General features: G+C 42.0%; 3 protein-coding genes and 1 long non-coding RNA gene across 4 annotated transcripts in view; 2 read left to right on the top strand and 2 right to left on the bottom strand.

Annotated features, from left to right (window-relative positions):
* fbn2a (fibrillin 2a) overlaps positions 1–4,989 on the bottom strand; it is a 222,242-nt gene extending 217,253 nt beyond the window's left edge. The window contains exons 1-2 of the mRNA XM_071351419.1: positions 4,465–4,989; positions 3,833–3,915 (exon numbers count right to left, since the gene is read on the bottom strand). Coding sequence (XP_071207520.1) covers positions 3,833–3,915; positions 4,465–4,649 — 268 coding nt within the window. The 5' untranslated portion in view covers positions 4,650–4,989. The remainder of the gene's footprint in view (positions 1–3,832; positions 3,916–4,464) is intronic.
* Positions 4,990–5,969: 980 nt separating this feature from the next.
* Positions 5,970–24,246, bottom strand: LOC139544386 (long-chain fatty acid transport protein 6). The gene is made up of 10 exons (XM_071351418.1): positions 23,669–24,246; positions 22,054–22,257; positions 19,803–19,961; positions 18,117–18,241; positions 16,859–17,053; positions 14,545–14,635; positions 13,805–14,003; positions 9,383–9,480; positions 8,215–8,345; positions 5,970–7,818 (listed from the first exon to the last, which is right to left on the bottom strand). The coding sequence occupies exons 1-10, from the start codon at positions 24,210–24,212 to the stop codon at positions 7,642–7,644; spliced, it is 1,923 nt and encodes a 640-aa protein (XP_071207519.1). The 5' UTR covers positions 24,213–24,246; the 3' UTR covers positions 5,970–7,641.
* Positions 12,138–13,156, top strand: LOC139544387 (uncharacterized). Its single transcript, XR_011668860.1, has 2 exons — positions 12,138–12,448; positions 12,533–13,156. It is a non-coding gene; the product is annotated as an uncharacterized lncRNA (long non-coding RNA).
* Positions 24,247–34,739: 10,493 nt separating the features above from the next.
* slc27a6 (solute carrier family 27 member 6) lies at positions 34,740–71,466 on the top strand. Its single transcript, XM_071351417.1, has 10 exons — positions 34,740–35,373; positions 37,444–37,653; positions 39,283–39,441; positions 44,393–44,517; positions 55,721–55,915; positions 64,884–64,974; positions 66,792–66,990; positions 67,486–67,583; positions 68,098–68,228; positions 71,158–71,466. Exons 1-10 carry the CDS (start codon positions 34,887–34,889, stop codon positions 71,332–71,334), a joined length of 1,872 nt encoding a protein of 623 aa, XP_071207518.1. The 5' UTR covers positions 34,740–34,886; the 3' UTR covers positions 71,335–71,466.
* Positions 71,467–72,089: the final 623 nt, after the last annotated feature.

The raw sequence follows: 72,089 nt of genomic DNA, 5'->3' as shown, positions 1-72,089 counted from the left end.
CAAACTGTAATATACAATAGTAATCGTAAAGAATCCTCTGAGGGTCACAAGAAAGCAACTTGTGTGTCTGATTTTGAGAATCCTGTTTAACCCCGATAGCATTGTGAATCCTGTTTAACCCCGATAGCATTGTGAATCCTGTTTAACCCCGATAGCATTGAATAATAATACCTATGCTATCTATGTGTGCCCAAGAAATTGAAGTAGAATATACACTGAGTGTACAAAACATTAAGAACACCTGCTCTTTCCATGACATAGACTGACCAGGTGAATCCAGGTGAAAGCTATGATCCCTTACTGATGTCACTTGTTAAATCCACTTCAATCAATCAGAAGGGGAGGAGACGGGTTAAAGAAGGATTTTTCCATTTTTTGACAATTGAGACATGGATTGTGTATGTGTGCCATTCAGAGGGTGAATGGGCAAGACAAAAGATTTAAGTGCCTTTGAACAGTGGATGGTAGTAGGTGCCAGATGCAACAGTTTGTGTCAAGAACGGCAACACTGCTGAGTTTTTCACGCTCAACAGTTTCCCAAGTGTATCTAAACTCAGCAAAAAAAGAAACGTCCTCTCACTGTCAACTGCGTTTATTTTCAGCAAACTTAACATGTGTAAATATTTGTATGAACACAACAATATTCAACAACTGAGACATAAATTGAACAAGTTCCACAGACATGTGACTAACAGAAATGGAATAATGTGTCCCTGAACTAAGGGGGGGTCAAAAGTAACAGTCAGTATCTGGTGTGGCCACCAGCTGCATTAAGTACTGCTGTGCATCTCCTCCTCATGGACTGCACCAGATTTGCCAGTTCTTGCTGTGAGATGTTACCCCACTCTTCCACCAAGGCGCCTGCAAGTTCCCGGACATTTCTGGGGGGAATGGCCCTAGCCCTCACCCTCCGATCCAACAGGTCCCAGACGTGCTCAATGGGATTGAGATCCGGGCTCTTCGCTGGCCATGGCAGAACACTGACATTCCTGTCTTGCAGGAAATCACGCACAGAACGAGCAGTATGGCTGGTGGCATTGTCATGCTGAAGGGTCATGTCAGGATGAGCCTGCAGGAAAGGTACCACATGAGGGAGGAGGATGTCTACCCTGTAACGCACAGTGTTGAGATTGCCTGCAATGACAACAAGCTCAGTCCGATGATGCTGTGACACACCGCCCAAGACCATGACGGACCCTCCACCTCCAAATCGATCCCGCTCCAGAGTACAGGCCTTGGTGTAACGCTCATTCCTTCAATGATAAACGTGAATCCGACCATCACCCCTGGTGAGACAAAACAGCGACTCGTCAGTGAAGAGCACTTTTTGCCAGTCCTGTCTGGTACAGCGACTGTGGGTTTGTGCCCATAGACGAGGTTGTTGCCGGTGACGTCTGGTGAGGACCTGCCTTACAACAGGCCTACAAGCCCTCAGTCCAGCCTCTCTCAGCCTATTACGGACAGTCTGAGCACTGATGGGGGGATTGTGCTTTCCTAGTGTAACTCTGGCAGTTGTTGCTGCCATCCTGTACCTGTCCCGCAGGTGGGATGTTCGGATGTACCGATCCTGTGCAGGTGTTGTTACACGTGGTCTGCCACTGTGAGGACGATCAGCTGTCTGTCCTGTCTCCCTGTAGCGCTGTCTTAGGCGTCTCGTCAGTACAGACATTGCAATTTATTGCCCTGGCCACATCTGCAGTCCTCATGCCTCATTGCAGCAGCATGCCTAAGGCACATTCACGCAGATGAGCAGGGACCCTGGGCATCTTTCTTTTGGTGTTTTTCAGAGTCAGTAGAAAGGCCTCTTTAATGTCCTACGTTTTCATAACTGTGACCTTAATTGCCTACCGTCTGTAAGCTGTTAGTGTCTTAACAACCGTTCCACAGGTGCATGTTCATTAATTGTTTATGGTTCATTGAACAAGCATGGGAAACAGTGTTTAAACCCTTTACAATGAAGATCTGTGAAGTTGTTTGGATTTTTACGAATTATCTTTGAAAGACAGGGTCCATCATAAAGGGACATTTATTTTTTTGCTAAGTTTAGAATGGTCCACCACCCAAAGGACATCCAGTCAACTTGACACAACTGTAGGATGCATTGGAGTCAACATGGGCCAGCATTACTGTGGAACGCTTTCGACACGTTGTAGAGTCCATACCCCAACGACTTGAGGCTGTTCTGATGGCAAAGGGGGGGGGGGGGGGGGGGGTGCAACTCAATATTAGGAAGGTGTTCTTAATGTTGGTATACTCAGTGTATTTGGCAGAGGAGACACGCAACTAGCATGCAGCATAATTGAAGCTGAGATCTAATATTGATATGTCAATAATGGGAGAGCCTGAACTCTGATACTTCCCTCTGGCCCCTCTCCAGAGTCAACAGCCCTTCAGGAGTCAGGAGGTCCACTCTACTGACTCCAACTTGACACCCTGGACACCACAGGAGAGTTTTGGGCATGACCCCCTGGACACCTCAGGAGAGCACTGGGCATGTCCCCCTGGACACTAGAGGAGAACTCTGGGCATGTCCCCCTGGACACTACAGGAGAACTCTGGGCATGTCCCCCTGGACACCACATGAGAATTCTGGGCATGACCCCCTGGACACCACAGGAGAACTCTGGGCATGACCCCCTGGACACTACAGGAGAGTTCTGGGCATGACCCAATGGAAACCACAGGATAGTTCTGGGCATATCTAACACATTGCTCTTGCTGTTGTGACCGACCAAGTTACCGGGCCAAGCTGAGCCTCCAGGAGGAGCTGGAGAAGTCCCAGGGAAGGGGGGCCAAGCCGAGCCCCCAGGAGGAGCTGGAGGAAGTCCCAGAGAAGGGAGGCCAAGCTGAGCCCCCAGGAGGAGCTGGAGGAAGTCCCAGAGAAGGGGGGCCAAGCTGAGCCCCTAGGAGGAGCTGGAGGAAGTCCCAGGGAAGGGGGGCCAAGCCGAGCACCAGCCCCAGGAGGAGCTGGAGGAAGTCCCAGGGAAGGGGGGCCAAGCCGAGCACCAGCCCCAGGAGGAGCTGGAGGAAGTCCCAGGGAAGGGGGGCCAAGCCGAGCACCAGCCCCAGGAGGAGATGGAGGAAGTCCCAGGGAAGGGGGGCCAAGCCGAGCACCAGCCCCAGGAGGAGCTGGAGGAAGTCCCAGGGAAGGGGGGCCAAGCCGAGCACCAGCCCCAGGAGGAGATGGAGGAAGTCCCAGGGAAGGGGGGCCAAGCCGAGCACCAGGAGGAGATGGAGGAAGTCCCAGGGAAGGGGGGCCAAGCCGAGCACCAGCCCCAGGAGGAGCTGGAGGAAGTCCCAGGGAAGGGATATGCTAATAAGGTGCACTATGTGACTAATTAGATGAGGAGTTTACTTGCTGTTGTCAGAGATGTTTCTGCTCTCATTTCATGTTACGTATAAGTACAGTGAAAATGGTTTATTATCCAACAATTATTTGGTATCTTTACAGGTGCAAAGCATGACTTTAGGGCATAATGACACACCAATAATTAAAGGATTGGTATTTAAAGAAACATGTAGGCCTAACATCGGGAACATGTATTGCATGGGAGTCTTGTTTCCATAGAGAGCTTTTTCCTAAACGTAGAATCAATATTCTGAAATCATTCAATGCATTAGCTCTTTGGCTTTTGTTATGAATTTGTAAATTATTGTGTAAGACACATGCAATAACCCAGAAACAGTACTTCACAGTTATATGAGACATGTGAATTAGCACATCCTATTGGTCAATGGTCAACTGAGCCCTATGCAACAAAAACATATTTCCTAGAGACCAACTCAACACAGCGATACTTTTATTATCGTCACCATCTGCTGTACTACTTACGCACGATACACTGGTTGCCCCCGGGCAAGGTTTTCCAGCCTGGACAACAGTAGGAGTGGAAACGTGATCCACACACATTGGGCCTGTAGGGAAGGAGTTAGAAACGACAACACATTGCTGTAAATAATCATACTTGATTAGGAACTGCGGAAATGAACAATGGTTAGTTAGGAATCTATTTCACACAAGCGTTTTAATTTGAAATGCATGGGGTGATCGTTGAGAATAAATGGTGGTCACAAGAGAGCGACAAAACTCATCTTCTCTACTTAGAATAAAAAGAGATGTCGATGTCAAGAGATACATACATTTTATTAATTGATTTCTTCAATTATTCCCCACTCATATTGCATATTTATCTCAGATGAAAATACGAATACTTAACATTCAATTCTACTCGTGTTGCGTTTGTGTGACATTGGTATTTTGACAATGTCATGACATTTGAAATTGGTATGTTTTTTTTTTGGTGGGTAGGATTTCTACCTTCAGTTCATGACATCAACAAACAATCTATACTGCTAATTAAATAATTTTATTTTTTGTATTGTCAACAAACGTTACTTTGAGGTGAGCAGGTTCGGTGTAGAGGAATCATATTTTCTTTCAACTTCAAATTCTGTTATTCTTACCCTCGTAGTGATTCCTGTTTTCCTCTTCTCCTCACTCGATTTGAGGCAGCCGTCTGATCTCCATCCACCTTGAGAAGCGTTTTCCCCCCGAGCGTTGGAGGGTCTTGTCCTGTTACTTTAACCACTAGAAAACCCGTCAACGCCACCAGTCCAACCAAGCACGAAAGAATCCTCTTGGTCCACATCCTAAACAAACTTTTTGTCTAATTTTCCAATGTAAATGTGTTGTTATTTAATCCGTTGGAATGAATCTCAAGAATGGCTACACAGAGCGCATTTTCCACTATCACCTATACCTACAAATACATGAAGTTAAAATAAAGCGTAACACAAAAAATAAAGTTTAGAACGAAAAATGTCGTGTTGCCTCTTGAGTTTCAAAGACGGTCCGGTAATGTCACAGCGGGAACGACACAGAGGAGGTCTGACTGAGAAGCAGACACAGATTTCAACTGAGGTGTATTGACATACACCACTGTCTCTATAGCCCAAGAGACAGACCCTCTTGTGACTGATTTCAGCCGTCTCTTGAGAATACACTTCACGTGCCTAACGACTGGTGACATGCTTTTCTTCAGTTGACAGCTACAAGCTGTTGCATTCAACATACACAAGTTGACAGAATATGTGAAGAGAAGACACCATTACAAATAAAGTTATTGATATGCAGAAATTAGTGTTTTAATATGAAAACAATATCTAAAAAAAGACAGAGAAAACATTTTCACTGATTTGTTTCTGGGTTGTAATGGCCTGTTATTCGTTGGCTACTAAAGACAATCTCTAATTAAAGTCACTACCCTGGTAGATTGATAATGTGTTTTATTTGCAGCATGAATAATAATGGTTTGACATTACAATTTAGACCACAGTTTATAAATAATGAGTTGTAAATGTAATTGGTTTAAATGAAGTTAATTAATTACAACGTAAACATACAGTATTCTCAGTTATATGCATTTAAACATAATGTTATTGGACAAATAGATAGTCTTGCGCTACACAGTATTTTTAACGAGCAGCTCTTCTGAGTGTCATCTGTAATTTCCTCTCTCATGCAGGTTGTTTGGTCCCCCCCGGCATCTGAAATTAAAGTACCGCTATATCTCGGTATTTCCTGTGTGGCAATCCGGAAGACATGTTAATTAATGACTCCGCTATTTGTTTGGACATGTTTAATGTTTAATCTTACATCCTCTCTGGCTATATTTAACACAAATTAGTGATATGGTTGTCAGTATGGCGACTCGGTGTCAGTGTACGGAAGTGACGTTCAGTAATCTGTTTTCAAATACTACACAGGTAGAAAATAGGGTATTTTAGTGCCCCCTTGTGGTGGCGTGGCACAATTACATATAGGAAAGTATATTGCTTTAGAAATAAATACTTTGAATATAATCTCGTCCCCAGCCTGGCGATATGAATATAATGCAAGCATGTGTATTATCAGGTAAAAGCCACACTTACAAAGGAGTGAAATAGCAAGACACACACACAGGCACACATTGCAATGGAAATAGTATGGTTTATTTCAACTGAAAGGAATGTTATAATGCACATACTTTTTAATCAATCTGGGTCAGACATCACTTTAAAAAAAAAGGGTGTAATTTTTAAGATGATAACAGACAGATTATGTCCTAGCACGGTCTCAAAAACAAAGGGAATGGGAATGTAATGTTGTTTGACAAGAGTACATGTTATAACACCACATTTAGGATGACTAGAGATATGTGTTGAATCAAAACATAAAAAGGCCTGTATATATTTACATCCATCAGAAAATGTATGGTGGCGGACGGTAGTAGGCTAACCCAAAGTCAACTTTGATGCCTTTCCCTATCCATCACTGAAACGATACCTAACCTTAACCCTCTTCCTAAACCTAACCTTAATTCAATTAACCTAAATGTAACCTGAATGAATTTTTTAACCCTTAAGCCTAAACTAAAATGTTCCTTCTGTCGGTTAATATGCACTTTCAGGAATGTCAGGATGCAGATATGTACGTCTAGAGTCGTAGCAATTCACTGTAAGTGAGTCGCCAGTGTGCTGTTATGACATTATCTTCATAACCGCAAAACAAATTGTCATATATATATATATATATATAAAAAACACACAAAATATATTCACATAAAATCTATGCAATAATCTAATACCTAATCATAAACACAAAATAAACCACGTTATCCAGGGCACACATACAATATGTACGGTCATTATTCAAAATGTCGCATAGTAGTAATGCAAAAGCAGCTAGTTCCTGAAAGGTATAAATGTATAGAAAACAAGCTATAGTTCCTGAAAGGTCTATGGATTAAAATGGTGGGATTATCTGGGTTAGTTTCGCATTTCCTGCTCAGGTACAACTCGTTTTTTTCTGGGTTAAGTAAAGGTTAAATTACATTTGCCATTGATAAGAACTAAATCACTGTGGTCACACTTGATAAAACCAGTTGCATGTCTTCAAATCATTATTTCATTACCATAATTTAATAGCTTTGTAAATCATACTTATGGCTGGAAGTTATTCATGACCATGTGACTTGACCAGGAAAAACTCTGTCTTAATTTGGGGATATAATTAAGGCCCAGAGTTGTGGACAGGAAAATGAGTCAAGCTTTAGGGGTTAACCCGCTGTAGCACGTGCTGACTGAAACGTGGTATGCGGATCAGCATGTGATGCCACATAGGACATAAAATTTAATTACATTTAAATTCAATTAGATAGAATTTGATGTTGTCAACCTTTCCATTTCATGTTGGGTTGAGGCCTGCATATTCTCCTAATGTACCATCTAGCAGTACATAGTACACAATGGACGGTGCAAAATATGGACTCTTTTTGGACCACTTTTGAGGTATTAACGTTTAGGTAAACTATGTGGTTTTGCTGGCTCGGATGCCTCAGTCTTACTGTATACAGGTGCTAACTGTAAGCTGCTTTGAATAAAAGCATCTGATAAAAATGACCATATTGTATAATCCCTTAATGGAAACTAAAATTCAAAGAAAGAGAAAAAAAAAACGTGGCTGAAAATCAGACGCACAGTACACAGTCAGTCAGTGAGGCTTCCTGGGTAAATAACACCTTTAAACAGTACTGTATATAAACCTGTTATAAAATCAGAAATACACCTTTCTGTTTAGTCCTGCTGAACTGACTCAACAGCCTAGAGCCGTATCTTCCCGGAGACAATGTCATCATGCAGAGACTGAGTGAGTGGGACGTAGTCTCTCTGGGATAGGTCCAAGAAATACAGGGACTCCTGGACGGCGTCAGGGCTGAAGCCCTCCAGCACCAACTTCCTCTTCTGCTGCTTGAAGGTCTCGGTCACATCAATGGATGTCTATGGAAGACAAAGGACAAAGTTTATGTTGAAAAGGGTCAGGGGGTTTAAATTCTAAATGCGCTTATGTGATATAAAAAATGTTTGGTTAGAGTTGAAGGGATCGTTCTTTCTATTGTGAATTTTTTTAACTATTCATTTAAGATTATTGTATTGAATGTATGTATTTATAGCATGGTTTCAATACAGTTTCTGCAAAGACAAGAACAAACTATTTAATTGATTTATCCATATTACGGTGGTACACTCCAGTACCAACCGTATATTAACGTTATGTATAAAATCTCACACAGTTCATTATAAGTAGTCACTCATTACCTTTTTAAAATAAGTTTCAGTTTTGTGTGGGGATAATTTTTCCCTGAATGGACACATGTGGTTTCAGGATTGTCTTACCTGGATCCGTAGAAACCAGGGCCACGAGTAAGCGGGGAGACTTTGGACCAAATGGTTGTAGAGTTTTTTACCATCCAGCTTTTGGTCCATCTTTAGGACGACGGCTGCCATACCTGCTCTGCCTTCATAACCTGTATATAAACAATAAGGATAATGTTACAGGCCAACTCAGTGGCCTCGTGGTTAGGGTGTCTGTCTTGAGATTGAAAGGTTGGGAGTTTGAGCACTGACCGAGTCACACCAAAGACCGTACAAATGGGACCCAATGTGTCTCTGCTTGGCACTCAGCATTAAGGAGATTTTTTCAATTTAAACTAGTCAAGTCAGTTAAGAACAAATTCTTATTTTCAATAGCCTAGGAACAGTGGGTTAACAGGGGCAGAACAACAGATGTTTACCTTGTCAGCTCGGGGATTCGATCTTGCAACCTTTCGGTTACTAATCCAATGCTCTAACCACTAGGCTACCTGCCGCCTAAGGCCTTGTGATTGACTAGTTTCCTGGGGGTGTACTTGTACATCCTGCTCCTATGAGGCCGTCGGGGCTACTTTTAAATGTAATATACATGTTGTTTAATGTTTTTCAACCAAAATGTCATGTGACCCTATCTTCACAAATCAGTACAGTTGACAATGTGGGCCGAGGCAATTTTATAAAAATAATTAGGTAACGCTAAATCATACGGTTGCAACGCATTGTAAGACGGGGGTACTAAGCATGTATGAATTGAATAAACATTTATATAATTTAGCAGACACTTATCTAGAGCATCTTACAAGATGAACCAGGGTTAAGTGCTTTGCTCAAGTGCACGTTGACAGATTTTTTTTTAACCTAGTCGGCTGGGGGATTCGAACTAGCAACCTTTCGGTTATTGGTCCAATGCTCTTAACCGCTAGGCTAGCTGCTGCCCTATATCGTTTTGTAGTGAGACATTTTGGCCTGCATATTCATTTGCCAAGAAAAGGTGCTAAAATGGTTCTACAATAATGATTATACTAAACTGAAGTTATATTAGGCAAACATTTTCAACTAGGTCCAATATTGCTCTGCACCATAAAAAAATATATATAATAATCAACTTATTTCTACTAATGATGTCAGCGAGAACTATGACTTGGCCCAGTAACACCATAGACATATGAATGATGTCAGAAAGGACATTGACCTGGCACAGTAACACCATAGACGTTCACTTCCTGCAGGAAATCCAAACTTCCGAGAATCTCTGAAACTTCTGTGGTGGCCACATTCTCTCCTTTCCACCTAGGAGGAAGAAATCAGTTATTTAATTCACGATATGCAGAAATATTTCAGCACATTTTTGTTGGTGTCTTGAATGCTCGCAATGCAACAGCCAGCATGATGGGTATGAGTGAGAGAGAATGCTGGCATAATTCTTTTTTAGATAGACGTCAACATTTATTCATCTAACTTTTTTCAGGGATGCAACAATAAATGACATTTAATATATATTAATCTACTGCATATATTGAATTATTTACCTAGATTTGTGCAACAATACATTTAATCAAATAACATATTTACAAGTCATAGTCCTTTCAGCCTGCCTATCTATTTTAAACACCAGATGGCAGCAACAGATAAGTATAGATACAAGGTACAACTGCAAGCATCCTCAACTGAAAGACAGACAGGAGGGCGCAGTCAGAGACAGGAGGGCGCAGTCAGAGACAGGAGGGCGCAGTCAGAGACAGGAGTTGAGGTGAGAGGAAACCTCACCCTGAAAGTGATTTCAGCTAGCTAAGAGTAAGACCATCAGACATCCATGCAGATTCTGCATTGTCAATTCTACTGTAAAATATCAAAATAATTCAGTAACATGTTCTTTAGAGCCACATTTTGGCCATGCATTATAAATACATAACAGGAATTTATGCATCTCTTCTAAAGAACCATGAGCTATAATGAATGCTTATAGCATGTTTTACTCATATCACCACCTGTGTTTAATGCAATAAGCATTGATATTTATACAGGCTGCCAAAATGAGCTGTGTGCTATTATGAATGTTTAAAGCAAGGTCTCACGATGCATTATAGGGATTTACTAAAAGTGCATTCATAATGCGTTATAAAAAGGTGACTCAAAGAAGGTGTTACCCATAATTCACCTTCCACTGTTACATTCTGTATGCCAAAGCATGATCTTCCACAGGGCGAGCTGTACATCCTGTACATTTAAACGCAGATCTCCAGTTATGGTGAACTAACAGAGAATTCACCTGATTTTAGAAGAATCAAAAATGGCCTCCCGAGTGGCGCAGTGGTCTAAGGCACTGCATCTAAGGCAGTGCTTGAGGAGTCACTACAGATCCGGGTTCGGTCCCGGGCTGTATCGCAGCCGACCGCGATCGGGAGACACATGAGGCGGTGCACAAATGACCTTCGCCTCTGCCGAGTCCGTACGGGAGTTGCAGCAATGGGACAAGACTGTAAACTACCAATTGGGGAAGAAAAATTATAATAAACGTAAAGTTCCTCAAACCTTCATCAAGTGGCATTAAGTCCATATTCCATGACATCAATCTGGCCTCAATCTCAAATCAATTGGAAATATTGGCACTAAATTAAAGGATTACTTTCAAGGTACGGAAACATGTAATAAAAGAGTTTAGGTGGACTATCCCTTTAATACAACTTAACTGAGTAAAGTCCGCAATACTGTATGCCTTCTAAAATACATTTTGAGATTCCAACCATTGATAATACCAACGCCATTCACTTTTAAATAATAATTTACATCAGACTATTTTACAGGTTAAGAAACTTAACGTCCCAATTCTGGGGCGGCAGGTAGACTAGTGGTTAGAGCGTTGGGCCAGTAACCAAAAGGTTGCTAGATCGAATCCCCGACCTGACAAGGTCATTCTGTCCCTGAATAAGTGCCCACTGTTCCTAGGCCGTCATTGTAAATAAGAATGTGTTCTTAACTGACTTGCCTAGTCAAATAAAATAACAATTCTCTGCATTATTTTGCCAGACAAATACTTATAAAATTGTTAGGGGTGACCACGGCACAAACGTGCACACAAAACCACAATCACCAAAAGACTTGCAGTCTTCAAGGTAGCAACAAAGCAGTTTTGTGGATCATTGCCCAGTCCTGCGTCACACTTGGGTACTTGGGAAATACACCAAATTGTGCCAAAGTGCAGAGGGACGGGAAGACAAGCGATGGCATTGTGACATGGGGACAACCGACAGAAGCTTTTGACCCCCTAATCATGGAGCCCTTGGGTCGGACCCCATCCGGGAACTGTGGCATCGGGAATGGTGGGTGAGGGAGGTGGGGGGGGGGGGGGGGGTCTTGATTTTACGTGGAGTGTAGCACTCTGAACTTAACAGCAGACCGGGGTTCAAATATATATACACATATATATATATATACACACACATATATATATACTATGTGTTTGATTGAGCTTGCCGACTGCAATGGAATCAATAGAAAACTCCCAAAACTGCAAACCCCTCCCTCCAGGAAGGCTAAAGCAAACACTCAAAGTATTTGAAAGATTTCAAATAGTGTTTGAGCCCAGGTCTGGTTGAAAGGCATTCCCCCTCGTCCGCTCTTGGAGGAGGGCCTTGCGTCACTCTGCTGGATTTTGTGAATGGACCGTGGAATGGCAGAGGTGAAAAGGGGGGGAAAAGGGCCTTTCCCTTGGCCACTGTTTTGCCAACTTGGATTAGGCTCAAGCCAGAGCTTCCACCAAAATGCCAGAGAGTTCAAGCGAAGGAGTAGAGGAACAGACCTGGGTTCAAAAACTATTAGGGATCTTTCAAATACTTTGAAGCGTTTTGCCTTCGACTGCCTTGAGAGCCAGATGATCAAAGTGCACTTTGCGGTTAGTCTATTGGTTCCATTGGGTCAGGCAAGCTCAATTAAGCCTGGCTATCATATTTAAAATGATTTCAAATAGTATTTGAACCCAGTCTGGAGAGTAAGGAGGGGACAAACAGTGCCTGATTCTCTGTGGGGTCTCCCTCGGTTCAGGAGCTCATTTGCATGACTTGAGGGGAAGCTACTAAAGGACAACAGGGACATCGTGCAAGGCTGCCATTGTGATGAATGCCTGAGCAATTGAACGCTTGAATGGAGAGAAACAACAGAGGGGGACGACCCGTGCTGATCGCATTGGAAAATTAAGCTCAGTGGATGAAGACAAAATGAGGAATGACTCATGGTGATGGTGATGCCACATATGTAAACGGTAAATGATAGATACTGTATGCTGTAATATTCAGACTCTTTTAAAGCTTGGTTACTTTTACCCCTTTTTCTCCCCAATTGGTAGTTACAGTCTTGTCCCATCTCCGCAACTCCTGTACGGACTCTGGAGAGGTCGAAGGTAGAGAGCCATGCGTCCTCCGAAACAAGCCGCACTGCTTCTCGACACACTACTCGCTTAACCCGGAAGCCGGCCGCACCAATGTGTCAGAGGAAACACCGTTCAACTGGCGACTGAAGTCTGCGTGCATGTACCCGGCCCACCACAAGGAGGGACATTTGTACATGATCTTATGTTGGAGATCTGCCCACATCCCACACCATTGGTTGCAGAGATACACTGTTTATACTTCAACCCCAAAATGTACTGAGAATATATACAGTCCCCTACTTATTATTTGGACAGTGAAGCTACAACTTTTAAAATTTGGCTCTACACTCTGGCATTTTGGATTTGAGATAAAATGTTTAATATGAGGAGACAGTACAGAATGTCACCTTTTATTTGAGGGTATTTTCATATATCTGTTTTATCGTTTAGAAATTAATGTATCTAGTCCAAATTTGTTGGATGCACTTGTTGTTTGTGTTTCAGATTATATTGTGCCCAACAGAAATGAAATGGTAATTAATGTTGTGTTATTTTGGAGTCACTTTTATTGTAAATAAAAAATTGTTCTGAACACTTCTACATTAATGTGGATGCTACCATGATTACAGATAATCACAAATGAATCCTGAATAATGATTGTGAGAATGTTACACATTACATTATTTACCATTCATTTCTATTGGGTAATAAATAATCTGAAACACAACCAAAACAAACTGCAAATGCAGTCACAAGCTTGATGTTGTCATTGCGTACTAGGAATACGGAACCAAATACTAAACTTTTCACTACTTTTAATACACTATACGTAAGTGAATTTGTCCAAATACCTATGACACCTTCAAAATGGGGGACTAGATACATAAAGTGCATTCATTTCTAAACGGTAAAACATTGTGAAAATACCCTCAAATCTTTCATTCGAAATGCTGGATTATAGAGTCAAATTAAACGTTTTAGCTTCACTATCCAAATGAATACATAAGGAGACTGTAAGCAGCTGCAATCAAACAGTGTTTGTTTTCTTTCAAATACTGGGCCAATGGAATTAATGCAATACGTCATTCTAATATTACCAAAAGACCCAAACCCCCACCGACCTAGGTCAATCCAACATTTTAATATATTTGAAAGAAAACAAGTACTTTGAAAGGCACGTCTGATAAGCACTGAACTATCTCTTTAAAAATCAGTTGAGAAATACTGCATAGGCTACTTCCACTTTACCTGAAGGTATCTCCGATACGGTCACGGAAGTAGACAAAGTCTCTGTGGTCCTGAAGCATGAGGTCTCCGGTGTTAAAGTACACGTCTCCCTCCTTGAACACGTCCCTGAGGAGCTTCTTCTCTGACTGAAGCGTATTCCCAGCGTACCCCAGGAAAGGATTCATGACCGACACCGGGGCCACCAGGAGGCCCGTCTCTCCTGCGGACACAAACAGGCAGGTTTATATATATATATACACACTGCTCAGGTGTATATCAGTGTTGCTTCCTAAGTGGACAGTTTGATTTCACAGAAGTGTGATTGACTTGGAGTTACATTGTGTTGTTTAAGTGTTCCCTTAATAATAATAATAAATATATATATGTTTATATATTATTATAATATATATTATATATTTACTGGGTTTGAACCAAGATCCCACTGAGCTAAAGGCTCGGGATAATAAAACGACTGTCGCCTCATATATATATATATGTATGAAAATAAAAAATATATATGAGGCGACAGTACAGAATGTAACCTTTTATTTGAGGGTATTTTTCATACATATCTGTTAGCCCGTTTATAAATCTCTGAACCCATCCCGAGCCTTTAGCTCAGTGGGATCTTGGTTCAAACCCAGTCAATCAGACATGCATTTATGCACACACACATCAATGGAATTCTATGAAGCAGTAAATCAAATAGTGCACAAGAGGCATCATCAGAAATTATCCTATGTTAGAAAACCTTTGCTTACCTTTATTTGCTTTGACACATCGTCCTGAGTCGGTCCGTATCGGCTCATATGTTTGGGGATCACAACTCAAGAACTCAAAGGGCATATTAAGCTGCATAACAATGAAACAAAAAGTGTAAAAGGAGGGGCTAGAAATAATCAGTATTAGGAGGATAAAAGATACACAGGAGAGGCCGACGCGCACAGAGAGGCCGACGCGCACAGAGAGGCCGACGCGCACAGAGAGGCCGACGCACTGTTGATAATACAGATTATGCTGTTGGTTTTTAGTTGGAGAAACATGAAGAGAAAACATGAATCAACAGCGCATCAATCTCTGTGTGCATCAATCTCTGTGTGCATCAATCTCTGTGTGCATCAATCTCTGTGTGCGCCACGCTTCTGTTCCATTTAGCAGAAGTTAAATCTCTACAACTAAAAACCAACAAGACATTCTGGATTACTCTACTTCACAATACTCTGGCCCGGCCTTTTATGGAAACACACAGACACATGTGGTCAGATACGACCTTTCAGACCGAATGACAGAGGACCCCACTGGGGTGTCTGGAAAACCAGGTACCGGGCCAGAGCACATGCCCCGTTGCCCTTCCATTCGCTAAAGTATGTCGTTTTTGTCGTTGTTCTGAACCCACTGTAATACGTGTTATTTAATTACATCTATTGCTTTTATGTAATTAAATTATCTAAATCATAATTGCTGAATGAGTTTGTGCACCTGCCCCCCAAAAGGTCTGTGTACGGCCCTCGGGTAAACAGTGCGGTAAACAGAGCGGCCCTCGGGTAAACAGTGTGGTAAACAGTGCTGCCCTCGGGTAAACAGTGTGGTAAACAGTGCGGCCCTCGGGTAAACAGTGCTGCCCTCGGGTAAACAGTGTGGTAAACAGTGCTGCCCTCGGGTAAACAGTGCTGCCCTCGGGTAAACAGTGTGGTAAACAGTGCTGCCCTCGGGTAAACAGTGTGGCCCTCGGGTAAACAGTGCGGCCCTCGGGTAAACAGTGTGGTAAACAATGCGGCCCTCGGGTAAACAGTGCGGCCCTCGGGTAAACAGAGCGGCCCTCGGGTAAACAGAGCGGCCCTCGGGTAAACAGAGCGGCCCTCGGGTAAACAGAGCGGCCCTCGGGTAAACAGAGCGGCCCTCGGGTAAACAGAGCGGCCCTCGGGTAAACAGCGCAAAACTGTCAGCAGAGCTTTTCGCCGGCGTGAGCAGAGCGCAAGCCACGTAGACTCAAAAATAATAGAACCAGAGTAATTTACAGTGAGTAGCCTGCACCTCATGGAGCCGCTGCTTACGCCCAGATTTAATTTAAGTGGGTTAAATCAGGGTCACACAGAGTGCTTCTGGGTAGTCTTAAACAAATCTACTTTGAATCCAAAGTATACACCTCACACACATGGTTATGGGCTGATAAAACAAAGACACCTGTACCATGTCAGATATACAGTTGAAATGTATTACATTTTGAATTTGGATCCCAATATTACACTTTATACACAACACAGAAGACTGAAAAAAAAAAAAAAAAAAACAGTTTGACAAAGAAACACCAGATTTTCGTTGTCTTTTTAAAACTAATATTTGTTTATAATGAAAAATATGAATACAATTCCACCCATGAGGACAAAGAGGGAGCTTCTGGTCGATGACTACAGGAAAGGGTGACATATAAAAGTTCTACGTCCAGCGTAGCAGGTCTGCGAGTTTTATCGTTTGTGTATCTAAGTGATCTAAGCCTATCCCAGTGAACTACAAAACAAAGTGCTCCATGCCAGGGGCCTCCCGGGTGGCGCAGTGGTCTAGAGCACTGCATCGCAGTGCTATGCTGCGCCACCAGAGTCTGGGTTCGCGCCCAGGCTCTGTCGCAGCCGGCCGCGACCGGGAGGTCCGTGGGGCGACGCACAATTGGCTTAGCGTCGTCCGGGTTAGGGAGGGTTTGGCCGGTAGGGATATCCTTGTCTCATCGCGCTCCAGCGACTCCTGTGGCGGGCCGGGCGCAGTGCGCGCTAACTGAGGGGGGCGGGTGCACGGTGTTTCCTCCGACACATTGGTGCGGCTGGCTTCCGGGTTGGAGGCGCGCTGTGTTAAGAAGCAGTGCGGCTTGGTTGGGTTGTGCTTCGGAGGACGCATGACTTTCGACCTTCGTCTCTCCCGAGCCCGTACGGGAGTTGTAGCGATGAGACAAGATAGTAATTACTAGCGATTGGATACCACGAAAATTGGGGAGAAAAGGGGATAAAATTTAAAAAAAATAAAATAAAATAAAATTTTTTTAAAAAATAAAAAAAATATAAAAAAAAGTGCTCCATGCCTGACCTTGTTGAAGTAGCCCGCCCTTCCGATGGGTCCTATTTCATTGGTGTAGTTGACAAAGCCAATGCTGGCCTCAGTTAAACCGTAGGCTTCCCGGACATTGATCTTCCCAAAGCGTCTGGCAAACTCCCTCCAGACATCTGCCCTCAGACCACTCCCTGCTGCAACACGCACTTTGTGGGCACTCTCCTCAGGGACCTACAGAAAACAGATTACACAAAAAAACACTCATAATCTATTACTGAGTAATTACAAAGCAGCTATGTAACTAGAACGCTGTTACACTGGTTATTACTGTGTAGTTACTTGTAAAGTCAACTTGAGGTATAACCCTGTAGGACCTACAATATACTAGTAGTGTACTGTGATATTATAGAAGTAATGTCTTTCATCCTTGTCCTGGAGACCCACAGGGTGTGCAGGCTTTTGTCCTAGCCCAGCACAAACTCAGCGGTGTCTCCACGAGCAGGATTTGAAGAGCACTGTAAGTCGCTCTGGATAAGAGCGTCTGCTAAATGACTTAAATGTAAATGTAGTACATGGTGGCGTTCACGGCCAGAGTCAATCGCAAATCTTCTCACTCGGGCCTACTAATTTAACTAAATAACTTGTGAAAAGTGAGTGGAAAAAGCCAAGACGAACCAGAGTGATGAATATAACGTCTTACCGCAGGTTGGTTGACCAGGTAGCGACAGAGCCAAGACGAACCAGAGTGATGAATATAACGTCTTACCGCAGGTTGGTTGACCAGGTAGCGACAGAGCCAAGACGAACCAGAGTGATGAATATAACGTCTTACCGCAGGTTGGTTGACCAGGTAGCGACAGAGCCAAGACGAACCAGAGTGATGAATATAACGTCTTACCGCAGGTTGGTTGACCAGGTAGCGACAGAGCCAAGACGAACCAGAGTGATGAATATAACGTCTTACCGCAGGTTGGTTGACCAGGTAGCGACAGAGCCAAGACGAACCAGAGTGATGAATATAACGTCTTACCGCAGGTTGGTTGACCAGGTAGCGACAGAGCCAAGACGAACCAGAGTGATGAATATAACGTCTTACCGCAGGTTGGTTGACCAGGTAGCGACAGAGCCAAGACGAACCAGAGTGATGAATATAACGTCTTACCGCAGGTTGGTTGACCAGGTAGCGACAGAGCCAAGATGAACCAGAGTGATGAATATAACGTCTTACCGCAGGTTGGTTGACCAGGTAGCGACAGAGCCAAGACGAACCAGAGTGATGAATATAACGTCTTACCGCAGGTTGGTTGACCAGGTAGCGACAGAGCTCTCCGACGTATTGAAATACGGTCACGTTATGTTTCACGCAGTCTTTCCAAAATTGACTGGCAGAAAACTTCTTTTTCAATATGCACGTTGCCCCTGGAAACACAACATAAGAAAATACATGTTAGAGTAACGTTACATTAGTCACCATAACAATACAAATAAAAGTTCATTTATTTCACTTTAAGTTTGTAAATTAGATAATCCATCCCCAACCAAAAGTGATCATGTGTTTTAACATATTCGCCACGCGTTTTAATATATTCGTCACGCGTTTTTATATTCGTCATGTATTTTAACATGTGTTTTAACATACTCATCACGCGTTTTAACATGCATTTTAACATATCCGTCATGCGTTTTAACATGCGTTTTAACATATTCGTCACGCCTTTTAACATGCGTTTTAACATATCCGTCATGCGTTTTAACATATTCGTCACGCCTTTTAACATGCGTTTTAACATACCCGTCATGCGTTTTAACATGCGTTTTAACATATCCGTCATGTGTTTTAACATGCGTTTTAACATATCCGTCATGCGTTTTAACATGCGTTTTAACATATCCGTCATGCGTTTTAACATGCGTTTTAACATATCCGTCATGCGTTTTAACATGCGTTTTAACATGCGTTTTAACATGCGTTTTAACATATTCCTCATCTCTTTACCTTTGATAGGACCTTTGTTTCGGGTGGGCAGCTGGACGGCACATTTAGGAGTCCTACACTGTATTTACTATCGTTGAAATGAGACTATGACATCATGTTGAAGTGCCTAACCCTATGACAATATAGACACCCATGATACTTTTGGTTTTCTGCTACCATATCCTAACCCCGGAACCTACAACACACGGGTATGTATGGTTGCACTTCCAGGAATTGTGCGACTTTTGTCAGATTCCCCCACTGCCACATCTTTTCCCTCCATGCTAAAATTAAACTGTGGGAAATCTAGTTAGCCAGCTAGGAACCAGTCAAACGATCCCCGTTGAGAAGATAGGAACCTTGACCGGGGTAGTTCTGGACTTCCTTTGGTTCTTTTTTGGACTGCGCTCGTGATCATCCAGACAAAACCTTGTTTTGAAGTCATGACCTGGGAGGAGCTGGCAGGCAACCCAACCCAAACGCAGGAAGAGGCCTGTCATTTGGGAACCACTGGTCTGTACGCTAATGTATATGTGGCAACAGATATGGGGAGCCAACCTGGGTTAAAATACTATATATATATATATATATATATATAGAGAGAGAGAGAGAGTAAACACTGTATACGTGCTTGATTGAACTTGCCGACTGCAATGAAACCAATAGAAAAGTCTCAGAAGTGCAAACCCCTCCCACCTGGCAATTCAGGCAGGCTAAAGCAAACAGTTGTAATAGTTCATTATCTGAACCCATGTCTGTTATGGAACCTAGAATAGGTGGAGTTTATTACTCTGCGTATGCACTGTAGTCTACTGAGCTAGTGACACAACCTCTGCTATGAGTACAGTCACGTCTGCTAAGGGAACTCTAATTTAAAGTGCAATACGGTTTACCAGTCTCAATTCAATGACATCATTTTTTTTTGTCCTGTTTAGTGTGACTTCTGATGACAAGCTGTGGCGTCAACGTATCAGGAGGAAGAACGTATTGAAAAGTATTCCTCACCAAGCTGTATGCATCCACCAATACCCAGAAGAGAGGCGGTCATGTGGTATAGGGGCAGAGTGATGTAAATGTTGTCATCCGAACGGGCCCCGCACAGACGAAGGAAGGCCATGCACATGACGGCTTTGAGATGTCCCACCCGGGCTGCCTTAGGAAGTCCTGAAAGACAAAAAGAGTACAGTGAAGATGCCTCTAGAGACGCTGATCTTGTGTCCGTGTTGCATTCTCCCCACTAATGGTTAAGGATAGGATTGAGGGAGGGGAAGTTGATCATAGATCTGTACCAATGGGAAAACACCACGGAGCGGATGAAAACTACACCACTCGTAACGGCCACGTGACATTAAACATTCTCATATTATGACATCATTGATTTCTACTGAAGAGTTTAAAAGCTTTTCCCTCGAACTGCCAAAGGCACACCACACCAACAGTTATGTTTATTGTATCTGCATGAACAAAACTTGACTGAAAGTATGAGAATAGAGTGCAGCATTGGTTGGACAAAGGTCAAACAGGAGGTGCTTATATCTGTCCTGTTTCACTGCATATCCCAACTCGCCCTGAGAGAGTGGGGTCACAGCCAGGGACCAGTCATTCCTGACAGTAACCCTGTGGAGTAATAAGGGCAGATCAACAGATTTCTAACACCTTTCGGCTCAGGGATCTGAACGAGCAACCTTTCGATTATGGGCCCAATGCTCTAACCACTAGGCTTGCCGCCGCCGCCGTTGCCCTGTGGGCTAGCCGCCGCCCTGCCCGGCCGGCCGACCCCCGTCGCCGCCCTGCCCGGCCGGCCGACCCCCGTCGCCGCCCTGCCCGGCTAGCTGCCACCCTCGCTCAACCAGTTATAGCACAATGAAATGATAACAATTTGGACATGAACAATGTTTCATCAGAAGAGATTGGCTTCATCCAATGTGACAAAGCCGCAAACTGCAAAAACAGTTTTTTTTTAACATTTTGCAACGGAAAACTAAAATGACTGTTTCTTATTGGACAAGTCCAGGTAGTCCCTCTCTGACTTCTAGGTCCACACCAAAATACAATTTACCTTAAGGCCTCTGATGTCTCTTTTATGAAGTCTACTGTAAAGGTCAAGGTTCAGCAACATTCTTGGAAGTGGCCCGTCTCTTTTAACAGGGTGTGGGTCTTGTTTTACTACTGCACAGAGCCCTGGTAAAGCCCTGTCCCGGTAAAGCCATGGAAAACCCCTGGTAAGGAAGGGGCATTGGCAACCATTTATACACATTTAGCACAAATTCACCAGTACTAGAAGAAAAAGAAGAAAAAAGAAGAAAAAGCTAGCTTGATATCAATTTGAAGCACATTTCCTTCTCAGTAAAATTAAGTTGTTTCAGACACTGTGAATTACAACTCTCCTTGGGAACCCGGGTTGGCTAGGAAAACCACTCCTTATATTGGTGTTGACCAGAGCTGTTAAAAAGTGAGCGTGTGGTGCCAGCTCGGAATAAATGAGAGAAATCTGTCCGGCTTAATAGACATGCTGCTGACTTGAGCCTTTCGGCGTGGAAGAACTGTTTTCAACCTAGTGCAATAGGGTACTCATAGCTATTTTCCCTTCTCAGACCTCTATCGTAGGGTATTGGCAGACAGACATTTAGGTTATCGTCCCTTATGGTCTCTGGTAATAGCTGTAGGCTAGTTTCCGTCTTCATGCAAACGTTTGCATTGATATCCAGGCAAATGATTTTATTTCAGATACTATGTTTCCGTATCTATGCAAATTCCCATCCATTCACCTTTCACCTTGAGACCAATGTTTATGATATGGAGTAATGGCCCCGCATGCATATTCAAGTCAAGTCGACATCAAAATAAATAAAACATTTACAATACAATTGCAAATAGAATTGTCAGATTCCAGTTTTTAATTATTTTTATTTTAGATTACTGTCGCCTCTGGAGGATGCCAACTCCAAGCCATATAAATGAAATACATTCTCTAAATCATTTTTTAAGCGGCCAGTGCTATAGTTTAGTGTAAGCGTTCCACAGCATCTATTGGAGTCGACTGTACCCGTTCTTCCTGATATGAAGTTGACCGTATCAGAATAGCGTACTACTGTGGCCTGGTTGGTCTGGTGGTAATGCGTCTATAGTTTCAGCAGAGGTCTACTGCTCTTTGATACAACCTTTCTCTATATCCCTCTATCTGTTCAAAAAAAAGAATCGACAAATACCTTAAAAGAAAATCTATTTTTTGTTGTTGTAAGGATTAGTGTACTACCGGTTGTTCCTGATGTGAAGATGAACAGGAAATTGGACATGAGGTCAGCTCTAGGACAGCCAGGTAAGGCCATGTCTGAGGCCTGCTCCACCTTGTCCAGTAACGTGTTGACCCCTTCATGAGGGCAGCCAATGTCCGTGACCCACACCTCAATGGCATTCTCCTTTAGGGAGGGTAACACCTCGCCCAGTGAACTCACCAAATCTGTGTGAGAGAAAAAACTAAAAGTGAATAGTTTGGAGTAGGGTTGCAAAATTCCAGTAACTTTTACCAAAATTCCCATGTTTTCAGAAATCCTGGTCAGAAGATTCCAGGAACCAGGAGGGAATAAACAGGAAATACAGAATCCTCCAACCAGGACTTCTGGAGAACCTGGGAGCGTTACCAAAATGTTGCACCCCTAGCTGGGGATTACTTGTAAAGGCGCTATTTGGAAATATACAGTACATTCCCTGCTGCTACAAACTAAAATATATATGACATCAAAAGTAAGATACAAAAAAGACCTACCCTCGTTCACATAAGACGTTATTCAAACCAAACTTAAAGCCAGTTGAATTGAGTAAGGGCCTTAGTCGTGCATACACTTTAAAATATTTCATTCCTGCCGTGAGATTATAGTACATAGAGAGATTGACCTCTACAAATGTCATGAGCATGATGTGAAAAGCCTCTATTGAATAAGAAGACTAGAATATTTTGAATATAGTACATTTAAGAAAAACTGGGAGAGTATGGATAAATTGCTCAATGCCTTTCAACCTCTTATTTGAGCAATAACGTGCAGGACAACATGCTATGGTGGCTGATTGTTTTTGCACAGTGTACACTTGTAAAAGTGTTTTGGTACTATGAATAGAAACCCAAGTCTTTTCTATGCATACTAACTTAATCTAGTTATCCTTTGCAATGCTCAGAAGAACTTTGGCCTCTCGCAATGAACTAACTGTAAATCTGTAAAATAACAATATTTTATATTACTATGTGCTCAACTGGGAATAAAGGTTCTATTCAATATAAATCATTGTCCATGAAATGATCCGTTTCACATTCAGGAGATGTGTATGTATGTATGTATGTATGTATGTATGTATGTATGTATGTTTGTATGCATGCATGTATGCATGTATACTAACGGTATCCCTATGTGTCCACAGGTGTTTGAATACAACAGCCTACATTGACCATCAGATTACAGTATCACCCTCATTATTATAAAAAAATATATTTACAACCACCAGTGCACATTGATACGCAACGCAGTTGCGAACAGCGCGTTACATCAAACCATGCAGCTTTACCAAACAGCGCGTTACATCAAACCATGCAGCTTTACCAAACAGCGCGTTACATCAAACCATGCAGCTTTACCAAACAGCGCGTTACATCAAACCATGCAGCTTTACCAACATTCAAAAACATTGTAGTAATTATGCAATGTTTCCACTCCTAATATGAAGTTATGGCATTGAAATGTGAACGTGAATCAACATGCCCAAATCATGCAAGACGTCGTGCATATGTTTGTACTTGTTGCATATTCTGAAAATGCAAGTAGACATACGTCAAATACGTAACACTTTTTGACACTATCTTGATTGACAGCAATAATTACCTGCGCCTACGACGAGCGATTTCGCTCCACAACTTTCAAAACAATATAGGAGCGATTTGGATTTGATATTGAAATTGAGGAAAGCGACCTCGCAGCCCAGTTTACTGAGTCCGAACCACACACAAATAAAATCAGGCTCATTGCTCATCAGAAGAGCGACAATATCACCCTTCTTCAAGCCACCTTCTGTTCTGAAAACTTTAGCAAATTGGTTGCTTCTTTTATCAACGTCCTGGTAAGTTAGCGTTTGACCCTCAAACACTATGAAAGCCTTGTCAGGCATCTTCTTTGCCTGATAAAGAAAGCTGTCGAGGTAAGTGATGACTCCTCTCTGCATACGATACTTCAACGCCTTTCCAACCTTCCGAAGGTTTAGGTAATAAATCAAATCCACCCAAAACAATGGGTAATTCATCCTTTGGAATACCAGAATTGCAAAAAGTCCTGCGGCAAATGTAGTAAACATCCATGTTACCCATACCATCATCTTTACGTGCGCTCTCCAAAGAATGTCAGCTGGTAAACGTTCGGAGATGTTTACCATAAGATTTAAATGCGTCTAGTATTCACATGCTACCGCGCATGCCCAAGGACATCACTTTCCCATTGCGCAAAACATGTAGCCTACAACAGGGTTTTCCAAACTCGGTCCTGGCCCCCGGGGTGCACGTTTTGGTTTTCCTAGTTTGTTATGGCCAGGTTTAGGATATGCATATTGTATGTGTTATAGCTCTTATAAATATAATACAAGTCAGGGACTGTATGTCAGGGAAACATATTCTAATTGTAGATAAGAACAGTTAATACTGATTCAGGACCTATAGGTTTAAGGCAGTTGGCCCTAGTGCTTAAGAGTGTTGGGCCTGTAACCGTAAAGGTTGCTGGTTCAAATCCCCAAGCCGGCAAAGCGGAAAAATCTGCTCTTCAACAAGGCAGTTAACCCCCAACAACAACTGCTTCGTCAATCTGTGCTGTGAAAGACAAGGAAGTCTATTTATACATCCCCACATCATAAAAGATTTGATGACACAAAATCAATACACAATGCACCTAGCACTATGCTTCGCAGGTTCCTGTGTCAGAGATCAGTGTTTTAACATGGAATCAATGTCCATCCCCTCAATGCATGTAATTACGCAACATTTCATATGTTTTCACCCTTTCTCCTACTTCCTCTTTAAAAAAATGCACTAAACTTAGTGATAATGTACACAGCAGAGACTGATACCATTCTGGGTAAAACAAAAAAAATGGTAAGGTGTGGACTCTCCGTATGCAATCAGCTTGAATGACTGCAATGACAACAATGTGTAAGGGCTTCAGAACATGTGTATACTATGCACATAAACGTATTACTGCTTGTAGGCATATTAGGCCGTTTTCATGTCAAGACTATACTGGTGCTCCACATTAAACTGGCACTACAGCTACTAATATAGCTATGCCGTACACTGTAGCATCCACGACATGATGCCATTCGGCACACCAACCCCCAAGTATAATGATCCTTTTCACTGTGAAATACAAATCTTTCATTTGCGTCATATCGTACCCTGTTTTCTCTGCTACCGAACGGCAAGTGGTATCCGAGCACCAAGTCTAGGACATAAAAAAGGCTCCTGAACAGCTTCTACCCTTTAGTCTTAGACTGCTGAACAATTCATAAAAATCGCCACCGGACAATTTACATTGACACTTTGCCCCCACTTCGCCCCCACCCAAATGTACAGATTACCTCAACTAGCCTCTACCCCTGCACACTGACTCGGTACCGGTGCCCCCTGTATATAGCTTCGTTATTGTTATTGTTATTGTATTACTTTCTATTATTACTTTTTATTTTAGTCTACTTGGTAAATATGTTCTTCTTCTTGAACTGCACTGTTGATTAAGGGCTTGTAAGTAAGCGTTTTAAGTAAGCGTTTCACGGTAAAGTCTACACCTGTAGTATTCTGCGCATGTGGCAAATAAAGTTTGATTTGATTTGGTTTGGTGTTAGCATCACAAAAATGACATTTTAATCATTTTTTGGAGTGAATAACGATTTCCCATTGAGGAATATGTTGACATGGTAAAATACATTCTTCCATCAATGACACATGGATAACTATTTCTCCATTTATTTTTCCAAACCAAATGTAACCTCATAAATGTTGCTTTCAAAAAAAATGGCTGATCAACAAATCAAATTTGGGCTTCCATTCATCAAAAGGGTTAACGGTCCACTACAAAACAACAAGAGCAATCTGTATAATAACTTTAACGAATAACCCTTTGTAAATTCTTATAAATGTTTCTATATGCAGAAATAAAAATTAAGACCACACCTCAGTGGGATAAGAGAGATAAGAGTCGTGTAAAACTGAGTTATCGACTTTTAACTAGTAAGTAGAGCATGATTTTCAGTCAGGCACTTGTTCAACGGAAAACCTTTTTAGGGCAAAGGTCAAGTTTAGCGTTGTGCTCCTAACAAATGTCAGATTTGGAATTTCCTGTATTTTACTGGCAACCATAAGGTTTCAATGCTGAAATGTTAACAAGCACGCGACCATGCCATCTGTCTGTGGTGCAGGAAATTACAGAACCAAAGTTCACTTCGCTATACAAGTTATCAGCCATAAGCTTACCATTAAAACATGGGACAAAAATCTGTTAAATTGCAGTTTTATAATCATGGCAGTGACTTGCAGGATTTCATGTATTTACAAAACTAATACAACTTCATTTATCTTATGAAGGTATGTGTGGTTTGTGCCCCCCTGGTTCAGGTTATGGGTCAAGTGCCTTGCTAAAGGGCACAGCAGTAGGTGGAACCTGAGATTCAAATAAGATGTTATTGGTCACATACTTAGATGTTATTGAAGGTGTAGCAAAATGCTTGTGTTCCTAGTTCCAACAGTGCAGTAGTATCTATTTTAGTTAACCTGTATTTAACTAGGCAAGTCAGTTAAGGACAAATTCTTATTTACAATGACGAACTACCAGGGAACAGTGGGTTAACTGCCTTGTACGTGTTCGTGCTTCTACACCTGCATTGCTTGCTGTTTGGGGTTTTAGGCTGGGTTTCTGTACAGCACTTTGAGATATCAGCTGATGTACGAAGGGCTATATCAATAAATTTGATTTGATTTGATTCAGAAAAACATATTTTTACCTTATCAGCTCAGGGATTCGATCCAGCAACCTGTCGGAGTAGACTTCTCTATTGTGTTGTTTGACTGTACGTTTGTTTATTCCATGTGTAACTCTGTGTTGTTTGTGTCGCACTGCTTTGCTCAATCTTGGCCAGGTCGCAGTTGTAAATGAGAACATGTTCTCAACTGGCCTACCTGGTTAAATAAAGATGAAATATATAAAATAAATAAAAAATAAAACCTTTCGGTTACTGGCCCAACGCTCTAACCACTAGGCTACCTGCCGCAGTAGTATCTAAAAACCATTCCCAACAATACAATACACACAAATCTAAAAGTAAAATAATGGAATTAAGTAATATATGAATATTAGATTGAGCAATGTCGAAGTGGCATTGACTAAAATACAGTAGAATAGAATACAGTATATACATATGAAGTCAGAAGTTTACATACACCTTAGCCAAATACATTTAAACTCAGTTTTTCACAATTCCTGACATTTAATCCTAGTAAAAATTCCCTGTCTTAGGTTAGTTAGGATCACCACTTTATTTTAAGAATGTGAAATGTCAGAATAATAGTAGAGAGGATGATTTATTTCAGCTTTTATTTCTTTCATCACATTCCCAGTGGGTCAGAAGTTTACATACACTCAATCAGTATATTGTAGCATTGCCATTAAATTGTTTATCTTGGGTCAAACGTTTCAGGTAGCCTTCCACAAGCTTCCCACAATAAGTTTGTCCCATTCCTCCTGACAGAGCTGGTGTAACTGAGTCAGGTTTGTAAGCCTCCTTGCTCACACACTCTTTCAGTTCTGCCCACAAATTTTCTATAGGATTGAGGTCAGGGCTGTGTTGTCCTTAAGCCATTTTGCCACAACTTTGTAAGTATATGCTTGAGTTCATTGTCCTTTTGGAAGACCGATTTGCGACCAAGCTTTAACTTCCTGACTGATGTCTTGAGATGTTTCTTCAATACATCCACATAATTTTCCTGCCTCATGATGCCATCTATTTTGTGAAGTGCACCAGTCCCTCCTGCAGCAAAGCACCCCCACAACATAATGCTGCCACCCCTGTGCTTCACGTTTGCGATGGCATTCTTTGGCTTGCAAGCCTCCCCCTTTTTCCTCCAAACATAACAATGGTCATTATGGCCAAACAGTTCTATTTTTGTTTCATCAGATCATAGGACATTTCTCCAAAAAGTACAATCTTTGTCCCCAGGTGCAGTTGCAAACCGTAGTCTGTTTTTTTTATGGCGGTTTTGGAGCAGGGTGTCACGAACGTTGTTGTAAGAATCGGACCAAGGTGCAGCGTGCGTAGAGTTCCACATGTTTAATAAAGAAACTCACCAAAAACAATACAGAACAAAAACGAACGTGAAGCTATGCAGTGCTCAAGGCAACTTTACACAAACAAGATCCCACAAATACCCAGTGGGAAAAGGCTGCCTAAATATGATCCCCAATCAGAGACAACGATAAACAGCTGCCTCTGATTGGGAACCATACCAGGCCAACATAGAAAACAAAAACACCTAGATAGGAACACACCCCCCCTAGTCACACTCCGACCTAACCAAAATAGAGAAGGCACTTGTAGGCATTTTGAAAAGTTGAGTAGCAGTGGAAAATCCACCATGGCTACTCCCGCCTTCAGTAGTTGATCTAGAAGAGTCGGAGAGACTAAAGAAAGATAGGGAGGGTGTTGAACCATTTCATTTGTTTAAGAGACGTCTGGATACTGTGTATCAGGATTTTGTGGCCATTTACACAGATGGTTAAAAAAAATCCAAGGACAGGATGTCTTGGGTCAGCATTTGTAGTGCAGGAATGTGGGGGGGAAGTCAGGAAACGTATTACAGATCATCTGGCTGTATATACGGTGGAGGTGATGGCCATACTGTTAGCCTTGCAGTAGGTGGAGGAAGTCAAGCCAGACAGAGTAGTTATTTGCTCTGATTCATGTGCAGTGTTAATAAGTCTCCAGTCCTTTAGCTCATGTAGCAGACAATACCTGCTTTATGAGGTGCTACAAACCCATGGAAGGATGAGACAGATGGGTATACAGATAACATTTACTTGGGTCCCAGCCCATGTGGGGGTGGAGGGGAACGAGGCAGTTGATGTACTGGCTAAACAAGCACTTAGTAGTGGGGATGTTGATGTTGTATGTAAATGTAAATGTTGTAGTTTCAATGAGCAAGGCAGAGGAAAATAGCCTGATATGGACAGTGATGGTGTAGAGATGGCAGGCTAAAAGCCTGATATGGACAGTGATGGTGTAGAGATGGCAGGCTAAAAGCCTGATATGAACAGTGATGGTGTAGAGATGGCAGCCTAAAAGCCTGATATGAACAGTGATGGTGTAGAGATGGCAGGCTAAAAGCCTGATATGGATAGTGATGGTGTAGTGATGGCAGGCTAAATGCCTGATATGGACAGTGATGGTGTAGAGATGGCAGGCTAAAAGCCTGATATGAACAGTGATGGTGTAGAGATGGCAGCCTAAAAGCCTGATATGAACAGTGATGGTGTAGAGATGGCAGGCTAAAAGCCTGATATGGACAGTGATGGTGTAGTGATGGCAGGCTAAATGCCTGATATGGACAGTGATGGTGTAGTGATGGCAGGCTAAATGCCTGATATGGACAGTGATGGTGTAGTGATGGCAGGCTAAAAGCTGATATGGACAGTGATGGTGTAGAGATGGCAGGCTAAAAGCCTGATATGGACAGTGATGGTGTAGTGATGGCAGGCTAAAAGCCTGATATGGACAGTGATGGTGTAGAGATGGCAGGCTAAAAGCCTGATATGAACAGTGATGGTGTAGTGATGGCAGGCTAAAAGCCTGATATGGACAGTGATGGTGTAGAGATGGCAGGCTAAAAGCCTGATATGGACAGTGATGGTGTCGTGATGGCAGGCTAAAAGCCTGATATGGACAGTGATGGTGTAGAGATGGCAGGCTAAACGCCTGATATGGACAGTGATGGTGTAGTGATGGCAGGCTAAAAGCCTGATATGGACAGTGATGGTGTAGAGATGGCAGGCTAAAAGTCTGATATGGACAGTGATGGTGTAGAGATGGCAGGCTAAAAGCCTGATATGGACAGTGATGGTGTCGTGATGGCAGGCTAAAAGCCTGATATGGACAGTGATGGTGTAGAGATGACAGGCTAAACACCTGATATGGACAGTGATGGTGTAGAGATGGCAGGCTAAAAGCCTGATATGGACAGTGATGGTGTAGTGATGGCTATAGTACAAAATAATCGGTTTCACCAGGTGGTGCTGCTAATTTACAATAGAATCTGTTTCACCAGGTGGTGCTGCTATAGTACACAATAATCTGTTTCACCAGGTGGCACTGCTATAGTACAAAATAATTTGTTTCACCAGATGGTGCTGCTAAATTACAAGATAATCTGTTTCACCAGGTGGTGCTGCTATAGTACAAGCTAATCTGTTTCACCAGGTGGTGCTGCTATAGTACAAGATAATCTGTTTCACTAGATGGCGCTGCTATATTACAAGATAATCTGTTTCACCAGGCGGTGCTGCTAATTTACAAGATAAAATGTTTCATCAGGTGGTGCTGCTATAGTACAAAATAATCGGTTTCACTAGATGGCGCTGCTATATTACAAGATAATCTGTTTCACCAGGCGGTGCTGCTAATTTACAAGATAAAATGTTTCATCAGGTGGTGCTGCTATAGTACAAAATAATCGGTTTCACCAGGTGGTGCTGCTAATTCACAATATAATCTGTTTCACCAGGGGGTGCTGCTATAGTACGAGATAATATGTTTCACCAGGTGGTGCTGCTATAGTACAAGAGAATCTGTTTCACCAGATGGTGCTGCTATAGTACAAGATAATCTGTTCCACTAGATGGCGCTGCTATATTACAAGATAATCTGTTTCACCAGGTGGTGCTGCTAATTTACAAGATAAAATGTTTCATCAGGTGGTGCTGCTATAGTACAAGAGAATCTGTTTCACCAGGTGGTGCTGCTATAGTACAAAATAATCTGTTTCACTAGGTGGTGCTGCTATAGTACAAGAGAATCTGTTTCACCAGGTGGTGCTGCTATATTACAAGATAATCTGTTTCACCAGGTGGTGCTGCTATAGTACAAAATAATCGGTTTCACCAGGTGGTGCTGCTAATTTACAATAGAATCTGTTTCACCAGGGGGTGCTGCTATAGTACGAGATAATATGTTTCACCAGGTGGTGCTGCTATAGTACAAGATAATATGTTTCATCAGGTGGTGCTGCTAATTTACAAGATAATCTGTTTCACCAGGTGGTGCTGCTATAGTACAAGATAATATGTTTCACCAGATGGTGCTGCTATAGTACAAGATAATATGTTTCACCAGGTGGTGCTGCTATAGTACAAGATAATATGTTTCATCAGGTGGTGCTGCTAATTTACAAGATAATCTGTTTCACCAGGTGGTGCTGCTATAGTACAAGATAATATGTTTCACCAGATGGTGCTGCTATAGTACAAGATAATATGTTTCATCAGGTGGTGCTGCTAATTTACAAGATAATCTGTTTCACCAGGTGGTGCTGCTATAGTACAAGATAATATGTTTCACCAGATGGTGCTGCTAAATTACAAGATAATATGTTTCATCAGGTGGTGCTGCTATAGTACAAGATAATCTGTTTCACCAGGTGGTGCTGCTATAGTACAAAATAATTTGTTTCACCAGGTGGTGCTGCTAAATTACAAGAGAATCTGTTTCACCAGGTGGTGCTGCTATAGTACAAGATAATCTGTTTCACCAGGTGGCGCTGCTATAGTACAAGATAATCTGTTTCACTAGATGGCGCTGCTATATTACAAGATAATCTGTTTCACCAGGTGGTGCTGCTAATTTACAAGATAAAATGTTTCATCAGGTGGTGCTGCTATAGTACAAGCTAATCTGTTTCACCAGGTGGTGCTACTATAGTACAAGATAATCTGTTTGGAAGTCCAGTTGCAGAGTGTTTCTTCTCTTGACACTGACATATCCAAAGACATGATTGGGTATTGTGCATTAACAGTGTTTTTTTACAATGTGCTTTTGTGATAAACCCTAGTATGAGTAATATATATTTTATTTTTAAATGTTATGTTTCTATGGTGATTGTGAGTTTCAAGAACCTTCAAGCGAAAACATTGTCTGAGAAAACTGCTGTTTCATTCAGAGAAAGGCAAACAACCTTTTATTCTCTGACCTTTTTTACTGGTTCCTCAGGTGGGCTTGGCCATTGCTTCATACTGTACGCACTCTAACCCGATGAGTAAAACCAAGAGATTACATTTTACAGACACTCTTATCTCGAGTGATTTATAGGAGCAATTAGGATTAAGTGCCTTGCTCAAGGGCACATCAGATTGTTCACCTAGTTTGCCCAGGGATTCGAACCAGCAACCTTTTGGTTACTGGTCCAGCACTCTTAACCTCACAATGTGATCCATTAAACACTTTATTCAAAGCAACTGACAGTTACAGTGATAGTTGACTCCAAATTAACATTTGCTAGGTTCCCAGATGACATGAATCACTTTGAATTGGAAGGACACTACTAGAATGTTCTAGTTCTCACTGACAGAATAACACACCTTGACAATCAACAATTCTTGCCTGGGCCTGTAACGATTCTCGTCCTCTTCGTCTGAGGAGTATGAAGGATCGGACCAATATGCAGTGTGGTAAGTGTTCGTCCTAATTTTAATAGAAAAACTGACAAAAAAACTGACTACACAAAAATAACTGCACAGACTACACAGAAAAACTGACTACACAAAATAACAACCGATGCGAAAACTAAACAGATCTACGAGGTGAACAGACACTACACAGAAAATAATCACACAATGGAAAACAGGCTACCTAAGTATAGCTCCCAATCAGAGACAACGATAGACAGCTGCCTCTGATTGGGAACCACACCAGGCCAAACACAGAAATAGACAACCTAGACACACAACATAGAATGCCCACCCACATCACACCCTGACCAAACAAAACAAAGAAACATACAAAGCAATCTATGGTCAGGGCGTGACAGGGCCCAGTGGGGTTTTGCCTAAATAGAAGTGAGGTAACCCAAAACTGCGTATCTCTGTGGTTCTTGACAAAGCCCTTGTGTTGGAATAATGAGAAGGGAAGTTTCTCAGGACACGAGACAGTTCTTCCTTGTAAAAGAGGTGTCCTGACCCTCTATAGGACTTCCCGGCCCTCTATATGACTTCCTGACCCTCTATAGGACTTCCCGGCCCTGTATAGGACTTCCCGGCCCTCTATATGACTTCCTGACCCTCTATAGGACTTCCTGGATAGATATAGACCCAGAGACCTTCCTCTAGGGAGGGGTACCGTCTCTTTAGCAGAATCCTAATGACTGTTTTGAAAGGACCAAAAGGGTCATATGAACTGAGAATAATTCTGAACCCATCCATAGTCCATTGATGGCTTTATATGAATGTTCCTTGTACCCTTATTACAATAAATAAACACTGGTGTCTACGTAATAATTCAAGAAAACGTTGGTTTGTGGTAGAGCATTGTCAGAGACATACGTAGGCTTACATCCATAAAAGGTCCAAAGGTTCAGGGCACTGACTGACCGTCTAGGGCATATCAGGGTCAGTCAGTCAGTGAACTAAAAGATTTTCAAACAGTCAGTGTCTGTGTTTTTAATTATGTAAGCCGGTAAATTCAATTTCAGACTGCCGACTGGGAAGAGTAGCATAAATAGTTGGAATTGATACTTCATTTGCAATTGATGCAATGTCACGAGCACATGTGTTGGTTGCTGAAACAACAGGCCTCGTTTTAAACCAATCCCTGTAAGCCACGCAGAAGAAGGTTGAAAAGTAGCTCTGGCAGTGTTATCTGTGGCAAAAATGATGATGATAACATTGATGATGTAACATTCAGAAAGCTGTCACATTCAGAAAGATTATATTGTTAAAGGCCTAGTGCAGTCAAAATCTAGATTTTCTCTGTGTTTTATATATATTTCCACGCTATGAGGTTGGAATAATACTGTGAAATTGTGAAAATTATAATAATGCCCTTTTAGTGTAAGAGCTGTTTGAAAAGAGTTGTCTCCACTCAGACCACTCCCAGATAGTCCTAGCTAAATTTTTGCTTGAGAAATTACTCTTTGCTTAAAAAAAACTATTTATGTTTGTTTTCAATTAAAATGGTCAAAAATAATCACCGTAAAGTACTTAATTGTTACCCAGAAATGATTTGAAATTGGAAAAAAAACAACAACAGAAAACAGCTGCATTGTACTTTTAAAATTAAACTGACAGTTTCTGCAAATTAAATTGTGAATAAAAGATTTCACAATATTAATTCTGAGTGAGGTATAGCCTACTGTCCCTGGCCTGCAACAATGTCCTCCTGACCGCACTTTAGGACAGGTAGAATAGCTATAGGTGTCAAAAGAATAGCTTGACCTGTCCATATTGGGGCCAAAGGGTTTCCACCATTTTAATGTCGTGGGACTTCTAACTTTATTGGCCTTATCCTTCCTGCTGACCCACTTGGAGTCATGTCCAATCGGGTCATCGGAGGGATCAGCCAATTGTGAAGAACAAAAGTGACTACTTTAAAATTGAGATAGCCTCAATGACGCTGCCCATGCTGATACAGACGCTATAATGGCACAGATACAAAAGATGAGTCCTCTATCTATCTCTATGGACCTATCTCGGTTTTACAAATCTATATCCTGGGCGTGGTTGATATTATTGACAACGGCAAGAATGTTGATTTATAGGTCTCTTCACATTTAGCTACAAACTGTCAGACTGGAACAAAACGTGCTCTTGTAGAGGACACTCCCCCTTTAGCGGTGAGTTGTACAACAAGAGTCACATGATTCCATGTGCGTTTCATAAGGCAAGAGAGCCAGCTAAGGCTTGAACTGAATTCTCTGCTCTCCTTTACATCGTTTTGTAACAATGCATTGCTCGGGACAGTGACATCCACGGCGTCTCCAACATTGTCTTGTTCTAGAATTTTCAAAGGAATTGGTTTGGAACTGGCGCGATGTTTTTCTCGTTGGGATGGGTGACAGCTCTAGTGGCTGGCATTTTCGCCCTACACGTTGTACAGCAACTGTGTTTCCCTTACTTTTGGAAAGATGTTTTTTATTTAGTGAAAGTCATCCGATACGGCGCACGTCTGGAGATATTCAAAATGACTTCAAAAGTTGTCACTATCATTGACAGATTCGTCCAACAGGCAGAGCGAATTCCCACAAAACCTTTCCTTATATATGAGGGAATAACGTACACCTATCAAGACATTAACGAGCGGAGCAACAAATTGGCGAATGTCTTCCTCGAGCAGGGCACGTTGAAGAAAGGCGACTCCGTTGCGCTTCTGATGAACAATGAGCCCGACTTCATCTGTGTTTGGTTCGGATTGATCAAACTCGGATGTTCAGTGGCTTTTCTAAACACAAACATTAAGTCCAGATCGTTGCTACATTGTTTCAACTGCTGTGGGGCCAAGACTCTTGTTGTTGGTGCAGGTAAACATTTAATATAGTCTACTTAACAGTTGATGAGTGTCGCGTAGGCTGTTGGCGGCCAATCGGTAGTGTGACATAATAATTAGATAATGAACGTTATTAGCCTACCACACGAACGCCGTATTGTTAAAAAAAAAAAAATGTTTTTAAATTAAATGTGTCCAAAGAAATGTAATGGAAAAACATTGTTCCCATAGTTGTAGCCCACACCGGATATGTTTGGAGCGCCTGGATTGCTCCAGCTATCTGTCATTCCATCCAGTAGCATTACGAGCTAAAACAGTGTTGTGAAACGGGGATGCTCTAACAAATGTGCTTGTGTATACCCCCCACTGAATTCTACGAAGTCCTATTGGTGTTACGAATTTTGCCTACACACAGTCGTTGACAACGAGACATATCAACATGAGTAAGCTTGTTAAGTCCATATGGCCATGTTACCAAGGATGAAGCTTATTAAGGTGACTGGGTCAAATGCACAGTCAATGTAAATGTATTCCTATACATTTTGGGACGGTTTTCCCAGACACACACAAAAGTAATGGGCCAAAAAGCACTTGGAGATTCTCCATTGAGCAATAATTTGAGTCCAGGACTATATGGTCTCATCGAACCATGTGTAAAGCATTCTGGTTCATAACGCTATTACCATTTATGCTATAATTCAAAATGGCCCATACACTTTGTATGATCAGCAATTAATGTCTTCATCATAGACACCTAACATTTTTTTACTAGAAGCTCTTATCCAGGACAACTTACAGTAGTGAGTACATAATTTTTTTTTTGTCCTGGTCCCCCTGTGGGAATTGAACTAACAACCCTGGAGTTGCAAGTTATAGACTGTTTTCTCTGCTACCGCATGGCAAGCGGTACCGGAGCACCAAGTCTAGGACCAAAAGGCTCCTCAACAGTTACTACCTCCAAGCCATTAGACTGCTGAACAATTCATAAAAATCGCCACCGGACAAATTATGAATCTTTATGAATTGTTCAGCAGTCTAATGGCTTGGGGGGGTGGTAGCTGTTGAGGAGCCTTTTGGTCCTAGACTTGGTGCTCCGGTACCGCTTGCCATGCTGTAGCAGAGAACAATCTATAACTTGGGTGACTGGAATCTCTGACAATTTTATGGGCTTTCCTCTGACACCGCCTATTATAGAGGTCCTGGATGGCAGGAAGCTTGGCCCCAGTGATGTACTGGGCCGTTCGCACTACCCTCTGTAGCGCCTTACGGTCGTAGGCCGAGCAGTTGCCATACCAGGCGGTGATGCAACCGGTCAGGATGCTCTCGATAGTGCAGCTGTAGAACCTTTTGAGGATCTGGGGGCCCATGCCAAATATTTTCAGTCTCCTGAGGGGGGAAAAGGTTTTGTCGTGGTATGTTTGGACCATGATAGTTCGTTGGTGATGTGGACACCAGGGAACTTGAAACTCTCGACCCGCTCCACTACAGCCCCGTCAATGTTAATGGGGGCCTGTTAGGCCTGCCTTTTTCTGTAGTCCACGATCAGCTCCTTTGTCTTGCTCACATTGAGGGAGAGGTTGTTGTCCTGGCACCACACTGCCAGGTCTCTGACCACCTCCCATGGGCCACTCATTAGAAACGTGTTAACTGTAAGTCCCCTTGGCTAAAGACCAAATTTAGGATGACAACATCCTACACCTGCTGGGAATATCTCTCCTCCCTGTACTCACGCCTGCTTTACTACTTTCTTCAATGCTTCTGTGCTTACTCAGAGGCCTAATCTGATACACCTGCTTGCTGGCACAGTTGTCCTTCATCATCAGTGACAATATGTCATTTAACATACTTTGACAGTATTACAATCCTCATTTGAGATTGTCATGCATTTCACACACAGGATAACGGATTGATGTCAATGGAGGGAACATGCAAAAACTTGACAATATGCGTTGAACATACTGGTACAGCATTAGTGTCCAGAAGCAACCACTTACATTTATTTAACCTAGTCCCAGATCCATTTGGGCTGTGTTGCCTGGACAAGGCAATTATTGAGTGATTCACCCTATTGAATAACTCATTCACTTACTATTATTCCTCTCAGACCTGTTGGACTCCTTGGAGGACATCTTGCCCAGCTTCCTGGAGGACAGCATCTCGGTGTGGGCCATGAAGAACAAGAGCAGCCACCCGGAGGTCCAGACACTACTAGATAAGATGGACCAGGCGTCGGACAAGCCCACCCCGCCTGCCCTGAGGGCTGCCACCTCCCTCAAGGCCCCCACCCTCTACATCTTCACCTCAGGAACCACTGGTGCGTCTATTACATGTTTATTTGTCATTAGTTATACGTTAAAGGGGAAGTTCAGGATTTTACACCTTGATGTTAGATGGTTAGATCTATGGGCCAGGAGAAACTGTAAATCATGGTTTGTTTTTCCAAACAGCCACTACAAACTTCCGCTATCTTTAGCCACCACTAGCAAATAGTCAATGGAAGTGATGGAGTCCCTGTAAATAATAAAATTGAATTAGGTTGGCTAGGTCAATAATGACATGGAATGTGTCTCAAATGGTATCCTATTCCCTTTATAGTGCACTACTTTTGACCTGGGCCCATAGGGTTAAAGTCAAAAGTAGTGCACTATATAGGGAATAGGGTGTCTTTGGGGCGAAGAGATGGGAATAGAAGTGGGATTCAGGGCTAAAGCCAGGTCCTTTTCATGTTTGAATAAAATAATGATATATTTCCTGTTGTTCATAAAACTTCCCCTGACAGAAATAAGAATCAACAGGTGTACCTGATAGAACATCATGTTGCCAATGTTGTGTTTTAGTGGAGCCGTTCGTTCTTGACTGCAGACAACACCACTCTTAACTTTGAATGGGTTGAACTTCTTTTGGTTCATATGTCTGAATGTAGACGTTGAAGATCAACATACCACCATCCTGTACCACAGTGGAACGATACAATGATATCTGACCATCCTTTACCACAGTGGAACGATACAATGATATCTGACCATCCTGTACCACAGTGGAACGATACAATGATATCTGACCATCCTGTACCACAGTGGAACGATACAATGATATCCGACCATACTTTACCACAGTGGAACGATACAACGATATCTGACCATCCTGTACCACAGTGGAACGATACAATGATATCCGACCATACTTTACCACAGTGGAACGATACAACGATATCTGACCATACTTTACCACAGTGTAACGATACAACGATATCTGACCATCCTTTACCACAGTGGAACGATACAATGATATCTGACCATCCTGTACCACAGTGGAACGATACAATGATATCTGACCATCCTGTACCGCAGTGGAACGATACAATGATATCTGACCTCTGTTCACTTTTTATATGTGTTGTATTGATTTACTCCCATGTCCTTTCATCGTGGCCATTCTACAAGGTCAATTCAGATAGAATGTGGTTAATAATACAGTCTCTGCAATTATAAGAGACATTTTCAAAGTTGGATAGTGATATAGCAGTCTGCATGACATTTAGTAATCAAATAGGTCAGGGTAAGTATTTTTATATGACGTGTAGGCGTTTTATTTGATCCGTCTATGTTATGGCATGTTCCCAAGAGAAGGATCAGACTCCGCTTTCATATTGAAATATGTTGCACACAGGAGTCATTTTGTCTGTGAACAGCCACCACACACCGGGGTTAAGTTTCCCCTAGGTACAGCTGTAGGATCAGCTTCCACTCCCCCAATGCAAACCTTAACCATTAGAGGGGAAAATACTAAACTGTCAGTGTCTAGCAGCAACTTCACCCTACACCTACAAATAAGACAGTAAAGAGGGGCTTAGAGTGATGAGCCTTATGTGAAAACGTGTGTGAATAGCATTCTCCCGTGGTTGTCGTAATGTTGGTTGATGGTTGTGTCGGTGTTGTTGCAGGTCTGCCTAAGGCTGCGGTCATCACACACCTCCAGTCCCTGAAGGCTGCAGCAGGGTTCTGGGCCTACGGTGGGTCAGAAGATGACGTGGTCTACATCCCCCTGCCTCTCTACCACAGTGCAGCCTCTCTCATCGGCGTCGGGGGAACCATCGAGATGGGTAAAGGGCAGCAGTATGGCTTTTGAACACTCTCTATTGGCTCTGTTCAAATACTTTAAAGATGCATCATTCCTTCCTTCCTTTTCATATTTCCTTCCGTCCTTCCTTCCTTACTCACATATTTCCTTCCTTCCGTCAAGCAGCATACCACCTTGTATTCCATTGCTGGCTTGACTCTGAAATGAAGGTCGGTCCTGGTCGATCGGTCCTGGTCGGTCCCTGGATGGGGGACCAGATGTAGCTGGAAGTGGTGCTGGAGGGCCAGTAGGGGGCCTTCTTTCCTCTGGTCTAAGGAGAGTCCAATGTCCCAGGGCAGTGAAGGGGACATTGCCCTTCAGTGCGTAGCGTGCATCTTTCGGATGGGACGTTCAAACAGGTTTCGTGACTCTCTGTGGTCACTAAAGATCCCATGGGACTTATCGTAAGAGTAAGGGTGTTAACCCCGGTGTCCTGGATAAATGTCCAATCTGACCCTCATACCATCATGGCCACCTAATCATCCCCAGCTTCCAAAACTACTCATTCCTCCACCTAAAGTGCCAGATGGGATATTCTATTGCTTCCTTTGCACCAGTCAACCTCAATCAAACTCAGCTTAAGTATTTTAAAGAACACATACTATTTGAACGCAGGTCTGTATGAAAGATATACACTGAGTGTACAAAACATTAAGGACACCTGCTCTTTCCATGACAGACTGACCAGGTGTATCCAGGTGAAAGCTATGATCCCTTATTAAATCCATCGAATTAGTGTAGATGAAGGGGAGGAGACAGGTTAAAGAAGGATTTTTAAGCCTTGAGAAATAGATTGTGTATGTGTGCCATTCAGAGAGTGAATGGGCAAGTCTAAATATTTAAGTGCCTTTGAACGGGGAACGGTAGTAGGTGCCACCGGGTTGTGTCAAGAACTGGAATGCTGCTGGGTTTTTCATGCTCAACAGTTTCCCATGTGTATCAAGAATGGTCCACCACCCAAATGACATCCAGCCAACTTGACACAACTGTGGGAAGCATTGGAGTCAACATGGGTCAGCATCCCTGTGAAATATTTGACACCATGTAGAGTCCCATGCCCCGATAAACTGAGGCTGTTCTGAGGGCGAAAGGGGGGCAGAGGGGTGCAACTCAATATTAGGAAGGTGTTCTTAATGTTTTGTTCACTTAATGTAAGATAGTGTGTCGAGACATTCACTTTTTCCTGTCCAATTGTTTCATAACAAATACACGATACAGTAGGTTTGTTTCTTAAGGAAAAGTTGTCTGAATTAAGGCTATGTTAGGACACGGCTACAATGATGTACATGACTACATTAAACAACTCTCGACTGATGTGTTATCTAGAGACGCGTGCAGTCCTCACAGTCAATATATTTAAATATAGACAGTAACATTATATTTATTCCCACACTTGTTATGAATTCTGATTTACATGCGTATGGTAGAAACCATCATTTGTCTTTCCTGCGTCAGTGTTGTTACTAGTCCTGTTTCAAGAGTGCTTCCTGGGCGGAGTCCCAAATGGCACCCTATTCCCTCTATAGTGCACTACTTTTAACCGGAGCCCTATGGACCCTGGTAAGAAGTAGTGCACTATATAGGGAATAGGGTGCGATTTGGGACGCATCCGGCCTCTGTATTTCTAATGCCTCTGCAATCACTGGGGCGACCACAGCTGATCCTTAATTTCTCCTCAATTAGCATCTCAATGAATGCTTTCAGAGCAGGACGAGCAAACGGGCACGCCGCGTACACTAGCAAGTTGCTACCCAGTAGACCGTTATAATGATGACGTCCACTCAGTGACGGTTTCGGGTCCTTTGTGGTTGTAAGGTGACCGACAGTAACCGGCTGAGGCTACAGTGTTGCTGGTTGGAAATGATTTGTCAGATGTGAATGATTTTCACTGATTTGGAGTACAGTATGGTAACTTAAAGCAGAATATGGTAACTTAAAGCAGAAAATGTGAACACAAAAATACAAAATGGGCTTTCTCAATACCATGGTGGCTTCAGACTTATTTTTAGATTTTTGATTGGTGCACATTTATTCCAAGTAACAGCAAAGTTGACAGTACATCTTCCTCACAACGCACATTTGCTGTCTGGAAAACCTGGGACAGGTCAAGGACCTGTCTAACACTCAGTCCACTTTTTTAGCATATTTACTCAGTGTGGCAATGAGAACACAACACTTGGCACTTTGTTACCTCTGATTATCTCTGAAGGACCTCGATTAGGCACTGCTTGTTGTTCTACGTGAGGGTTTACTATAGGCTGTGTGGAGAGTGAGGGTTTACTATAGGCTGTGTGGAGAGTGAGGGTTTACTATAGGCTGTGTGGAGAGTGAGGGTTTACTATAGGCTGTGTGGAGAGTGAGGGTTTACTATAGGCTCTGTGTGGAGAGTGAGGGTTTACTATAGGCTGTGTGGAGAGTGAGGGTTTACTATAGGCTCTGTGTGGAGAGTGAGGGTTTACTATAGGCTGTGTGGAGAGTGAGGGTTTACTATAGGCTCTGTGTTTGAAGAACTAATGGCGGCCCGTACATGAAGGCGTTAGGGGCGGTGCCCCACGTGATTGGTCAACAAAAAAAAAAGCATTTGTCACATGCTTTGTAAACAACAGGTGTAGACTAACAGTGAAATTCTTATGGGCCCTTCCCAACAAATAGAGAAAAAATAGAAAAGTAATAATAAATTAACAATGAGTAACGATAACATGGCTATATACACGGGGTACCAGTACCGAGTCAATGTGCAGGGGGTATGAGGTAATTGAGGTAGATAAGTACATATAACTAGAAATAAAGTGGCTAGGCAACAGGATAGATAATAAACAGTAGCAGCAGCGTATGTGATGAGTCTAAAACATAAGTGCAAAAAGAGTCAATGCTATTTAGCACTTATGGCTTGTACAGCTTTCCAGGGTCCTATTGGCTCCAGACTTGGTGCATCGGTACCACTTGCAATGCGGTAGCAGAGAGAACAGGCTATGACTTGGGTGGCAGGAGTGTTTGACAATATTACACGAAAACAAACATATAAACGCAACATGTAAAGTGTTGGTCCAATGTTTCATGAGCTGAAATTAAACATCCCAGAAATGCTCCATACCCACAAAAAATCGTATTTCTCTCAAATGTTATGGTCAAATGTTTACATCCCTGTTAGTGAGCATTTCTCCTTTGCCTAGATAATCCATCCACCTGATGGGTGTGGCATATCAATAAGTATTTCTGTCTGTAATAAAGCCCTTTTGTGGGTAAAAAAACCCTAATTCTGATTGGCAGGGCCTGGCTCCCTGGTGGGTGGGACTATGCCCTCCAAGGCCCACCATGGCTGCACCCCTGCCCATAAATCCATAGATTAGGGCCTAATGAATTCATTTCAATTGACTGGTTTCCTTGTATGAACTGTAACTCAGTAAAATCTTTGAAATTGTTGCATTTATGTAATTCACGGATAAAGTCCATAAAAGTGTGGTTTTTGTACATTTTACTGTTTCAAGAACAAGCTGTTACCTACTAGGCTACTCTCAACCGCTGGGTCTTGCTGGCCCCCCCCTTCAAGCTAATGAGCAGCCATTCTGACTGCTACACTCTAACAGTGTAATTAATGGACCTATATTTCATATGCGATCTCAAAAAATAATAATTTGGTTGTGTTTATGAAGGCCTTGGGTAACATTAGAAATACTATTTTGTATTTTATTTCAAATAAAGCTATAGCATTTTCATTACTTTGTTACTGTAGGCTATATGTAAAAACAAACAAAAACGCCAAAATTCATGTGTTCAGTTATGAGCAGTCAAAATGACTGCTTTAGTGGTTCTAATGTTAAACGCTGGTCTAACTTGCCATCATGGTAATGGCTGTACAATTTAAAGCGGGACGCAGACAAGGTAGAAATATATGTTCTGGCCCTGAACAAGGCAGTTAATCCACTGTTCCTAGGCCGTCATTGTAAATAAGAATTTGTTCTTAACTGACTTGCCTAGTTAAATAAAGGTTAAAAATGTTTTTTTAAATGTTAGGTTTTAATGTTCCTCAACCTGCAAGTCTAAGCCTTTAGATCTTCTAAGCCAACTTACAGAATTGTTTAGCTATTCAATTTAGAAATGTTTTTTGTTCTATTTTTATTACAAATGTATTTGATGAAACATTGAATTTGGCCTTTACTGCTATAGCCTATAGAAACTCATTTGAGAAGCACATTTGTACATGGCAAAACACAGTAAAAAAAGTACATACTTCAAAACCTTATTCCTAATTATCTGCCCCATATTTATCTGAGAGATCAAAAAAGTATTTTGTCGATTTTTCTTGTCTGGATCCTCTCGTGTAGAAAAACACAGCTTTTACAAGCCCCATGTTATGAAATAGGCAAAACTTTATATTCAAAATGACGTCGCCATGTGTCGCACTGACGCACGTCAGTTGACTCTCTCTCTCTCTCTTTATTTTTAATTTTTAAATAGTCTCTGGGACAATAAAAACTCTAATCCATACTTCGATTTACTTGAAACAGCCACTACAAACTTCAGTTAACTGTGGGCACCGCTAGCAAAAAAAAAACAATGGCAGTGATATGGGCAACCGTGCAATTATCAAGTTGAACTTAATGTTTCTGTATAAAGTGTTTATAAGGCATTTATAAAGTATTTGTCAAGCATTCATTAACAGCTTATAAGAAATACGATGTAATAGATCTAAGGATTTATCTGTATTTGAGGCAACTTAACTACCTATTCTTGTATGTGTAGTACATCTAAATCAGCAACATGTTCCTACTAGGGAATAGTCAGCTGAGTGAGTGTCCCCCATCTATTCTTTCTCCCTCCATCCCATATTCACTCAGCACAGATATGGATCATGAGAGCTTTCTAACTCTGACATTATTTTTTATTTATTTCTCTGTGATTTTAAATGTGTGTTGTTTTTTTCTCTCCCCCAGGCGCTACCTGTGTCTTGAAGAAGAAGTTCTCAGCCTCACAGTTCTGGAATGACTGTAGAAAATACGACGTGACCATCTTCCAGTATATCGGCGAGCTCTGTCGATATCTGTGCAACCAGCCTAAGGTAATAATGATTCATTTTGGCATGGTTCGCCCCTTTTGCTCAGTACAGTGTTTATGTGTTTATTTTTCTTTCAGAGGTGTACAACCGTTACTTCAATGTCCCTCTTTAACCACTATTTCACCTGTCATCTTTGTTATATCTTTACTAAGTACAGTCAGTCCCTTCAGAAAGTATTCGCACCCCTTGACTTATTCCACATTTTGTTGTTACAGCCTGAATTAAAAATGGATTAAAAAAATAATCTCACCCATCTACACAATACCCCATATTGACGAAGTGAAAACATGTTTTAAGACATTTTTGCAAATATAGTGAAAATAAACTACGTAAATATATAATTTACATAAGTATTCACACCCCTGTTAGAATCACCTTTGGCAGCGATTACAGCTGTGAGTCTTTCTGGTTAAGTCTCTTAAGAGCTTTGGACACCTGGATTGTACAGTATTTGCACATTATTATTACAAAAATTCTTCAAGCTCTGTCGAGTTGGTTATTGATCATTGCTAGACAGCCATTTTCTAGTCCTACCATAGATTTTCAAGATGATTTTAAGCAACGTATAAAAGAAGCAACTTGGTAAGCAACTCCAGTGTATATTTGGCCTTGTGTTTTAGATTCTTGTCCTACTGGAAGGTGAATTTGTCTCCTAGTGTCTGTGGGAAAGCAGACTACCAGGTTTTCCTCCAGAATTTTGCCTGTGCTTAGCTCTATTCCATTTATTTTTGTCACAAAAAACTCTCCAGTCCTTGCCGATGACAAGCATAACCATAACATGATGCAGTCACCACCATGCTTGGATTTGCCCCAATCATAACGCTTTGTATTCGGAACTTAAAGTTAATTTCTTTGCCACATTTTTTGCAGCTTTACTTTAGTATCTTATTGCAAACAGGATGTGTGTTTTGGAATATTTGTATTCTTTACAGGCCTCCTTCTTTCTTACTCATTTAGGTCATTTAGGTTAGTATTGTGAAGTAACTACAATGTTGATCCATCCTCAGTTTTCTCATATCACAGCCATTAAACTCTAACTTTTTGAAAGTCACCATTGGCCTCTTGGTGAAATCCCTGAGCGGTTTCCTTCCTCTCCAGCAACTGAGTTAGGAAGGACGCCTGTATCTTTGTAGTGACTGGGTGTATTGATACACCATCCAAGTTGTAATTAATAACTTCACCATGCTCAAAGGGATATTCAATGTCTGCTTTTTATTTATTTTTTACCCATCTATCAATAGGTGCACTTCTTTGAGAGGCATTGGAAAACCACCCTGGTCTTTGTGGTTGAGTCTGTTTGAAATTCACTGCTCGACTGTATGTGTGGGTTACAGAGATGTGGTAGTCATTCAGAAATCATGTTAAACACTATTATTGCACATAGTAATTCCATGTTATTATGTAACTTGTTTTACTCCTGAACACATTCAGGCTTGCCATAACAATTCATTTGTAAACATTTTTCAAACCATAATTCTCTTTTGACATTATGGGGTATTGTGTGTAGGCCAGTGACATAAATGCTCAATTTAATCAATTTTAAATTCAGGCTGTAACACAACAAAATGTGAAAGTCAAGGGGTGTGAATACTTTCTGAAGGCATCTGGCTAACAAGTCCACTGATTGTATCATCAAATGACTTAATCATCATTTGGTCTTTATGAAAATCTAATTTGTTCCTGAGAAATTCCCATCGCCACAAACCCCCTCCAACTTTTCATAAGCCAGCCTGAACTCCCACTCCACTAGCATCACAAGCCGACAGGGATATGGTTATTTTTTTAATTTTTTATTTTTTTAATCGATTTGTTAAAATAATTATACTTTTCCAAGGCGAGAAAGTTATTTTCGGTCACAGCTACTCCCCGAACAAAGTAGTGATCGGAAAACATTGTGAGCGATTGTGTTGCATTTTCATGGCTGTAGGACAACCGGGACTTTTGTTAGGTTGTCCGTGTTCCAAATCTGTATCTGTTTCCCCTCTCCTCCCTATCAGGACATAATAGTTCCACCCTGGCTGACCGGGCCGAACAAGTGTACAGAGCTCAAAGAACTCTTTGTCCCCTCTTTCTCTTTATCTCTCTCTCTCGGTCATCCTAATGCACGTGGGTGGAAGGCTGGCAGTGGCACAGGCCTCCCCACAGATGGACAAAAGTTGACACATTCAGTACGCACACACACTGCCACACAAGGCAAGCATCCACACACACAAACATTCATTACAAGTGCTCTTGATGCATGCACACAGGCCGTATATACTGTACACACAGACCTTGAGGCCATAGTGACCTAAAGCGCTATTTCACGACAATTTCACAACAGGACAGAGGAAAATGAACTACAAACAAAAAAGCACACAAGGCTCAAGCATGGAACGGCAGGGCCAAGAGCAGGCAACCTTATTTTGCCATTGTTAGGGGTCCAAACAGATATGAATGGATGAGTATGATATTATTAAATCTGTCCTTGTGCTTCTCCAGTCTGGCGGCAATTACTGGAAAACAGAATGTGTGAGTGGATGAGCAAACACGGGGGGGATGTCTCTTATAGAAAAGCACTGTGACACAGCCAGCTTCAGAATGTACATACATACACTACCGTTCAAAAGTTTGGGGTCACTTAGAAATGTTCTTGTTTTTGAAAGAAAAGCACTTTTTTTTTGGTCCATTAAAACGTACAATTGATCAGAAATACAGTGTAGACATTGTTAATGTTGTAAATGACTATTGTAGCTGGAAATGGCAGATTTAAAAAAAAATGAAATATCTATTATAGGTGTAGAGGCCCATTATCAGCAACCATCATTCCTGTATTCCAATGGCACGTTGTGTTAGCTAATCCAAGTTTATCATTTTAAAAGGCTAATTGATCATTAGAAAACCCTTTTGCAATTATGTTAGCACAGCTGAAAACTGTTGTGCTGATTTTAAAGAAGCAATAAAACTGACCTTTTTATTTAGACTAGTTTTATTTAGACCAGCATTTGTGGGTTCAATTACAGGCTCAAAATGGTCAGAAACAAAGACTTTTCTTCTGAAACTCGTCAGTCTATTCTTGTTCTGAGAAATTAAGGCTATTCCATGCAAGAAATTGCCAAGAAACTGAACATCTCGTACAACGCTGTGTAATACTCCGTCTCTAACCAGAATAGAAAGAGGAGTGGGAGGCCCCGGTGCACAACTGAGCAAGAGGACAAGTACATTAGAGTGTCTAGTTTGAGAAACATACACCTCACAAATCCTCAACTGGCAGCTTCATTAAATAGTACCCGCAAAACGCGACAAGGCGATTCCGGGATGCTAGCCTTCTAGGAAAAGTTATTTTGCCCATCTTAATCTTTTATTTTTATTAGCCAGTCTGAGATATGGCTTTTTCTTTGCAACTCTGCCTAGAAGGTAGCCCGTCATTGTAAATAAAAATTTGTTCTTAACTGACTTGCCTAGTTAAATATAGGTTAAAAAAAATATATATAATCTGTACATAGGGGAAACTTCACCGCAGAGCCATTGGTCTTTTTCAACCATTTCAGTCATGCTCTCCAAAACTGACCTCCTTGAATGAAATACTTGTTTCCACAGTATTATTTCATTTATTTAATCTCAGAATTCCTCGTTTAACAATCTTTTTCCCCAGAGGAGACTGGGAACAAATACAAACTGAGCCAGTATAAGGAATACAGACCACGGCTAAATTAAAAACCCACGTTGACGACTTCAAGTATTGAGAATATTCCTAAAGCATTTTTTAACGTTATTACCAATTATTCTTCATATTCACAGGCAATTTCTACAAAAAGGTGTAGATTGGCATCCATAGACTTGAAATCACTGGCCACTTTAATAAACGGAACACTAGTCGCTTTAATAATGTTTGCATATCTTCCACTACCCATCTCATACAGTTGAAGTCGGAAGTTTACATACACTTAGGTTGGAGTCATTTAAACTTGTTTTTCAACCACTCTGCAAATATCTTGTTAACAAACTATAGTTTTGGCCAGTCGGTTAGGACATCTACTTTCTGCATGACACAAGTCATTTTTCCAACAATTGTTTACAGACGGATTATTTCACTTATAATTCACTGTATCACAATTTCAGTGGGTCAGAAGTTTACATACATTTAGTTGAGTGTGCCTTTAAACAGCTTGGAAAATCCAAGAAAATGATGTCATGCTTTAGAAGCTTCTGATAGGCTAATTGACTTCATTTGAGTCAATAGGAGTTGTACCTGTGGATATATTTCAAGGCCTACCTTAGTGCCTCTTTGCTTGTCATCATGGGAAAATCAAAAGAAATCAGCCAAGACCTCAGAAACAAAATTGTAGACCTCCACAAGTCTGGTTCGTCCTTGGGAGCAATTCCCAAAAACCTGAAGGTACCACGTTCATCTGTACAAACAATAGTACGCAAATATAAACACCATGGGACCACGCAGCCATCATACCGCTCAGGACGGAGATGCGTTCTGTCTCCTAGAGATGAACTTACTTTGGTGCGAAAGTATCTATATCCACAGTAAAATGAGTCCTATATCGACAACCTGAAAGGCCGCTCAGCGAGGAAGAAGCAACTGCTCCAAATCCGCCATAAAAAAGCCAGTCTACAGTTTGCAACTGCACATGGGGACAGAGATTGTACTTTTTGGAGAAATGTTCTTTGGTCTGATGAAACAAAAATATAACTTTTTGACCATAATGACCATCGTTATGTTTGGATGAAAAAGGGGGAGGCTTAGAACCACATCCCAACCGTGAAGCACGGGGGTGGCGGCATCATGTTGTGGGGGTGCTTTGCTGCAGGAGGGACTGGTGCACTTCCAAAAATAGATGCCATCATGAAATTGGAAAATTATTAAGGACAACAAAGTCAAAGTTTTATTTATTTTTTTATTTCACCTTTATTTAACCAGGTAGGCTAGTTGAGAACAAGTTCTCATTTGCAACTGCGACCTGGCCAAGATAAAGCATAGCAGTGTGAACAGACAACACAGAGTTACACATGGAGTAAACAATAAACAAGTCAATAACATGGTAGAAAAAAAGAGAATCTATATACAATGTGTGCAAAAGGCATGAGGTAGGCAATAAATCGAATAATTACAATTTAGCAGATTAACACTGGAGTGATAAATCATCAGATGATCATGTGCAAGAAGAGATACTGGTGTGCAAAAGAGCAGAAAAGTAAATAAATAAAAGCAGTATGGGGGGTGAGGTAGGTAAATTGGGTGGGTAGTTTACAGATGGACTACCTGCCCTCCAGGACACCTACACCACCCGATGTCACAGGAAGGCCATAAAGATCATCAAGGACAACAACCACCCAAGCCACTGCCTGTTCACCCCGCTATCATCCAGAAGGCGAGGTCAGTACAGGTGCATCAAAGCAGGGACCGAGAGACTGAAAAACAGCTTCTATCTCAAGGCCATCAGACTGTTAAACAGCCACCACTAACATTTAGCGGCCGCTGCCAACATACTGACTCAACTCCAGCCACTTTAAAAATGGGAATTGATGGAAATTATGTAAAAATGTACCACTAGCCACTTTAAACAATGCCACTTAATATAATGTTTACATACCCTACATTACCCATCTCATATGTATATACTGTACTCTATATCATCTACTGCATCTTGCCATCTTCATGTAATACATGTACCACTAGCCACTTTAAACTATGCCACTTTATGTTTACATACCCTACAGTACTCATCTCATATGTATATACCGTACTCTATACCATCTACTGCATCTGCCATGCCGTTCTGTACCACCACTCATTCATATATCTTTATGTACATATTCTTTATCCCTTTACACTTGTGTGTGTGTGTAAGGTAGTAGTTGTGGAATTGTTAGGTTAGATTACTTGTTGGTTATTACTGCATTGTCGGAACTAGAAGCACAAGCATTTCGCTACACTCGCATTAACATCTGCTAACCATGTGTATGTGACTAATAAAATTTGATTTGATACAGCTGCAGCGATCGGTTAGCTGCTCGGATAGCAGATTTTTAAAGTTGTTGAGGGAGATAAAAGTCTCCAACTTCAGAGATTTTTGCAATTCGTTCCAGTCGCAGGCAGCAGAGAACTGGAAGGAAAGGCGTCCAAATGAGGTTTTGGCTTTAGGGATGATCAGTGAGATACACCTGCTGGAGCGCGTGTTGCGGGTGGGTGTAGCCATCGTGACCAGTGAACTGAGATAAGGCGGCACTTTACCTAGCATAGCCTTGTAGATGACCTGGAGCCAGTGGGTCTGACGACGAACATGTAGCGAGGGCCAGCCGACTAGGGCATACAGGTCGCAGTGGTGGGTCGTATAAGGTGCTTTAGTAACAAAACGAATGGCACTGTGATAAACTGCATCCAGTTTGCTGAGTAGAGTATTGGAAGCTATTTTGTAGATGACATCGCCGAAGTCGAGGATCGGTAGGATAGTCAGTTTTACTAGGGTAAGTTTGGCGGCGTGAGTGAAGGAGGCTTTGTTGCGGAATAGAAAGCCGATTCTTGCTTTGATTTTGGATTGGAGATGTTTGATATGAGTCTGGAAGGAGAGTTTGCAGTCTAGCCAGACACCTAGGTACTTATAGATGTCCACATATTCTAGGTCGGAACCGTCCAGGGTGGTGATGCTAGTCGGGCGTGCGGGTGCAGGCAGCGAACGGTTGAAAAGCATGCATTTGGTTTTACTAGCGTTTAAGAGCAGTTGGAGGCCACGGAAGGAGTGTTGTATGGCATTGAAGCTCGTTTGGAGGTTAGATAGCACAGTGTCCAAGGAAGGGCCGGAAGTATATAGAATGGTGTCGTCTGCGTAGAGGTGGATCAGGGAATCGCCCGCAGCAAGAGCAACATCATTGATGTATACAGAGAAAAGAGTCGGCCCGAGAATTGAACCCTGTGGTACCCCCATAGAGACTGCCAGAGGACCGGACAACATGCCCTCCGATTTGACACACTGAACTCTGTCTGCAAAGTAGTTGGTGAACCAGGCAAGGCAGTCATTAGAAAAACCGAGGCTACTGAGTCTGCCGATAAGAATATGGTGATTGACAGAGTCGAAAGCCTTGGCCAGGTCGATGAAGACGGCTGCACAGTAATGTCTTTTATCGATGGCGGTTATGATATCGTTTAGTACCTTGAGCGTGGCTGAGGTGCACCCATGACCGGCTCGGAAACCGGATTGCACAGCGGAGAAGGTACGGTGGGATTCGAGATGGTCAGTGATCTGTTTGTTGACTTGGCTTTCGAAGACCTTAGATAGGCAGGGCAGGATGGATATAGGTCTGTAACAGTTTGGGTCCAGGGTGTCTCCCCCTTTGAAGAGGGGGATGACCGCGGCAGCTTTCCAATCCTTGGGGATCTCAGATGATACGAAGGAGAGGTTGAACAGGCTGGTGATAGGGGGTGCGACAATGGCGGCGGACAGTTTCAGAAATAGGGGGTCCAGATTGTCAAGCCCAGCTGATTTGTATGGGTCCAGGTTTTCCAGCTCTTTCAGAACATCTGCTATCTGGATTTGGGTAAAGGAGAAGCTGGGGAGGCTTGGGCGAGTAGCAGCGGGGGGGGCGGGGCTGTTGGCCAAGGTTGGAGTCGCCAGGAGGAAGGCATGGCCAGCCATTGAGAAATGCTTGTTGAAGTCTTCGATTATCACGGATTTATCGGTGGTGACCGTGTTACCTAGCCTCAGTGCAGTGGGCAGCTGGGAGGAGGTGCTCTTGTTCTCCATGGACTTTACAGTATCCCAGAACTTTTTGGAGTTAGAGCTACAGGATGCAAATTTCTGCTTGAAAAAGCTGGCCTTTGCTTTCCTGACTGACTGCGTGTATTGGTTCCTGACTTCCCTGAACAGTTGCATATCGCGGGGGCTCTTCGATGCTATTGCAGTTCGCCACAGGATGTTTTTGTGCTGGTCGAGGGCAGTCAGGTCTGGAGTGAACCAAGGGCTATATCTGTTCTTGGTTCTGCATTTTTTGAACGGAGCATGCTTGTCTAATATGGTGAGGAAGTAACATTTAAAGAATGACCAGGCATCCTCAACTGACGGGATGAGGTCAATATCCTTCCAGGGTACCCGGGCCAGGTCGATTAGAAAGGCCTGCTCGCAGAAGTGTTTTAGGGAGCGTTTGACAGTGATGAGGGGTGGTCGTTTGACCGCGGACCCGTGGCGGATACAGGCAATGAGGCAGTGATCGCTGAGATCTTGATTGAAGACAGCAGAGGTGTATTTGGAGGGCAGGTTGGTCAGGATAATGTCTATTAGGGTGCCCATGTTTACGGATTTAGGGTTGTACCTGGTGGGTTCCTTGATGATTTGTGTGAGATTGAGGGCATCAAGCTTGGATTGTAGGACTGCCGGGGTGTTAAGCATATCCCAGTTTAGGTCACCTAACAGAACAAACTCTGAAGCTAGATGGGGAGCGATCAATTCACAGATGGTGTCCAGGGCACAGCTGGGAGCTGAGGGGGGTCGGTAGCAGGCGGCAACAGTGAGAGACTTATTTCTGGAGAGATTAATTTTTAAAATTAGAAGTTCGAACTGTTTGGGCATAGACCTGGAAAGTATGACAGAACTTTGCAGGCTATCTCTGCAGTAGATTGCAACTCCTCCCCCTTTGGCAGTTCTATCTTGACGGAAAGTGTTATAGTTGGGTATGGAAATCTCAGAATTTTTGGTGGCCTTCCTAAGCCAGGATTCGGACACGGCAAGGACATCAGGGTTGGCAGAGTGTGCTAAAGCGGTGAGTAAGGCAAACTTAGGGAGGAGGCTTCTGATGTTGACATGCATGAGGCCAAGGCTTTTTCGATCACAGAAGTCAACAAATGAGGGTGACTGGGGACATGCAGGGCCTGGGTTTACCTCCACATCACCTGAGGAACAGAGGAGTAGTAGGATGAGGGTGCGGCTAAAGGCTATCAAAACTGGTCGCCTAGAGCGTTGGGGACAAAGAATAAAAGGAGCAGATTTATGGGCGTGGTAGAATAGATTCTGGGCATAATGTGCAGACAGGGGTATGGTGGGGCGTGGGTACAGCGGAGGCAAGCCCAGGCACTGGGTGATGATAAGAGAGGTTGTATCTCTGGACATGCTGGTCTCAATGGGTGAGGTCACCGCATGTGTGGGGGGTGGGACCAAGGAGGTATCAGAGGTACGGAGAGTGGAACTACAGGGTCCATTGCAAACCAAAACAATGATAATGATAACTAGCCTGAACAACAGTATGCAAGGCATATTGATATTTGAGAGAGACATACAATAAGGCATAAAGTGATTGCAGGTCTTGATTGGGAGAGCTAGCTAAAACAACAGGTAAGATAACAGCAGCAATAACAGGGTGCTAGTCTAACACAGCAACAACAGGTAAAAATGGCGACGACTAGGCAGAGAGGGTCGGATTAACTACACACAGATCCTGAGTTAAAGCACAGAGCCGACAGATAAAACACAAATAAACAGAATGGAGTACCGTGAATTAATGGACAGTCAAGCATGCATCAGCTATGTATCCAAGTGATCATAGTGTCCAGGGGGCAGCCGTAGATGGAGCAGGGAGGCCTCCACTAAGCTAGCACGCGGCGTTTAAAGTTAGTAGCCCGGGGGGTGGTCTGCTCAGACGGAGGGGGTCTGCTCAGACGTGGTCGTGTCGACAGAGAATCCAAGCCAGATGGCGATGGCGAAAGAGAGGTTGTGAATTGTAGAATTGTGTTTGCTAACTGGTGCTAGCTTCGTGGCAGTGGCGCTAGCTGCGCTAGCTGCAAGCTAGCTGTGAGGATCAGAAGTAGTGGCTCAGGGATTACGGCAGGAATCCGGCGTTGTTGTCGAGAGACAGTCCGATGCTGGTAAATTGGTGAGTAATATCCAGGCTAATAACAGGGCTGGTGTCTGTGCAGAAGGTAAAAGCTACTAGCAGTGGCAAAAAAATGGCTAAATTAGCTTGTAGCTGGTATTGTAGCCCAAGAATTCGCTGGTAGACCTCTTCAGCTAGCCGGCAGATGGGCCTAGCTCGAGGCTAGCTCAAGGCTAACTGGTGCTTGCTTCGGGACAGAGGTGTTAGCCAGTAGTAGCCACTCGGTTGCAGCTAGCTAGCTGTGATGATACGGTGTAATTGTCCAGAGCTTGCGTCAGGAATCCGGTGATGTGGTAGAGAAAAAGCAGTCCTATATGCTCTGGGTTGATATCGCGCTTGCAGACTGGCAGGTATTGGCCCGGTATTGAAGCTGGCTGTGTCCGAGTTGAGGGTGAAGACCGCAGCAGTGGCTAACTGACTACTAGCTAGTAGCTAGTTATCTGGCTAAGTAAAGTATTGGAGTGGCCATTACAAAGCCCTGACCTCAATCCCATTGAAGATTTATGGGCAGAACTGAAAAAACGTGTGCGAGCAAGGAGGCATACAAACCTGACTCGGTTACACCAGCTCAGTCAGGAGGAATGGGACAAAATTCACCCAACTTATTGTGGGAAGCTTGTGGAAGGCTAAACAATTTAAAGGCAATGCTAGTAAATACTAATTGAGTGTATGTAAACTTCTGACCCACTGGGAATGTGATGAAAGAAATAAAAGCTGAAATAAATAATTCTCTCTACTATTATTCTGACATTTCACATTCTTAAAATAAAGTGATGATCCTAACTAACCTAAGACAGGGAATTGTTACTAGGATTAAATGTCAGGAATTGTGAAAAACTGAGTTTAAATGTGTTTGGCTAAGGTGTATGTAAACTTCCGACTTCAACTGTATATACAGTATTCTATACTATCCTACTCTCTTAGTTTTTGCCGCTCTGAATCGCTCGTCCATATGTATATAGTCTTAATTACATTACTTAGATATTTGTGTATTGGGTATGTGTTGTGAAATTGTTAGATATTACTTGTTATATATTACTGTACTGTCGGAGCTAGAAACACAAGCATTTCGTTACACCCGCAATAACATCTGCTAAACACGTGTATGTGACCAATAACATTTGATATATATATAATAACATTTCAGTTATTTAGCAGACGGTCTTATCTAGCATACATTTTTCATACTTTTTCAAACTGGTCCTCTGTGGGAATCGAACAAGCGCCATTCTCTACCAACTGAGCCATATACTGTATATTATTGTCAACCATGCTATATTATTTACAGTGTTAGTTTTAAATGGAGACGTGCTCTGCTTGTAGCTAACATGCTGTTGACTCCATTTCCCATCAGGCTGAGGGGGAGAAGAAGCACAAGGTGCACATGGGCGTGGGAAACGGGCTCCGGCAGGACGTGTGGCGGGAGTTCCACCGGCGCTTCGGCGAGATCCGCATGTGCGAGCTCTACGGCTCCACAGAGGGAAACCTGTGTTTCATGAACCACATCGGCAAGATCGGAGCTGTGGGCCGCTCCAACTTTTTCTACAAGGTGATATGTTACAAAAATTGTTTTTTTGCCAACCTGGCAACCCATTGTATGGAAATTCAAAGCTGGCTTACGTTCGAACAAATTAATTCTGGACAACTATGTGTTTTATCAGTGTTTCCCCTTTTTATGCTTTTTTGCAGCAGCGCACCACTGCTGTTGAAAAAGATCTTAGGGGAAACACTGATTGTATCATGCCCAACATTGGCCCCCATTAGGGGCATGTTTCCCAGACACGTACTAAGGCTTGTCCTGGAGGGGGAAAAAACTCTTACAATGGAGAATCTCATTTAGTTTTGGACTAGGCTTAATCTGTGTCTGGGAAACCAGCTCTGTCTGTTTTTCACCAGCCACTGACTCAAACGTGAGACATTGGCCTATGTTAATACAACCAACTTGGCAACCCAATGGGGTCATATGGAAAAACAATTGTGGCTTTTGTTAATGTGTGAATGGCCTACAGTGTAAGCTATCAAGCCCAACATGGCAACCTACTTAATAGGTACTCCTGACAGATACTCCTGACTGAGTATCTGTCAGTGTGTGTGTACTGTTATCTTGTGCATCGTAATTCGTAATTTCTGATTTTGGTTACAATTTGAAAGATGAGCCCAATCTGCTGATTTGAGCTAGCATGGTCCCAGATATGTTTGTGCTCGTCCGAACTCCATTGCTTATTGTGAAGCCAAACATTTGGCACGACAATGAGTGACGAGTTGACATGAAAGGACAAACAGATTCTGGATTCAGCCACTGGATTCAAGGTTTCACACTAACTGAAACCTGGCCCGAACAAGGGCATTGAATGCAATGGAATTCATCTTAGTAGGAACTCACTTAGTCAGATACAGAGAGATCATATAACATTAATAAAGAAATATAATTTTAAAAATGAACTATTTAATTGTTCTAAGTAATTATTACTGGCCTGGACTGAACATTGGATCCAGAATATTAGAGTAGTCTCTAAATCCGAAAGTAATTTTTAAAAGTTAATTTGGTCCCTTATCAATTTCAATGATGGGCTGTGTCCGAAATCAGTGTTTCCTAACTCCAGTCCTCCAGTAACCCCTACAGTACACATTTTGTAGGGCAGGTTTTCCCAACTCAAGTCCTGCATCTGTGCTAGAGGCGTCACTACAGACCCTGGTTCGATTCCAGGCTGTATCACAACCGTCCGTGATCGGGAGTCCCATAGGGAGGCGCACAATTGGTCCAGCGTTGTCCAGGTTAGGGTTTGGCCGGGGTAGGCCGTCATTATAAAATATGAATTTGTTCTTAACTGACTCGCCTAGTTAAATAAAGGTTAAATATATATAAAACATTTTTAAAAATCTACTTGTCCAGTAATCAGGCCCTCAATGAGCTGAATGAGGTGTTTGTCCAGGGTTATAATGAAAAGTTAGTGTGTGTGTGTGTGTGTGTGTGTGTGTGTGCAGAAAGTATTCAGAACCCTTGACTTTTTTTACGTTACAGCCTTATTCTAAAATTTATGAAATAGTTTTTTTTCTCATCAATCTACACACAATACCATATAATGACAAAGCAAAAACTGTTTTTTATACATTTTTTCTAATGTATTAAGATTAAAATAGAAAATAAAAAAGATATTTACATAAGTATTCTGACCCTTTACTCATTACTTTGTTGAAGCACCTTTGGCAGCAATTACAGCCTCGAGTCTTCTTGGGTATGACGCTACAAGCTTGGCACACCTGTATTTGTGGAGTTTCTCCCATTCTTCTATGCAGATCCTCTCCAGCTCTGTCAAGTTGAATGGGGAGTGTTGCTGCACAGCTATTTTCAGGTTGCTCCAGAGATAGACTTGTCCCGAAGCCACTCATGCGTTGTCTTGGCTGTGTTCTCAGGGTCATTGTCCTGTTGGAAGGTAAACTTTCATCCCAGTCTGAGCGCTCTGGAGCAGGTTTTCATCATGGATCTCTCTGTACTTTGCTCTGTTCTTCTTTGCCTTGATCCTGACTAGTCTCCCAGTCCCTGCCTCTGAAAAACATCCCCACAGCATGATGCTGCCACCACCATGCTTCACCGTAGGGATGGTGACAGGTTTCCTCCAGCCTTGACACTTGGCATTCAGGCCAAAGAGTTCAAGCTTGGTTTCATCAGACCAGAGAATCTTTTCTCATGATCAGAGTCCTTTCGGTGCCTTTCGGGAAACTCTGAGCGGGCTGTCATGTACTTTTTTACAAAGGGGGGGGGCTTCCGTCTGGCCACTCTACCATAAAGGCCTGATTGGTGGAGTGCTGCAGAGATGGTTGTCCTTCTGGAAGGTTCTCCCATCTCCACAGAGGAACTCTAGAGCACTGTCAGACTGACCATCGGGTTGTTGGTCGCCTCCCTGACCAAGGCCTTTCTCCCCCATTTGCTCGGTTTGGCTGGGTGGCCAGCTCTAGGAAGAGTCTTGGTGGCTCAAAACTTATTCCATTTAAGAATGGAGGCCACTGTGGTCTTGGGGACCTTCAATGATGCAGAAATGTTTTGGTACCCTTCCCCAGATCTGTGCCTTCGACACAATCCTGTCTCGGAGCTCTACGGACAATTCCTTCGATCTCATGGCTTGGTTTTTGTTCTGACATGCACTGTCAACTATAGACAAGTGTGTGCCTTTCCAAATCATGTCCAATCAATTGAATTTACCACAGGTGGACTCCAATCAAGTTGTAGAAACATCTCACGGATGATCAATGGAAACAGGATCCACCTGAGCTCAAGTTCAAGTCTCTTAGCAAAGGTTTTATTTGTAATACATTTGCAAAAATGTCTAAACCTGTTTTCACTTTGTCATTATGGGGTATTGTGTGTAGATTGCTGAGGATTTTTTTTCTTTCATTTTAAGATAAAATGTGAAAGAAATCAAGGGGTCTGAATACTTCCAGAAGGCACAGTTTTTTTGTGTGTGTGTGTCTGTGTGTGTGCGTGTGCGTATCTTTGGTCTGTTGTCTGTATCTGTGTCAGACACACGCCACAGACACACTATCTGTGTCAATGTGTGCTGTGCTTCTGGCACTCATCCAACAAGGATCAAAGATTACTGGGTTTACTCTGAGGTGAGCCATATTAGTTTAAAACACGACTTCTCCCTACGCGCCCTTAATGCTCTCTTCCCTCCACATTGTAGAGAGAGAGCGCAGTCAGTATTGTCTGAAACATGGGCTCAGTTCAAATACAAAAAGAAAAGCCTTCCTACCTTCCTTCCTTCAAGGTAAACACTGAAGACATGATTTAATTGAATTAATACAGTCAATGTAGTTTAGCTGAGGATCAGGTGTTCCTTCATACCATACCAGAATGGTATTTGAGTGCATTGTTATTTCACTGTCTGCAAATAATTCAATTATTTCAAACCAAACCAGGTAAATTGATTCTCAAGCCTTTCTGTAAAAAAAAGCATGAAAGCAAGAGGCACTGCAGCCCTCAAGGAATAAACGTATGTACCACTGTTTTAAACCATTAAACATCACATAACAATGGTTACGACACATAACATAGATTAAGTAGCACTGCCCATCTTTACTGGTCAGTGAGTCCACTGAAGTCCTCGTAATGCAGATCTCTGGGTAGACAAGGACTTAAAGGTACAGAAATCGCTACACCATTTCCTGGTTGCAAAAATTCTAATAGTTTGCCTAATTTCAGTTTTATGTGACGAAACAAGCAGTCATTGTGTAGAGAATCATTGTACCATCTAAACCGCTGTGAAATATATTTTCAATAACCACAAATATTGTATTTTTTTGCCGTTTTGAAGCTGGAGTACAAAACCCAAGGTAAAAGACACAAAAACAAAACTTATGAAGCATAGAAATCGAACAGATCTATCGCTTCTTAGACTTGCTTTCAATGAGAATGACAGATCTATAATTCAGATTCTATGTGAATTTGGTTGGGTCCCACAAAAAGATACATATTTTCAGCTTTAAAGTACTTTAAAAAAAGAACATGGCTACCTGACTTCACCTGTGTCTTCTTATACTGCTAATACTGGCCAGCTTGATAAAGAATAGGTTAAGTAATGGTGCATTAGGTAGGCATTGTAATCACTGTTACATCTCAGGGGGCATTTGAGGTGACATAGAAAACCTATAGGGAGAGGAGATCAATGGTGCAGAGTGCTGGAGTTCGAATGTAAATGTAATGTTGCAGAGGCGAGAAAGGAATCTCCTACACGCATTTAGATTCAATGCAAGTTGAGTTGAGCAGTACTGTATAGCTACTGTACCTCAGCATTGTAAAAAAAAAAAATAACTTCAATTGAATATTTACTCCTAGTCTCCTACATAGTTTTTGCTCTTTCAATTGGAATGTTAATGTCACACCTTGCACATGTTCCGTTTGTAACTTCATGTGTGTGGAGGTGGAGCCTATTATTAATTATTATTGAAGTAATCTATAGCAAAGCCAGGAGGGGGTTGGTGGCCAGAGTGCCGGGATGGAACCGACAATCCTATGCTTTGTAGGCCAAGGCTCGACCGACTATGCCACCAGAATCGGGAACATACTTTCTGACGTACTGATTTAAACAACATGGCAGCTGACGTACCCTCCTGCACATTGACATAGTATGTATGCCAACACAAAATGCTATATATATATACTCTTACCCCACTCTACTAGTGCTTATAATGACGTATGTACAGAGTGTACATATATATATATATATACATATATAAGGGCTGTATATATAGAAGTCAGGCATGTGTGTGTATATGTATATGTGTGTGTATGTATGTATGTATGTATATATATATATATATATATGTATATATATATATGTATATATATATATATATATATATATATATATATATATATATATATATATATATATATATATATATATATATATATATATATATATATATATATATATATATATACTCTGTACATACGTCATTATAAGCACTAGTAGAGTGGGGTAAGAATATATAAATATATAGCATTTTGTGTTGGCATACAGCCCTTATATGTGTATATATATATATATATATGTACACTCTGTACATACGTCATTATAAGCACTAGTAGAGTGGGGTAAGAGTACTTAGGATTAATCTTACCTTAATCTTAAATGGACTATTCTTAGGCTGGTCTCACTACTCAAGCCTCTTGACCCAGAAACCAACCTACAAAACCTTTTTTTAAAGTTTACAAAACAAGATACATATCAGTTGGCGGCGCACATTGTGATTTATCAAACAGCTTGTGAATGCTGTAGTTATAGTCCAGTATCTATAATTCTGTTGCAGGGTATTTGGCATCCGTCGGGATTGATTTGTGGATGTTGAAGTGAATTTGATATACCTCCATTTTAGAACTATACTAGATATTGTTACTGCCCTGTCCTTTGGTTATCTTGCATTCAATATGTTATCATATTTAATGTTATCATATTATTCTGATTTGCATTCTAACCAGAAGACAATATAGTATTTAATTGGCAATTATTAGAATTATAAATCTCATATGAAGACAAACCCTGTATGTACACTGAGTGTACAAAACATTAAGAACACCATCCTAATATTGAGTTGCACCCCTTTTTGCACTCAGAACAGCCTCAATGCATCAGGGGCATGGACTCTACAAGGTGTTGAAAGCGTTCCACAGGGATGCTGGCCCATGTTGACTCCAATGCTTCCCACAGTTGTGTCAAGTTGGCTAGATGTCCTTTGGGTGGTGGACCATTCTTGATACACAAGGGGAAACTGTTGAGTGTGAAAAACCCAGCAACGTTGTAGTTCTTGAAACAAACCGGTGCGTCTGACACCTACTACCAATACCCCGTTCAAATGCACATATAGATTGCCTTCAGAAAGTATTCACACCCACATTTTGTTGTTGCCTGAATGTATAACTTATTACATTTAGATTTGTTTTTTGTCACTGGCCTACACACAATACCCTATAATGTGGAATTATGTTTTTTGACATTTTTACAAATGTATTAAAAATAAAGCAGGAATGTCTTGTCAATAACTATTCTCCTAAACTTATTTAAGCTTGCCATAAAAAGGGAGGTTGAAAACTTAATGACTCAAGACATTTCAGCTTTTTATTTCTTGGTACAATCTGTCTAAATTCAGGTAAGTACATATGTAAACAAGTGGTGTGTCCCAAATGGCACCCTATTCCCTATATAGCGCACTACTTTTGACCAAAGCCCTGTAGGCCTTGGTCAAAAGGAGTGGACTATGTAAGGAATAGGGTGTCATTTGCAAAACAGACAATGATGTGTAACGAGTACGCTAGGAGTCGGAAAGCAAGTACAGGGAGTGAATTTAATAATGTATGAAACATGGAACTTAACAAGAAACACGAGTAGCGTACAGACATGAAACACAGAATCAATAACACCTGGGGAAAGAACCAAAGGGATCGACAGATATAGGGGAGGAAATCAGGAAGGTTATGGAGTCCAGGTGAGTCTCATGAAGCGCAGGTGCACGTAATGATAGTGGCGTGTGTGCGTAATGATGCGTAAACTTGCAACGTCGCGCGCCGGGGAGCGGGAGTAGACGTGACATGATGTTAGTTTTGCTGACAGTTTTGTTTATCCTCCCTTACTGCGGAATGTGTGACTGCGGAATGTGTGACACTGGAATGTCTTCTTTTTTAAAAACATTTTTGTTAAGTTTTTAATGCATAACCTTTTATTAGAAGGGTACCTATTTAACAGTTTAACTTTACGTCCGTCCCCTCGCGCGAACTAGGGATCCTCTGCACACATCAACAACAGTCATCCACGAAGCATCATTACCCAAGGGGAACCACCACTTCAAGGTCTCAGAGCAAGTGACGTCACCGATTGAAAGGCCATTAGCGCGCACCACCGCTAACTAGCTAGCCATTTCACATCCGTTACACCTACATAGGGACTTTAACGCATTCATAACCCATAAGTAATGCATTCATAAACAGTACATCAGCATAACGTGTTACCCTGAAAGTATTACCCATTTATTCATGTTTAATCTGCTTCTTTCAATTACTATTTCTGTGCTTACTGATCCCTCAGACTTCCCTATAGGCCCTGGTCAAAAGTAGTGTGCTATGTAGGGAATAGGGTACAATTTGGGATGCTGCTGCCTTCTGAGAATGAATGTCTGGTTTTGAGTTTTCTCCGAAAGGAAGTCGCAGAGTCCAACCTGTTTTGCTAAACCTACACAGTGTAGCTTTGTGTGCCAGACCCAATCTTTCCATTTAAACTAGCGCGCGTTCTAACACTACTGGAAAACATTTCTTGGAAAGCTCACAAATTAGCAGTAGTCATTGCGTTACACTGCCAAAGTGAATTTTATTTTTGTTGTTGTTGACCAAAGGAGTTTATGGATTTGAGTCAGGGGAGAGGGTTATGCAATGGGTTAATCCACATATTTGATACCATAGGCTACACATTGCAATAGGGGTGATGTGAAGGAATTGTGTGTGAGAGTGGTGTGTGTGAGAGTGGTTTTCAATGCTTAAGAAACTAACATGCCTGGAGTTGTGTGTGTGTGTGTGTGTGTGTACAGACTCCCTGTAATGAAAGTTATTCATTGTGTGAATGTTTTTTGTGCATATGTGCTTCAAAAACAGAAGTACAGTATTGCAGAGGGCATGCAACAACAGGAAGATACTTGATTAAATCAGATTTTGTAGAACTATTGAACATCGAAAGAATTGAACAAATCGAAAGAAAGGGAGCATTTGATACCTTTTGTGGCGATTCTTTTTAATTCCACAAGGGATTTTTTTTTTTTTTTGCTGTTTGATTGGAATGTGCGCTCCCACAACACATCCGTTATTTCTCAAGAATACTGACTTTCTATGGAAATGGCCTTGTGCAACGGCCAATACAGTAATGATGTACGGAGGGAATGCTTTCTACCAGGGGTTGGAACCTGTTCAGGGAACAGATCAGGAAACCGGACAATAACGGTTTTTTTTTCCTTCCAAAGAACAGAACCAGAACTACGAATGAAGGTGATCAATACTGTTCCGGAACAGAATCGTTATTTTATGAGCATGGTCCAGGGCTTCTTCCCCCCCCCCCCCCCCCCCCCCCAGTCTCATAAAGAAAATGCAACAAAGCGTCACTCAAACGTATTCCAGTGGCTACCTGCCTGCCAGCTGGACATCTGTGTGTGTGTGCTACCTTCCCCTGAAGCATGCATAGTCTACTGTAGCTACTAATGTTACAGGCCTGATTCAGAGATTTTTAGAGAACAATGAATTCACTTTTTCAATGCTAGGTAAGGAAACTATAGTTATTACGTTTTACATTGGATTTATTTATTACAAAAAGGTAAGACGTGTTTTAATTTTAATTCTGGTGTCGCTTTGCACACACAAGCTTGTTAGTTAGCTAGCTAGTTAGCTAACTCTGGTCCTGCACTCAAACTCTAGGTGGCATTATGTGTAATGTCATGGTCAAGGGCTAGCTCTGGTCCAACGTTAGGTAGCTCTGGTCCAACGTTAGGTAAGCCAACTCTATGAAGATCAAACACCTTCATAGAAGCCGCTCCTCCGTAGGTATATTTCTGTGGGTCTAATTCAGATAACACATGTCATAACAACGAGATGCCCAGCGCTCTCCTCACCCGCAAAATTTGTCGCATCTCGCACCCTACACTACACTTGTCTGTCCGACGCAGGTTCATAGCTTGCCCACTCCGTAGCAAGCGGCTCTATCCATTGGTGAAGTAATTTTAATGTTGATTTCATAGGTTTAAAAAATAACATAAAGGGACGATATAAATCCTTACTTTAATGGTGCTGTTCAGGATGAAATGATTGGAAAATAACCTGTTTAGAACAAACCCTAATATGTTGAATGCACGATGTCATGTGACCAGAGACCCTTTGCTTAATGGCATATATATATATATAATCTTACTAAGGCCCTATTGCCCACAACTCAAATGAATTATAATGTATTCCTTTGTATGTTTTTTTTTCTTTCTCTTTCTTGCAGCTCCTCTTCAAGTATGACCTGGTAAGGTATGACATGGTACGAGATGAGCCGGTCAGGAACAGCCAGGGCTTCTGTCAACACGTTAACAAGGGTAATAAACTCAAGTAGTAGTACACGTTGTTGTTGTTATTATGTTGTTGTTGTTATGTTGTTGTTGTTATGATGTTGTTATGTTGTTGTTATGTTGTTGTTGTTATGTTGTTGTTATGTTGTTGTTATGTTGTTGTTGTTATGTTGTTGTTGTTATTATGTTGTTTTTATTGGTTGCTCACAGTTGTATACTGAATTGTACTCCAAATTTACAATCACAGATTTTATTATCCCATAATGGGGAAATTGGTTTGCCGCTGTTGTAGAAACAAACATAACAACATTGGTTCACGTCAGGCCGGTTTGTAACCAAAATACTTGAAACGCATGTGTGAAGGCATTGTTGTCGCCAGAGTATGGTTGGGGTGTGGTGATGGATTGGATGGAATTGAGACGGGAGAAATGTTGTTTTTAGTAATAAATTGATTGACGGACCCTGTCAGTATGTTCTGACTTTACTGTTGGACTGGGCAGCAAAAATGTAACATAACCAATAGATATTTCCACCATGCATTGAGAGACGTTGGGTTGGCTCTTGGCAGCTTTTTTTTGTTTTTTTTGATAATTACACTCATATGGAAAAACATGTCAATATATCAAATGGCCTCCTTCTCAAGCACTCTTCTAAAAATGAAGGATATTGTTATGCTGTGCTATAGGCATTCATGCTGTGCTACAGGCATTCGTGCTGTGCTATAGGCATTCATGCTGTGCTACAGGCATTCGTGCTGTGCTATAGGCATTCTTGCTGTGATACAGGCATTCTTGCTGTGATACAGGCATTCGTGCTGTGATACAGGCATTCGTGCTGTGCTACAGGCATTCATGCTGTGCTACAGGCATTCATGCTGTGCTACAGGCATTCATGCTGTGCTATAGGCATTCTTGCTGTGATACAGGCATTCTTGCTGTGATACAGGCATTCGTGCTGTGATACAGGCATTCGTGCTGTGATACAGGCATTCATGCTGTGCTACAGGCATTCATGCTGTGCTACAGGCATTCATGCTGTGCTATAGGCATTCTTGCTGTGATACAGGCATTCTTGCTGTGATACAGGCATTCGTGCTGTGATACAGGCATTCGTGCTGTGCTACAGGCATTCGTGCTGTGCTACAGGCATTCGTGCTGTGCTACAGGCATTCGTGCTGTGCTACAGGCATTCTTGCTGTGCTACAGGCATTCGTGCTGTGCTACAGGCATTCTTGCTGTGCTACAGGCATTCGTGCTGTGCTACAGGCATTCGTGCTGTGCTACAGGCATTCGTGCTGTGCTACAGGCATTCATGCTGTGCTACAGGCATTCATGCTGTGCTACAGGCATTCATGCTGTGCTATAGGCATTCTTGCTGTGATACAGGCATTCTTGCTGTGATACAGGCATTCGTGCTGTGATACAGGCATTCGTGCTGTGCTACAGGCATTCGTGCTGTGATACAGGCATTCGTGCTGTGCTACAGGCATTCGTGCTGTGATACAGGCATTCGTGCTGTGATACAGGCATTCGTGCTGTGCTACAGGCATTCGTGCTGTGCTACAGGCATTCGTGCTGTGATACAGGCATTCGTGCTGTGATACAGGCATTCGTGCTGTGATACAGGCATTCGTGCTGTGATACAGGCATTCGTGCTGTGATACAGGCATTCGTGCTGTGATACAGGCATTCGTGCTGTGATATAGGCCAATGTTGAACTGCGCTGCCGACTCTAGATGGTCAGGTCACATGGTTAGGAACAATTTCATGTGGGAATGATAGCAGACGTTCAGATAATTCATATAATTAACGATTTACTTTCCCCTTTGTGTGTCTTCTCCCTAGGTGAGACGGGTCTTCTCTTGTCCAAGATTAGCGCCTCGAGTCCCTTCTTTGGCTACGCCGGGAGCAAACAGCTGACCGAGAAGAAGTTGATGAGGAACGTGTTCGTGAAGGGAGACGCGTACTTCAACACTGGAGACCTCATGGCTGAAGATGCTGAAGACTTTATCTGTTTCAAGGACAGAGTGGGGGACACTTTCAGGTAGACAATTTGAATTGACACGATCTTGTTTTATCTGGGTTATTGTAATAGTTAACTCGCCTCGTGACCCAGTGGGCAAAAATTTGGTTGAAATTATGTAATTTCAAGACAGTTTTTGTCATTGAAATTACAGTATATAACTTCAACCAGTTTTGCCCACTGGGAAGGTGGATGTCATCTTTCACATTGAGTTAAGACGGACGGGACAACTGATGGGACTCACACGTGTGATGAATGAAATGGTAATCGAGTCACTCTGTCAGAATTACAGTACTGTATGTCATCATATGACTGGATTTACATACTGTCATGACACAGCTCATGACTGCTCAGTTCTTCAGCATACAAATATATGGGTGTGGGGGGTGTGCCTCTTTCTGACCAATGAGGTAATATGGAAAATACTTTGGTTAATTTAGGGGACACATTTAGGGGACTTCACTCACTCTTGGAGACAAAAGTTTATAGCCTCTTTTTGATTATTTATGATTTCAGATGGAAGGGTGAAAATGTGGCAACAACAGAAGTGACGGAGGTGCTTGGAATGGTGGACTTTATCCAAGAGGCCAATGTCTATGGGGTGGAAATTCCAGGTACAGATGTCCTGTCTCTGTCTGTGTGTCTCTGTCTGTGTGTCTCTATCTGTGTGTCTCTATCTGTGTGTCTCTATCTGTGTGTGTGTGTACATGTTTGTATCTATGTGTGGTGTACGTGTCTATGTGATTCCATTTAGTAAAATACCGCGATCCCATTGCTATGCTTCTGCAATCACACTGTGGTGGCATCAAAGACCTTGTGTTTGCAGAATAATTGTCCCCATTTGAGATGAATGATTTATGTAATGTTTCCAATTAGACCATGCCACACAGTGGAAAATGTCATGGACTGTGTCCCAAATGGCACCCTATTCCCTATATAGTGCACCACCCTATAGGCCCCGGTCAAAAGTAGTGCACTATATAAGGAATAGGGTGCCATATGGCTCTCACTGTGCTTCCTGCCTAGAACTGAAGTGAAAGGCCTTTTGTCACGTCCATCTTGATTGAGCCACCCGTAATGAAATTGGAGTAACGCGAAGTGACTAATGGGGCACCATTGTATTCACAGGAAATGAGGGAAGAGCCGGAATGGCCGCCATCATCGTGAGGCCTGAATGTGAGTTTAGCGGGAAGAAGCTATTTGACCACGTCCTCAATGATCTACCAGGCTATGCTCGTCCTCTCTTCATAAGGCTTCAGGTAAGGAAAGTTTGACACACTGACTTCCTTGACATGATCTGATAAAGTAGAGGCAATTTTCTAATGTTCACTTTTTCCAGTGTTTTGATTTGTGGACTTTGTTTTTAAAATGTTTGCTTAAGCTTCTCTTACCAAGGGTAGGACAGTAATTAGACAGGAATGAATAGGTCATTGTTTGCTTACCTGTAAGGGATGTCAATGATTGATTGTAAAAGCGCTAAGAAATACTTATAGTGGTGGCCTCTTCTGGTCACATGTGCACACTACAGCACTGACCGGTCAATGTCATTGTAGAGAACGTTCCATTTTTTTATTTTATTTATTATGGATCCCCATTAGCTGCTGCCAAAGCAGCTAAATCTAATTTTACTGCTTGCGTCAGTTACTTGATGTGGAATAGAGTTCCATGTAGTCATGGCTTTATGTAGTACTGTGCGCCTCCCATAGTCTGTTCTGGACTTGGGAACTGTGAAGAGACCTCTTGTGGCATGTCTTGTGGGGTATACATGGGTGTCCGAGCTGTGTGCCAGTAGTTTAGACAGACAGCTCGGTGCATTCAACATGTCAATACCTCTCATAAATTAAAGTAGTAATGAAGTCTATCTCTCCTCCACTTTCAGCCAGGAGAGATAGACATTCTCCCCATCTTAGCTACTACTGCATCAATATGTTTTGACAATGACAGTTTACAATCTATGCTTACTCCAAGCAGTTTAGTCATCTCAAATTCCATATTATTTATTGCAAGATTTAGTTGGGGTTTAGTGAGTGTTTTGTTCCAAATAGAATGCTTTTAGTTTTAGAAATATTTAGGGCTAACTTATTCCTTGCCACCCACTCTGAAACTAACAGTAGCTCTTTGTTGAGTGTTGTAGTCATTTCAGTCGCTGTAGTAGCTGACGTGTTGAGTCATCCGCATACATAGAAACTCTGGTTTCACTGAAAGTCAGTGGCATGTCGTTAGTAAAAATTGAAAAAAGCAAGGGGCCTAAACAGCTACCCTGGGGAATTCCTGATTCTAACTGTTTTATATTTGATAGGCTTCCATTAAAGAACACCCTCTGTGTTCTGTTAGACAAGTAACTCTTTATCCACATTGTAGCAGGGGCTGTAAAGCCATAACACATATGTTTTTCCAGCAGCAGACTGCGATCGATAATGTTAAAAGCTGCACTGAAGTCTAACAAGACAGCCCCCACAATAATGTTATCATCAATTTCTCTCAGCGAATCATCAGTCATTTGTGTAAGTGCTGTGCTTGTTGAGTGTCCTTCCCTATAAGCGTGCTGAAATTCTGTTGTCAATTTGTTTACTGTAAAATAGCATTGTATCTGGTCAAACACCATTTTTTCCAGAAGTTTACTAAGAGTTTGTAACAGGCTGATTGGTTGGCTATTTGAGCCAGTAAAGGGGGCTTCATTATTCTTGGTTAGCGGAATGACTATGGCTTCCCTCCAGGCCTGAGGGCACACACTTTCTAGTAGGCTTAGATTGAAGATGTGGCAAATAGGAGTAGCAATATCGTCTGCTATTATCCTCAGTCATTTTCCATCTAGATTGTCAGACCCTAGTGGCTTGTTTTTGTTTTTAGACAACAATAATTTTTTTCACCTCTTCCACACCGACTTTACGGAATTCAAAATGTACAATTCATGTCCTTCATAATTTGGCCGATATACTTGGATGTGTAGTGTCAGCGTTTGTTGCTGGCATGTCATCCCTAAGTTTGCTTATCTTGCCAATGGAAAAAGTCATTAAAGTAGTTTGCAATATCAGTGGGCTTTGTGATGAATGTGCCATCTGATTCAATGAATGATGGAGCCGAGTTGGCTTATTTTCCCAAAATTTCATTTAAAGTGCCGCAAAGCTTTTTTCTATCATTCTTTATGTAATTTATCTTTGTTTCATAGTGTAGTTTATTTTTATTTAGTTTAATCACATGTTTTCTTAATTTGCAGTACGTTTGCCAATCAGTTGGGCTGCCAGACTTAATTGACATACCTTTTGCCTCATCCCTCAACAAAATCATTTTTCAATTCCTCATCAATCCAAGGGTACTGAACAGTTTTTACAGTCATTTTCCTAATGGGTGCAGTCTTATTAGTAACTGGAATAAGTAGTTTCATAAATGTGTCAAGTGCGATGTCTGGTTGCTCCTCATTACACACCACAGACCAACACATATTCTTTACATCATCAACATATGAATCACTACAAAATGTATTGTATGACCTATTATACACTATTTTAGGCCCAGCCTTTGGAACTTTGGTTTTCCTAGATATGGCTATTATATTGTGATCACTACATCCTATGGATTTGGATACTGCTTCAAAGCAAATTTCTGCAGCATTAGTAAAGATGTGATCAATACATGTTGATGATTTAATTCCTGTGCTGTTTGTAACTACCCTGGTAGGTTGACTGACAACCTGATCCAGGTTGCAGGCACTGGTTACAGTTTAACGTTTTTTTTCCTGAGTGGGCAGCTTGATGATAGCCAGTCAATATTTAAATCACCCAGAAAATATACTTCCATGCAGATCTTACCAGGGTTGGGGTCAATTCCATTTCAATTCAGGAAGTAAACTGAAATTCTGATTACATTTATATTGTTTTGTAATTGAAAGCAAGGTTTTGACGGGTTGTATAGTTAAGCTTTTATGTACATATTATTCAGCGGTTTGGTTTGTGTAATCTATATGGACATTCTGCATTTGATTATCAACAGATAAATATGTCAGAGTTTGAATATTGCTTGCCATGTTGTCAAATAATTATTTTAGCATAAAGTGTAATTGTACAATTTAGATTGTGAAAGTTAACTTCTGTTTGGGTCATTGAAAAATAATCCTACAACCATGCACACAGAGAATACAGATCAGAATATGGAAAGAGTACCATCACATCTTGTACTTCTATGTTGTAGGAATCAATGGAAATGACGGGAACCTTCAAGCAGCAGAAATTCAATCTAGTGGAGAGCGGATTCAACCCTTCAACAATCTGCAACCCGCTCTATTTCCTGGATTGCTCAGAGAAAAGCTACGTTCCCCTCACGAACAAGCTGTACGGCAGCATTTTGGCTGGCGAGTGGAAGCTATAGTGGTTAACCGTAGCTAAAACCACCAATAGATTTGGTTCACTGAGACGGTGGCAGCATAGTTGTGCTGTTTCGAAGAGTGGACCGAGAGACCGTCAATTGGGTCCATTCCTAATTGTATATAATGTATGAAATTGTCTCGTATGAGTGTTCTGGATCAACAGAGTGGGTTAATAATGAATAGGGGGAGGGTCTATCTTATTGTTGACCTTGATGGAACATCGAGACATCAAATACCCTCGGGTGGGGGGTTAAATTGTGCCTCATCTGATTTTATTTTTTTTAACACAAAAAAAAACTTGTGGAGTGCCTGTTTTCCTCTCTGGTTTCCAGATCTATTGTCAACACAGTTCAGCTGAGGAGGCTAAATTGACTTGAGACCAGTGAACCTCGACAATCAGCACTTCCACTGTCCGTCTGTGCCATTTTAATTTGCGGATTTACATTTACATTTAAGTCATTTAGCAGACGCTCTTATCCAGAGCGACTTACAAATTGATGGGGTGTCACTAGTTCCTCCTTGAAATAAAGACGAATGGCAGACTAAATAGAGGCGTCGTGTGTTTGAAGCACTGGTGACCACATTCTGGTCACCCAAAATTCTTCGTTCTGACCTACTACACTAACCAACGTAGATATGAACTTTTAATATCAGAAACGGTCCATATGCTTTGCTACAAAAATAGTAGTAATTCTGTTTTTGTTTTTTAAATAAATATTTTATACATATAGTTAAGGCTCATAATTTAAACCAAAGT

This window comes from Salvelinus alpinus, chromosome 18 (assembly GCF_045679555.1).
Source record: "Salvelinus alpinus chromosome 18, SLU_Salpinus.1, whole genome shotgun sequence".
Taxonomy (NCBI): Eukaryota; Metazoa; Chordata; class Actinopteri; order Salmoniformes; family Salmonidae; genus Salvelinus; species Salvelinus alpinus.
Note: the sequence above shows the minus strand (reverse complement) of the source record. Positions and strands in the feature narration are given on the sequence as shown.

Bases quoted from the DNA above. Each gene is read 5' to 3' on its own strand.
- LOC139544386 (XM_071351418.1), bottom strand. From the start codon at position 24,212: ATGGTAAACATCTCCGAACGTTTACCAGCTGACATTCTTTGGAGAGCG. The intron at 17,054-18,116 runs GTAAGACGTTAT...TGTTTTCTGTAG, and splicing joins ACCTGGTCAACCAACCTGCG to GTCCCTGAGGAGAGTGCCCA. The intron at 14,004-14,544 runs GTAAGCAAAGGT...TTGTGTCCGCAG, and splicing joins ATGTGTCAAAGCAAATAAAG to GAGAGACGGGCCTCCTGGTG.
- slc27a6 (XM_071351417.1), top strand. From the start codon at position 34,887: ATGTTTTTCTCGTTGGGATGGGTGACAGCTCTAGTGGCTGGCATTTTC. The intron at 35,374-37,443 runs GTAAACATTTAA...TATTCCTCTCAG, and splicing joins GACTCTTGTTGTTGGTGCAG to ACCTGTTGGACTCCTTGGAG. The intron at 39,442-44,392 runs GTAAAGGGCAGC...TCTCTCCCCCAG, and splicing joins CGGGGGAACCATCGAGATGG to GCGCTACCTGTGTCTTGAAG.